General features: G+C 47.7%; 1 protein-coding gene across 1 annotated transcript; it reads left to right on the forward strand.

The window, feature by feature from the left end:
• The first annotated feature begins 25,999 nt into the window (after positions 1-25,999).
• LOC124620298 (50 kDa spicule matrix protein-like) lies at positions 26,000-60,176 on the forward strand. The gene is made up of 2 exons (XM_047146970.1): positions 26,000-26,098; positions 59,601-60,176. Exons 1-2 carry the CDS (start codon positions 26,000-26,002, stop codon positions 60,174-60,176), a joined length of 675 nt encoding a protein of 224 aa, XP_047002926.1.
• Positions 60,177-72,089: the final 11,913 nt, after the last annotated feature.

The raw sequence follows: 72,089 nt of genomic DNA on the forward strand, positions 1-72,089 counted from the left end.
AGAAAGAGAAACCCAAATGGGAATAGGTCTGCATCGAGTCTGGAAGGACTATGGGTACTCAATTTATTGAGATGTTCAACCAAGAGAGCACCTATCTCAGGTTGTGGAAGCGCCCTGAAGGGGATGGTGTGCCTTAATGTCCCCAAGCACTAAAAAGTGGTGAGGAAGTTTTTCAGTAAACTAGAGGAAGTCTCGTGGCACTAAATGGTACAGGGGCGTAGATGGTATGAAGAGGAAAGATGAAGAGGGGAAGGAAGATGTGGACGACGACAGCTTGTAAACACGTATTCAGTGAGATGGCTTTACTATGAATATCATTCTAGATTACCAGCGTGACTCTCCCATGAGATGCAATACCGTCCTGGGGGAGTGTGAGAGGGGGGAGCATGACCAGAAAGATATGCAGGAGGTCAAAGGCAGCAAAGAAGTAGATGCTGTGATTCTAAGAGTAGCTGTAATTCCTCGTTGTTGGCTTTGAGAATGCAAATGTTCCACTGGAGAAGATTCATGGCAGGAAAAGAGGGAAAAATGAAAGGATTTCACCTCAGTGGCTGCCCAGTACCAGCATTCGCAGACTCTTCAATAGGGCGCAGAGGCTGGAGGATCCTGTGCCATGTGATCTACAGAGGTGTCAGCACACTCACTGGGTCTGCCTGCAGATTCCAGGACACAAAAACGGTAGCTGGTGAGGACCAGCGAAATGGTGGTTGGCTGGATGATTGTACCATTCGGCGACACCGCTGAAGAAGATCTGTGGGTCAGGGAAGGAAAATATTGTCTGATTTTTAGGGCCTTTGCAATTGGCAGTTGAAGATACAGATGCTTATTTTCTAGAGGGACATAAGAAGTCTTCGCAGCAGCGTTTTTGTTCTGTCAGAAGCAGGGGATTTTACTAGCGAGGGCGAAAATTTATTGCCTTCGTACCCAGCTGGAAGAGATGATGTGGATGCTACCACGATACTGGGTGATTTGGTAACTGCAGTGCTGTATTTGAGGTTAAAATTCTGCGTGGCCATGTCATTCGTGGAACGAGGCCTAGCAAGAATGGTACTGTAAATTCCAGATGGTAAAGTGATGGGCTTTCGATTAGCCAAAAGCATGAGAGAGACAGTAACGTACTTTTCAGCCAGATCTGGAAAGCCTGCTCATCGAAATACACAGGACATGCTGAGGATGAGGCAACATGGCCTCTCTTAAAATTATTACAGCAGGGAGGAGGCCAACATCTGTACTGCCAGTAATACTTGGCAAATTTACAGGACATTCGAGTGTGGTTGCGTTGACACCAGTGACACTGCATCAGGTTTGGAATATGCAGTCAGACTGTGATGACTTCATAGTCTGCTTTGATATTTGACTGAAACATTACTCGATCGAAAGTGAGAGAAAGATGAAGCATAGGAATTAAGGTGGTATCAACCGACTTCATTACGTGATGACTGTAGTGACGTTATCAGTTTTGATTTCCCCCCGTCAGTCAGATCATTGGGCAATCAAGTGTATATACCATCACGTGAAGAATTCAGCTTTCAATGGGCCTCAACACTAACAGGATAGCTGTGGAGGAAAGAAGCTATAAGCAGTTGTTGGGCTTCAAAATCGCTATTGATTTCAAAAAGTGAAGTCCTATTAGATTTCACAGGGCCACCAATTGCATCTACACCTTTCTGAATAGTAAATGGACTTATCATAGCAAAGGCTTGACCACCTCAAGTAGATGATACCATGAGGAACGGAGGTGCACCTGGGAGAGTTTGAATCTTTAGCCTCATTCCATTTACATTTAGTGGACAGAGACAGATCATGATTGCGAGAAAATCCCCTTGATCGCCAGTGTGTGACGGCGTGCTCCTTCCAACTGTGGGCCCCTTCCAGAAGGGGACACACCCTCCTTAGGTGATTGTTCAAACCTCAGGTCATGCCTCCCAAACTCCTGAAGGGGACTAACTGAATTTGGAAAAGTAACAGCTCAGGCAGTCACCCCTCCCTGGCCCTGGTCTATGCTAGGGGATACGTGTGAGCCCTACTTGTCGACCCAGTGCTGGGAATTACATATTACCCAGTCATCTGTTATGCATCAGATGCATGGGCTGGCCTTTGAGAATGCAGAAGAAGACAGGAAATTCAAACGCCGAAGTGGAGGAGACGTACGAGATGAAGAATGAAGAATGAAGAATGAGAGATGAGACTGTTGAGGGACCATTCTGATGCCAGACTATCGGAACATCAGAATACATTCCCAAAAATACTCCAGACATGTTCCTCAAGGGAGGAGAAAAAGGAACAGCAGAAAGACATGGAAGGTGCAGATGCTTCAAAGGCTGTGGCCTCATGGTGGTAGGCAAGCATAAAGACACCAGAGAGAGATGGGGCCCTTGGGGGAAAGTACACCTTAGGGCAGATAAGTTGAGACAGTCCAGCAAAATGACTACCACCATCAAAAGGGAATCACAACGACAGTGGTGCAGATCCACACAACAGAGGACGTTGGGGCAAGTCAGTCAGGTATGGCCAATGTGGAGCCAGCATGGAGGACCTCCACTGATTTGTTAACTCCTTTATCGTAGTTTAATTGGTGAAATGAGAGTGAGTTATTCTGCATTACAGATGCCTAAGAGTTTATGGTGTAATATTGACCGAAGGTCTGTTTCCTGAATGGTTTTCGAGAGAGGGCTTTTACTGGTAGCCTGTTTCACTGATCATAGAGTTCAATCCCCAGGGTCCCTACGTGGCCCAGATGCCAGAAGATATTCACTGAGCATCCACATTGGTGAAGTGCATACAGCGAAACGTGGATAGCAACGAGTAAGGGCTGGAGAGGGTAACACTGTTCGAGAGCTTGCTAACTGCTTAAGGAGTGACTGCAGATGAGAAAGGACTCAAGTGCAGTAACAGAGGGCTACCAAATATACAGTGAAAACTCTACAGCCATCTGACAAGCAGACCAGTTCGCTATGTCCTGCACGAGTACAAGTAAAGCCTACATAACCAGCAACCATCGAGCCATCAGTGTAGACTGCTTCTGAGCCCTAGGATGCGCAAAAGGATGGAGAAAAATTGGTGGCAGAGGGCCTCAGGCTGAACTGAGTCTTAAGAACCTTGTTATATGTCAAGAAGCTGTGGCTGAGGGATACACCACGAAGATGTGCCAGTGGCCTTGGAGGAGAGATTGTAGAGGAAACAACTGGAGTTCAGAGAGGGGGAGACACATTGTGATCATAATCCCAAATCGGGGCCGCCATTATATGAAATTGATTTTGTATTTGGGAAGAGAAGACAGTAGTTTGGATACTTGTGGGAACTGTGAGCGTGTGTAGCTTACTAGTCAAGCTGTTATTGGCGCCTGATCTGCAATGGAGATACCCCAGTCTCAATTCACAGTGCTAGTTCGAAAGGCTGCTGTCCAAAGTCTAACCCTGCAGTTTATCAGATCCAGTATCCGCAATGCTGAGAGCAATGCCAAACCGTATGCCACATTCCCATTATCAAGACAGAACTTTTGTTGTTATGGTTTTAGGGCGCAAAACTGCTATGGTCATTAGCACCCGGTCTGTGACTTAGGAAAAGGTAAAAAAACAAACTGGAAACCAGCAGCAATGGGAGCAAAACTCAAAGTGGGGAAACTAAAAACAGAAGGAAAGCTTAAAAAACCACTATAGAAGGGGTGTTATTTGTCCCCAAAAAGAGCTTCAAATGACTGACATCTCACTGACTAATAAACTCGAGAACGCGATCGGCTGAGCGCGTGTCATCTGCTAAAATGGAAGATATATTAGGCGACAGCTGTAGACGAGCGCTTAATGGAGTAAAATAGGGGGCACTCAAGTAAAAGGTGTCTCACCGTCCACAGTTGAGAGCAGTGGGACAAAGCTGGGGAGGATCGCCACTTAAAAGATGTCGATGGCTAAAAAACAATGCCCTATCCGAGGTCTAGTTAAAATTACCTCCTCCCGACGACAGGTTCAGGAGGTAGAGGTCCAAGCACAGGGAAGAGCTTTCACATCCCGCATTCAAGACGTAACTGTATGGCGGCTTTGTAAAGCTGTAGAAGGGTAGTGCGAACTGCATTCCAGCTGGTGTTACTGAGACATTGAAATGTATTACGGCGCAGGAAGCACTTTCGCTTAAGCTGGTGAAGATGGGAAATTGCTCGCAACTGTGCATCTCAGACCAGTCCTAGAAAGCGGGAAGTCTCTACCACAATGAGTAGCTGGTCATCGAGGTAAAGTTCTGGTCATGGGTGAATAGAACGACATCAACAAAATTGCATGGTGAGAGTCTTGGCAGCTGAAAAATCGAAAGCGATGGATGAGGCCACGTGCCTCCACCTTTCATATGGCGCCTTGCAGTCTACGTTCAGCGATATACACAGTAGAGGAGCAATAGTAGAGGCAAAAGTTATCAGCATTTAAAGACAGTTATGCTGAGAACCACACAGCTGCTGCTAGACCCCTGTCTACTAGAAAGAGAGACTCAATACTCAGCCCTGTGGGACCCTATTCTCTTGGATATGGGGGTAGTGTGGGAGGCACCAACTCCAATCCAGAAGTATGGTGCAATAAGTTCTGGATAAAAATAGGGAGCAGAACCAGGGGACCTCATTTGTTCAAGGTAGAGAGAATGTGGCGTTGCCATGGTATGTCATAAGCCTATTGCAGGTCGAAGAAGACGGCTATAAGGTTTTAAGTCAGGCAAAAGCCGTTTGAGGGGCAGACTCCAGGTAAACCTGATCAGTAATGGAATGGCTTTTGTGGAAGTCATCTTGGGACAGAGCTAGAAGAAATCGATACCCAAGGAGCCAACATAGCTGATAACTCACAATGTTTTCAAGCAGCTTCCAGAACATTGGTGAAACAAACTGGGTGATAAGTGTGAATTTCTAGAGGGTGCTTGCCCGGGTTCAGTGTTGGGATGATGATGCTTTCTGGCCATTGCGATGAGAACTCTCACCCTGTCTTAAGATGCAGTTCAAGGTGGCAAAGCTATGACGCTACAATCCACTTTAAGTGCTTCATTATTAGGTTGTGGATATGGCCAAGCCGTCGGGCTGTATCAGGGATATAGGAGAAGATACTGACGAATTCCCACTCGCTGAATGGAGAATTATATGGCTCCAAGCAGCGTGTAGTAGAAAATAACTACTTTCATTTCACCTGCTGTTTCATTGTAAAAGGCAGGTTAGTAATTCTCAGACGTTGAGGTTCCAGCATGATTCAGATCAAAATGTTCAGCAAAGGCGTCTGGACCAGTGTAGACAGCAGCATTCAAGGTAATACCAGGAACATCTGCAGGTGTTTTATCTCTAGAAACTTATCTTTGTCCAACCTGCAAAGGAGAGGTGCAGTATACAGTACATGGTCCAATGGTTGGAACATAACATCCCCAGCTTTCTCACATCCATTTTATTAGGTGGCGGGACCAGGCACGGAGCCACTTGAAGGCAGTGAGGCGCTCCATCGATAGTAGCCGCTCACTCATGGCACTGGGGAGCCCATCTACGATCTGTAATGGCCTCTTTGATACCTGGTGATCACGATATCTTATTCCAATGGGGTGGGCCAAAAAAACTAGGGATTGCTTGCTATACCAGCTGCCAAACAAGTGACTGTAGTTGTACTCAGACTCCATCATCAGTATCTTCATGCAGCAGGGGCAAAGTGCGACAGGCAATCGGGGTAGGCGTCCACTGGAGCGACAGGAAGATTGGGAAGTGGTCTCTACCACACAGGTCAATGGGGACTCTTCAGTGGATGGACAGGAAAAGACAAGGGCTGCAGATGGAAAGGACAATGTCGAAATTCCATGAACCACACTGAAGAGTGTGGGAGTATCGCCAAAGTTAAAGTTCTGCCAGTAGATTTTCTATGCCTTTAATGCAGCGGCCACTGATAGTAGTTCCGCTCTACAAAGGGTTATGTACGTTGAAATCACCCTAGATTGGGATAGGAGTGGAGAGCTGAAAACCAATATGAACAGTGTTTGGTGACACTTCATCGGGAGGAAGGTAAACACTGCAGATGGTAACTTCCTTAAGTATCCTTACCGAAACAGCCATTGCCTCCAAAGGTGTACAAAGATGCACAACTTCGCTATGTAGTTCTACAACATATGTGCCAACTCTGCCCGACACCCTTTCATAGCCAGCAAGAGTGTTAGAATATCTTTGGTATTCACGTTGCTGGAAACAGTCTTCTTTAGTGGGAATCTAACGGAAAATCCTACAATTTATTTAAAAAACCGTTACCGCCATATTTATTAATGTAGAAATCTAAAATTTTTATGGGTAAAGCAAAAAAGCTGCGTTTTAACCGAAAAATACGAAATATGTAGGGTTAATACGAAGGTTGAATGAAAGATAATGCCTCTACCTTCGTTAATTGCATTTGGATGGGAATATTTTAATAAATCAAGCGCAGAAATAAACCTTAGAATGTTATCTTTAATTACCGATAACCACTTTCCACAGAATCATCAGGTAATTGGAGACATTTCTGCCAACGATGAACAAGTTTTCTGAAGCTGTCTCGGAAGAAGTCGATACTTTCCACAACCACAGCCTCTCAGTTCCCTTGTCTTCATCAGAAGCATAATGATGTCCCTGCAGGACATTATCAAGAACAGATCGAAGTCAGACGGTGCAAAATCTGGACCTTTTTTTTGTGGTTTTAGGGCGCAAAACTTCTATGGTCATTAGCGCCCAGACCGTGACGTAGGAAACAGGAAAAAAACGAAATTTAAAACCAGCAGCAATGGGAACAAAGTCATAAAATTTGAGAAACTAAAGGCAGAAGGAATGCTTAAAAATCCACTATAGAAAAGGGGTTGGTTGTCCCCAAAAAAAAAAACTTCAAATGACTGACGCCATTTCACTGTCACTAAAACTGTAGAACGCGGTCAGCTGAGCGCGTGTCATCTGCTAAAATCGACGATAGATCAGGCGATAGCTGTAGGCGGGAGCGTAACGGATTAAAATAGGGGCATTCAATTAAAAGGTGTCTGACCGTCCACAGCTGAGAGCAGTGGGGACAGAGTGGGGGAGGATCACCGCTTAAAAGATGTCGATGACTAAAAAGACAGTGCCCTATCCGGAGTCTAGCTAAAATTACCTCCTCCCGACGACGCGTTCGGGAGGAAGAGGTCCAAGCGCAAGGAAGGGCTTTCACTTCCCGCAATTTATTGTGGGGAAGTGTTGACCAATGCGCATGCCATAAATGAGCAACTTGGCGACATAAACCGCTCTGTAGATCGGTAATGGGAAGCGACTGAATAGCTGGCCGAGGAAGAGAGACTGCAGCCTTGGCCGCTATATCGGCCGCCTCATTCCCACAGATACCAGCGTGTCCCGGGAGCCAGAGGAACGCCACCGAGACGCCCCCCAGGTGGAGCAAGCGCAGACAGTCCTGAATCCGGTGGACCAGAGGGTGCACAGGGTAAAGAGCTTGGAGACTTAGGAGAGAGCTGAGAGAATCTGAGCAGATTACGTACTGTATCCGCTGATGGCGGCGGATGTAGTGGACAGCCTGGAGAACAGCGTAAAGCTGCGCAGTATAAACCGAACACTGGTCGGGAAGCCGAAAGTAATTTGGGGTGTCGCCGACAATATAGGCACTCCCTACACCTAACGATGTTTTCGAGCCGTCGGTGTAAATAAATGTGGCGTCCGTCATTTGTGCACATAGAGCAGCAAATGCCCGATGGTAAACAAGTGTAGGGGTACCATCCTTGGGAAATCGACATAGGTCTCGGAGCAAGTCGATCCGGGGACGGAGCCAAGGCGGTGCTGTACCCCAAGTTGTCAAGAAGGTTTTAGGAAAGCGGAAGGAAAGGGAATGGAGCAGTTGACGGAAGCGGACTCCCGGGGGTAGTAGGGAGGAGGAGCGGCCTGCATACGCTACATCAAAGGAGGCGTCGAAAAAAGGTCAAGGGCTGGATTAGCAGGCATGGAAGACAGATGGCTAGCATAACGACTCAGAAGGACTGCCCGCCGATTGGACAGCGGAGGTTCAGCAGTCTCAGCATAAAGGCTTTCCACAGGGCTGGTGTAAAAAGCTCCAGACACTAAACGTAATCCACGGTGGTGGATAGAGTCGAGACGCCGAAGAATAGACGGCCGAGCAGAGGAGTAGACTATGCTTCCATAATCCAATTTCGAGCGCACTAAGGCGCGATAGAGGCGGAGAAGGACCACTCGGTCCGCTCCCCAGGAGGTACCATTCAGGACACGGAAGGTGTTAAGGGAACGCAGACAGCGAGCCGAAAGATAGGAAACGTGGGAGGACCAGCGCAGTTTTCTGTCAAACATAAGACCCAAGAATTTAGCGACGTCGGAAAACGGAAGGTTGACAGGACCTAGATGTAAGGAGGGCGGAAGAAACTCCTTACGTCGCCAAAAATTAACACAAACGGTCTTACTGGGTGAGAAACGGAAGCCGGTATCGATGCTCCACGAGTGGAGGCGATCGAGACATCCTTGAAGGCGTCTTTCAAGAAGGCTGGTCCGTTGAGAGCTGTAGTAGATCGCAAAATCGTCCACAAAGAGGGAGCCCGAGACATCAGGAAGGAGACAATCCATAATTGGATTAATGGCGATGGCAAACAGTGCACACTCAGCACGGAGCCCTGGGGTACCCCGTTTTCTTGGGAGAAAGTACGGGAGAGAGTAGTGTTCACCCGCACCCTAAATGTGCGCTCTGCCATAAATTCGCGAAGAAAAAGGGGCAGCCGTCCCCGAAAGCCCCAAGAGAACAGTGTGCGGAGGATGCCTGTCCTCCAACAGGTATCGTATGCTCTCTCCAGATCAAATAATATTGCTACCGTTTGGCGTTTCCGGAGAAAATTGTTCATGATATAAGTGGAGAGAGCAACAAGATGGTCAACTGCAGAACGATGCTTTCGGAATCCGCATTGGGCAGGTGTTAAAAGACTGCGGGATTCCAGCCATCAAGCTAAACGGAAATTCACCATACGCTCCAAAACCTTACAGACACTACTCGTGAGAAATGGGGCGATAACTAGAGGGGAGATGTTTGTCCTTTCCAGGTTTCGGAACGGGAACGACAATAGCTTCCCGCCAGCGCCTGGGAAAGGTACTGTCGGTCCAAATTCGATTATAAAGGCGAAGGAGGTAACGCAGACTATGGGTTGATAAATGCAGCAACATTTGGACATCGTTAAACTCTGGACTGTGTGGAGGATGCTTGTGAAACTATGTGGTTGCTGTCACAGGACGTCCGACACTGTCACAGGTAGGTGTTCCACCTCAACGTCTTTGAACTTACTCGTCCAACGACGCACAGTACTCAACACAATCACCATAAACTGCTTTCATTCTGATGAGTCTCCTTTGGGGTGACACCTTCTGCTGTCAAAAATTCAATGACTGCACGTTGCTTAAATGAAATTGACCGACCTTCTGCGCAGGGTTCCATACTTCACACTGTAACAACAACCGTTCAATGCTGAGGCTTCCCGCCAACCGGAGCTGTAGAGAAGAGGCTACAGAGCAAGCCAGTACCTGCCGCATACCAATGCTGCGAACTGTTGAGTTACGAAGGTGGAGACATTACTTTTCAGTCAACCCTCGTATTTATCCAGAAATTTGAATTTGTCTTTTTATAAAAAGCCGTAACTCAGATTATAATAATGCAATTAATCTGATAGTTTTATTGTGTCCTGAGAAGGTTATAAGACCACTGAACTACAGTTATTAATTTATTGTACAAATTGTGTCATTAACAGAGGTTTAATTTTGTACAACCAAAATTAACTTTTTTCTGCATATAATCATCTAAAAATCAGAATGTCATTGCAGGATCTCGTATTTTTTAGTTCCACGGAGACAGCAACACGTTGCGAACAGTTCCTGAAAATTTCGTAGAATTAGCCCGTATACATTGAGGAAAGGCTTCCAATAACTTAAAAATTTAGAAGTGAGAAAATGAGATTAAAAGATTTTCTCCTCGTACTTCTACATGTAATAAGCTTACCTCAATTTTCAAATCCTCAATACTGATACCCCTCATTCTCCAGGTTTTTCTTTTCTCCTTTTCGAATCTGCCTGGTCTATATTTACAGGTAAGACGCTGACCTGTTAGCTTTCTTGTCCCTGCTCTCGTCAATGGTGTAAAATGCTTTTGTTGTAAACACGAGGATCTATATAAACTCTCAACACTTCAATTTCCGTTATTTTAACATAAAACTGCATCATAGACACCTTCGGTCCCGGGTTCGATCCCCGCCACTGCCTAAATTTTGATAAATAACCAGCATTGGCAGCCGAAGAAGTGAGCCTCATTCTGCCAACGGCCTTGTCAAAGAGGGCGGAGGAGCGGATAGAGGTTCAGGGCACTCTTGTCCTAGGGGTGGGAAATTGCCCCTAAAGGAGGAAGAATCAGCAATGATCAACGACATGAGGATGCAGAAGGCAATGGAAACCACTGCAATAAAGACACGTAATGTGTATCCACAGGACATGTGGCCTGTAATTGAAGAAGTGTCATGATGATCTCTCCATTGACAAAAGATTCCGGAATAGTCCCCCATTCGGAACTCCGGGAGGGGACTGCCAAGGGGGAGGTTACCATGACAAAAAGATTGAATAATCAACGAAAGGCTAACGTTCTACGAGTCGGGGCGTGGAATGTCAGAAGCTTGAACGTGGTAGGGAAACTAGAAAATCTGAAAAGGTAAACGCAAAGGCTCAATCTAGATATAGTAGGGGTCAGTGAAGTGAAGTGAAGTGGAAGGAAGACAAGGATTTCTGGTCAGATGAGTATCGGGTAATATCAACAGCAGCAGAAAATGGTATAACAGGTGTAGGATTCGTTATGAATAGGAAGGTAGGGCAGAGGGTGTGTTACTGTGAACAGTTCAGTGACCGGGATGTTCTAATCAGAATCGACAGCAGACCAACACCGACAACGATAGTTCAGGTATACATGCCGACGTCGCAAGCTGAAGATGAACAGATAGAGAAAGTGTATGAGGATATGGAAATGATAATGCAGTATGTAAAGGGGGACGAAAATCTAATAGTCATGGGCCACTGGAATGCAGTTGTAGGGGAAGGAGTAGAAGGAAAGGTTAAAGGAGAATATGGCCACGGGACAAGGAATGAAAGAGGAGAAAGACTAATTGAGTTCTGTAACAAGTTTCAGCTAGTAATAGCGAATACCCTGTTCAAGAATCACAAGAGGAGGAGGTATACTTGGAAAAGGCCGGGAGATACGGGAAGATTTCAATTAGATTACATCATCGTCAGACAGAGATTCCGAAATCAGATACTGGGTTTTAAGGCGTACCCAGGAGCAAATATAGACTCAGATCACAATATAGTAGTGATGAAGAGTAGGCTCAAGTTCAAGACATTAGTCAGGAAGAATCAATAAGCACAGAAGTGGGATACGGAAATACTAAGGAATGACGAGATACGTTTGAAGTTCTCTAACGCTATAGATACAGCAATAGGGAATAGCGCAGTAGGCAGTACAGTTGAAGAGGAAGGGACATCTCTAAAAAGGGCCATCACAGAAGTTGGGAAGGAAAATATAGGTACAAAGAAGGTAGCTGCGAAGAAACCATGGGTAACAAAAGAAATACTTCAGTTGATTGATGAACGGAGGAAGTACAAACATGTTCCGGGAAAATCAAGAATACAGAAATACAAGTCGCTGGGGAATGAAATAAATACGAAGTGCAGGGAAGCTAAGACGAAATGGCTGCAGGAAAAATGTGAAGACATCGAAAAAGATATGATTGTCGGAAGGACAGACTCAGCATACAGGAAAGTCAAAACAACCTTTGGTGACATTAAAAGCAACGGTGGTAACCTTAAGAGTGCAACGGGAATTCCACTGTTAAATGCAGAGGAGAGAGCAAATAGGTGGAAAGAATACATTGAAAGCCTCTATGAGGGTGAAGATTTGTCTGATGTGGTAGAAGAAGTAACAAGAGTCGATGTAGAAGAGATAGGGGATCCAGTATTAGAATCGGAATTTAAAAGAGCTTTGGAGGACTTACGGTCAAATAAGGCAGAAGGGATAGATAACATTCCATCAGAATTTCTAAAATCATTGGAGGAAATGGCAACAAAACGACTGTTCACGTTGGTGTGTAGAATATATGAGTCTGGCGACACACCATCTGACTTTCGGAAAAGCATCATCCACACAATTCCGAAGACGGCAGGAGCTGACAAGTGCGAGAATTATCGCACAATCAGCTTAACAGCTCATGCATCGAAGCTCCTTACAAGAATAATATACAGAAGAATGGAAAAGAAAATTGAGAATGCGCAGTTTGGCTTTAGGAAAAGTAAAGGGACGGGAGAGGCAATTCTGACGTTACGGCTAATAATGGAAGCAAGGCTAATGAAAAATCTAGACACTTTCATAGGATTTGTCGACCTGGAAAAAGCATTCTACAATATAAAATGGTGCAAGCTGTTCGAGATTCTGAAAAAAGTAGGGGTAAGCTATAGGGAGAGACGGGTCATATATAATAAGTACAACAACCAAGAGGGAATAATAAGAGTGGACGATCAAGAACGAAGTGCTCGTATTAAGAAGGGTGTAAGACAAGGCTGTAGCCTTTCGCCCCTACTCTTCAATCTGTACATCGGGGAAGCAATGATGGAAATAAAAGAAAGGTTCAGGAGTGGAATTAAAATACAAGGTGAAAGGATATCAATGATACGATTCTCTGATGACGTTGCTATCCTGAGTGAAAGTGAAGAATTAAATGATCTGCTGAACGGAATGAACAGTCTAATGAATACAAAGTATGGTTTGAGAGTAAATCGGAGGAAGACGAAGGTAACGAGAAGTAGTATGAGAACAGCAAGAAACTTATCAGGATTGATGGTCACGAAGTCAATGAAGTTAAGGAATTCTGCTACCTAGGCAGTAATATAACCAATGACGGACGGAGCAAGGAGGACATCAAAAACAGACTCGCTATGGCGAAAAAGGCATTTCTGTCCAAGGGAAGTCTACTAATATCAAATACTGGCCTTAATTTGAGGAAGAAATTTCTGAGGATGTACGTCTGGAGTACAGCATTGTATGGTAGTGAAACGGACTGTGGGAAAACCGGAACAGAAGATGTGGTGCTACAGACGAATGTTGAAAATTAGGAGCACTGATAAGGTAAGGAATGAGGTTCTATGCAGAATCGGAGAGGAAAGGAATATGTGGAAAACACTGATAAGGAGAAGGGACAGGATGATAGGACATCTGCTAAGACATGAGGGAATGACTTCCATGGCACAAGAGGGAGCTGTAGAGGGCAAAACCTGTAGAGGAAGACAGAGATTGGAATACGTCAAGCAAATAATTGAGGACATAGGTTGCAAGTGCTACTCTGAGATGAAGAGGTTAGCACAGGAAAGGAATTCGTGGCGGGCCGCATCAAACCAGTCGGACTGATGAAAAAAAGTTAGATCTCCGCATTAAACGAGAACTTTCCTTCTACAGAGACTGCTGGGGCTGTATGGGCACCAGTGGGAGAACTTACTTTATGGCTCATCCGCCATGGTGCCACCCACTGAATGGGAGATTTCATGGACGCCAGACACCCTCAGTAATGGCTAACTTACCACCGTTTGTCAGAGTTGCACGCCCTAGCCACAACAGGCACACACACTGCCACATATGGAGAGTTTTGAGCTCAGGCACCAACAATGCGATTGGTGCATGGTTCGAGGGCTGCCACTAGCCAGGTAATTTACGATTGCTCCCCACAACAGGACAGCTAATGTGCTGGGTTTTGGGTGTATTACTCTATTAAAGGGACGGATGCAAAGGTATCTGCAGCGTCTTTTTAATGAAACGTTGTCGGAAGTGTGAACTCGTGCCCCAAATCATACACTAAGTGCAAGCAGAGAGCAAACCATCTGATGGAAAGTCAGGGGCAAAGGGTAGTTTATGCTTAAACTTGCGACACAGAAAGGAAGTAAGGCTGTACACATCCGGAAGGGAAAAACAAGGAAAGGAATGGGCATGTTGGGAGGGCATCTATGAACGCACTCTGGTAACATTATCAGGAAAACTGATTCTCAGAATGGTAACTGCAAAAAGATGGGTAAACTAAATTTACTTTTTGTCAAGAAACCCACAAAAAAGTACCTATGATGCTCTATCCAGTGTATGGGGAGTTGGTGTATGAATTACATGCCAATGTTTCAGTGGATTCTGGGAAATATGAGTCAACTTATTTTTTTGCCACCAATTTGTTCAGCATTGTTCATGTTTGCAATAGTTGAAATAATATTAATGTGTTGAGTGAAAGATCTATTCCGATGACACTGTACCAGTTAATAGCTGCAAAGTACAACTTGTGGGTGGTGTGGCTGATTATAATTGTGCCCTTAACTTTCAATATATGGCTTTACGTGTGTACAGTTTGTGAAGTGTGGAACGCACATGCTGCCTTGCAGTACTGGAGAAAGTTACCCCTTGCTGGAGCCTCCTGGCAGAGGCTGCTCCTCCTCCATCGGCTCGGAGCTGCTCTCGACGCCTGCCTGCTGCCTTTGCTGTTGCTGCAGGAACTGCGCCAGTGGCGGAAACTTCTTTGCGAAGCACCGCTCCTGCTCGACGTCCATGGGCTCCTCCTGCCCCTCTGGAGAAGTCACGGCTGGCTGGACTCCTGGCTCCATCACACTTGTGCCTGAAACGAGGTTCCCACCTGGGTAGGCTATTCCAATGAAGGCAGATGTTAACACGTGAGAGTAGTAGCCGACCATCCGTTTATTACGTCATATTTACAAAACGCTACCCACTTACAGGGGAATAGAAAACTGGTAGAAGTCTACCTTGGGGGAAGATATGTAGGAACACACTAGGTGATGCTGAGACTACAGCTGTTTACAATATAGGGTAAAGAAACATATGCCTGTCTGAAGAGGTATCTTGGCAGTATCACTGGAGTACATTACAACAGGAACTAAAGAGGCAGGGAAGGAGAAGTTCTGTACAAAAACCAGACCTTATTTGTATGTATCTAAGGACACTACGGTGAATCAGTGGGACACAGTTGTAGCCTTCCACCGATCTTGTTCAGGCTCTACATTATGCAATCAATAAACGCAGCCCAACAAATCTGGAGAGGGAATTAAGTTCAGAAACCAATAACTCAGGTTTACTGATAGCACTGGCATTATATCAGCTGGCAAAGGCCTTTAAAGAGCAGTATAGCGGGATTTTTAAGATGAACGGGAACTAAACAAACAAGGGTTGATGACTGTATATACACACAGACCAAACTATTTTGGCCAAACCAGTATATGTGTAGATGCCACGCTGTAAATTGTGTCATGACATTCCCTTCCATTTACTTGGAAACTTCACTAATTTTTTGTTGGCCTTTAGCCCATCCGCTGTGTTACTGATGAGTTATGTTGCCAAATACAAGGCCAGTCAAAATAAACAACGAAACAGCCACTGAAGAAGGGGGAGAGCTTTTTCATGGAGGACTAAAAACGATGGAGGAAAATTTACTTTGACAAACCCGGAAACGTAAGTGGCGTGGATCAATGGAGTTAAAGCAACATGAGGAGAAAGCAAAAATTTGGAAAAAACAGGAGAAATAAAAGTTCTGAGCAAATATAAAAAGTTACAGCAGCTTAAAAAATAAAGAGGTAGTGCGATATAGACAGAAGAAAGAAAATAAAACCTAGCGAAACAAAAGCTACTGGAAAGAAAGCAGGAAAGACCTTTTATGTGCATCACTTTAGTCCAAAGAGAATTAAAAAACAGCCTTGAGTAAATACATACAATGTCCATCAGCTTCTTACAGCCCGCAGAACACCATGAATGTAAATAGTTGTAAACAAGGGAAATGGGAGGTAGTCTAAATGACATCGTGGTGTTGAGTCAGTGCAGCAGCAAGCAGCTTTCAGACCAGTGTCACGCTGACAGATTTTCTCCATTCAACAGGATTTGCCGTTGATATAGGTGACCGATTTTAACCGCCACATGACGCCGGGTAAAGTAGCGACAAAGTCGAAACTGCCAATGCTTGCAACAAAAATGAGCTTTTTAGTGTTGTTGCAACTAGCATATGACAAGATGAATTGTCATTCTGAGATTAAATATGCCCACTAAAATGATGCAATCCAATTATTACACTACAACAGGAACTAAAGAGGCAGGGAAGGAGAAGTTATGTACAAGTTGTATAGAAACCAAACCTTAGGCCAGGGAACTACTGTTACACACGAAACTTCAGGATTATTGTTGTGCTCTTCAAGCCAAAGACTGGTTTGATACAGCACTCCAAGCTACTCTATCCTGTGCAAGCCTCTTCATCTTGGAAGAACTATGGCAACTTACATCCTCTGAATCTGCTTACTGTATTCATCTTCTGGCCTCATGATTTTACCCCCACACTGACCTACAATACTAAATTGCTGATCCCTTTATGTCTCTATGTGCTCTATCAACTGATCCCTTCTAGCCAGGTTGTGCCACAATTTTTTCTCCCCTATTCTGTTCATTAATTCATCTATCCATCTGACCTGTAGTCTTGCAAAAGCCTCAATTCTATTCTTGTCTGAACTGTTTTTCGGCCATGTTTCCGCTCCATAAATGACTACACTCCATACAAACATTTGCAGAAAGGGCTTCCTGACAAATGTATTCTTTATGCCAAATTTCTCTTATTCAGAAATCCTATTCTTGCCATTGTCTGTCTACATAAGCCATCATGAGTTAATCTACTGCACAACTAGCAAAAGTCATCTACTATTTTGTCTCATTTCATAATCTAATTCCTCAGCATCGCGTCATTTAATTCGAGTACATTCCATTATCCTTATTTTGCTTTGTTGATTATCTTATATCCTTACAAGACAATGTCCATTCTGTTAAACTACTCGTCCATGTGCTTTGCTGCATCTGACAAAATATCATTGGCAAACAAAGTTTTTATTTCTTCTCCCTTGACTTTAATACCTACTTAAATTTTTTGTTTCCTTTACTGCTGAATAGAGATTGAGTAACATTGGGTATAGGCTACAACCCTGTCTCACTCCCTTCTGAATCACTGCTTCCCTTCGTGCCCCCTCGACTCATTAATGCCGTCTGGTCCCTGTACAAATTCTGAGTAGCCTTCACTACCTGTATTTTACCCCTGCCACCTTTAGAATTTGAGCGAGTATTCCAGTGCACATTGTGAAAAGGTTTTTCTGACTCTTCAAGTACTATAAACGTAGGTTTGCCTTTCCTTAAAGTATATGCTAAGAGAAGTTGTAGGGTCAGTACTGCCTTGCGTGTTCCTACATTTCTCTGGAATGCAAATATTCCCCAAGGTCGGCTTCTACAAGATATTCTCTCCTCCTGCAAAAAAAATTGTGTTAGTACTTGGCACCCATAACTTATTAAGCTGATAGTTCAATAATATTCACTCCAATCTGGATCTGCTGTCTTTAGAATTTTAATTATTACGTTCTTCCTGAATGTCTGGCGGTATTCCGCCTGTATCCTATGTACCCTAATGTCTGTAGCATGTTTCAGCTTTGTCGCTAATAATTAACACTAATTTACAAAATAAAGGAAGCAAGAGACTGTACCGTTGAAGAAAAAATGCAGTTATTAGCTGGTTATCCAAATGAACGATTAGAATGACATTTAATGCATTATGGCATACGGACGGAAGTACAGTAAGCCTGGAATTTGCTTCACAACAGGCGGTGTAGACAGCCTAGTGTTGCCTGCGACAACTGCAGCTGCAAGGAACTAGCACCTCGGCCCATTCCACAGCGACAGCGACAGCCACAGGCGGGAGCTTCATCCCAGTGTGGTGCTTCGCCTCCAGTTCACATCCCTTACTCCTGTTCCCTGTGCGACAGGAAACAACTTCACCGCAGAGATTCGCCTGGTGAGTGATTAACCAGAGCCCGTGTCACCCTATCCAAGCGCCGCCCTGAGGTTGCTTGGCGGTGCGCAATTCTTGGCCAGCACTTCGCATCGCCGAAGCAATCACACGGCCTAAGGTCTGGAGCAAATTATCTGGTGGCTAAATGCGTGTTTCAAGCGCAAATGTTTGGTGCAGTAACAGTTTCTCGGCGTGCAGGAACGGCTTGTCTTTGCCGCTTTCTCTTGGAGGGTACATCTGCAGTATTCAGAAGGCGGTTTGAAGTTACACTGCAGTCGGGGGCCTCCACCGCGTGGCTGGCTCCGAGATCTGGCCTTGTCTGGAGCCTCGTTTGGGTAGCGCTGCTAGCGTTCAGGGAATACAGCGCTGTTACTAAGTAGAGGAAAGGTGCCTAATAAGACACTTTTGTAACTCCATTTAAAAGACCTAAAATTAAGTGCAATTGTATTTATGATGTTGATAATATCTTGCACTGTTTAATTTTATCATCCAATTATCGTATTTGCAATAATAAACAATATTTCGGAGAAGTAATTAAATCACAAACAAGGCATTTCGTAGAAATGAGATCAAGGTTTCCTAATATGAGACCGTAATTATATTTTTCTTTATTTTATTACAGAATATGAACATGAACATACAATTTTTACATGTTCATCCAATTCTGTTATCCTTCACTCATTTCACACTACTCAGGTTTATATTTACGACATCCTCGGCAAACAAAATTGTCTTCTGTGACATCGCAATCTTCATGAGCCCAGCGATAACACTTCGTCCACTGTGACCATGTCTCCTCGTGTTTGCCTTCATGAAAGCGCCCAGTACAGAACAGACACTACGTCGTCATCACTGCTGTCTGAATCCTCACTGTCATCAAGATGGACATCGGATGCCGAGTCACTAGACGATTCTTCTTCTGTCAGCATGGCGATGAATTGAAAATTCATGTTCCCTAAAGATGTTTCTGTTGCATGTGATCAGACCTGTTTTTCTGAAGGCATTCACAGATGCTTCCATTGTTGCTGCTCGGTTGTAAGCTGCCCCAAATAACCTGTCTATTAATAATGGGGTTATAACACGACCTTGGATACTTGCCAACCACGTTTCTATCTCTTGGACATAGTAGGTTTTCAAAGGCCCCATAAATCCAACGTCAAGTGGCTGCATTTTATGCGTTGTGTGAGGTGGCAAACATACAACATGAACATTGTTTTCACGTGCTTTATCGCATTGAGATTCTTTGTGTGGGAATAATGACCATCAAGAATCAAAATTACAGGGTCATTTCAAGATGGCTTTACATGACTCACAATATGATCAAACCACTGAGTAAAAATGTGAATTTGTATCCAGCTACTTAGATGACAAGCAGATATTGATCCTGCAGGTGCACTGTCCAATTCCTGCTTCATATTCTTCCTTGGGAAGACGATTAGGGGTGGAACATAAGTGCTAGTTGCGTTCATACACGTTACAACTGTGATGAGGTTTCCCCTTTCTGCTGAAGTCAAGGTAGCAACTTCCCTTTCATAGCAATAACCTTGCTGTGTTTGTGCTGCTCAGGCGTCACCCCAGTTTCGTCAACATTTAAGACTCGATGCGGGTCATGGTTCACTTCAGGTAGCACAGTCCCGTAAATGTCAAAAAATCCCCCCAAATTTGCGGGAGTGAAAGCTTTCACTCTTGCTGCTGCTAGACCCTGCGGAGTTCTCATTGATAAAATGGGATGTCTCTTAATGAAAGCTAGGAGCCATTTCTTTCCTGCTGAAGTCTTTCCTGAATTGAAGGGATTCTTCAGCCTGTTCCTGACAGCTGACTGGAAGGCCGTGCTTCGTATGCCCTTACATTTAAGATCATAAAATCGCTCTTCCATTGCAAGGTAGTATTTCACTAGTTCATCTTCAAGTTGAGATGAGAGAACAGGCCTTCTGTCAATATTAACACCAACCAGCTTCTCGGGTGTACGAGTTTTATCCTTCACATACCTTTCCAAACTACATTTTGATACAGCAAAATCTTTTCAGGCTGTTAAGTACCCCATCTCGCCATTTCTCTCACATGTAATGGCACGAACCATGGCGGCTTTATCCCACGTTTTCCTTTTAGGTGCTAATGCCATCTACAAACAATAAATACAATTAGACATACTTCTTAAAGGACTTCAACTTCTATGATTTTAGTTGTTAGATTATTTTTTATAAGTACAGTGAACAGAGTAATAGTGATCAACTTCTGAGCAAAATACTGCCTTGGAAGGAAGTTCCAAAAAACATTCCAATTTCTGATCATAAGACTAGTCAAAGCAATCCCTGTTTATGATAATTTAATCGAATTAAAATAAACTCAGTTGCCAGAATTTTACTACAGTAAATGATAAAATATTGTTATCTCATGATAGTATTGCGTAAACTGCATATAACAAATCGTGAGAGAACGAGTTTCCCAATATTCGATAGGTATCGTAATATGCGACACTGTCGCGTATTTGTATCCCCATACTATCACATATTAGGAATTTCACCATCTTACGCTAAGAGTCACGCACTTGCTAACAACGTTCGTTGGAAAATGAACTTAATTGTCAATAATTATAGGTAATACCGTCACAAATAATAAAAGTACAGTAATATCCACTCACCTTTAAGCTGTCGTAAAAACTCAGTACGTAGAGGTTTATACAAAATTTGTGTACGGCTCAACTATGGCGTCCTACTCGCTGTGGTGTCGTCTGGTACGCAGTAGATGTGTTCAAGAAACTCTCCACCAGAGTGCAGCCCCTAACATGAGCACAGTTGGGGTGTCTCATTAGGGAACTATCAGATAATAGGCACCTTTCCTCTACCCGTATGTCTTCCGAAGACTGCAGAATCAGATCATTCAAAAAATGGACGTAAGTCGGTGCGTACAGAACCTACGCTATACACTGAGGTCACTAAAGTCGTGGGATAGCGATATGCACGAATACAGATGGCGGTACCATTGCGTACACAAGTTATGAAAGGGCAGTGCAAAGGCGGAGCTGTAATCCGTATTACGGCCTCACGCCGGGAATTAATAGACTTTAAACGCGGAGTGGTAGTTGGAGCTAGGCACACGGGACATTCCATTTGGGAAATCTGTAAGTAATTCAGTATACCGAGATCCACTGTCAAGAGTGTGACGAGAATAAATTTCGGTTTCTAGCTTTCGCCACATACAACGCAGTGGCCGATGGCCTCTACTGAATGATCGAGACCAGCTGCGTTTGCTTACAGTTGTCAGTGTTAACAGACAAGCAGCATTCCGTGGAATAACCGCAAGAATCAATGTGGGACGTACGACGAACGTAACCCTTAAGAAGACAGCGCAGCGAAGTTTTGTGTTAGTGGGCTACAGTAGAGGCGACCGACGCGAGTGCCTTTGCTGACAGCATATCGCCTACAGCGCCTCTCGTGGACTTTTGACAATCGGTTCGCATCTAGACGACTGGGAAACCATGGCCTGGTAAGCTACAACCAATTTCAGTTGGTAACAGCTGATTGTAGGGTTCGAGTGTGGCGCAGACCCCCACGGATCCATGGACCCATGTCAGACACTGTGCAAGCTGGAGATGGCTCCATAATTATATGGGCTGTGTGTTCAGGTACTGTGTTCTCTGGTCCAAATGAACCTATCTATAGGACATTGTTACATTAGACTATGATACCGTTTTCCATCATCCAAGGACATCATGTTCCCAAGTAACGATGTCACATCACTGGGGCACAGTTGTTCATGACTGGTTTGAGGAACATTCTGGACAATTCGATCGTATGATTTTGCCACCCAGATTGCCCGTCATGAATCCCATTTAACATTCATGGAGCATAGCCGATAGGTCAGCTCGTGCACAAAGTTCTGTACTGCCAACACTTTCGTAATTCTTGACGGCTGTAGAGGCTCAATATTTCTGCAGGGGACTGCCAATAATTTGTAGAGTCCACAGCACGTCGAGTTGCCGTAATACGCCGGGCAAAAGCGTGCCGAACGCTGTCAGGAGGCATCCCATGGCTTGTCACCTCCGTGTAAACTCCCGTTGCTGGTGCTCTGTATAGCCCGTTTCTGGTGCGGTGAAACTCATTTAGCGGCACGCAACTCATTGAAGTTGCCGTTGCCGCTGCCGCCGACGTAACAGCACACATCTGGCCATTGGGTTGCCTATGTGAAGGCGCGAACTATTCTGATTACTCCGAAATGGAAACCGCAGAAAATCAAAAATCTTTCATCTGCGACATTTAGGCACATCTTCCAGCTACTCCTCTACATAGTCGCCGCTCCGACTTCGACATTCTTAATTGCGCGGTACGAAATTTGCAGTACTCTGGTCATATTCTTTCCACCAATTCCCTACTCTGGTCTCCAGCTCGATGTGTGCCAAAATTCTGTTTTCTTAGCCAGCGGTTCACGTGACCAGAGATGACGATCAGAGGTATGGTGGGTGATCTAGCGCTTTGCATCGAAAATACTGAATGAACAACTTAGTTGCACCAGTATGATGTGGAGAATTGTCATGAAGGACAGGATAAATGTCCAACGTCCCTTTTTCAGTGAAACATGCGAGAAAGCCACACAAAGCTACGGTGGAGCAGTCAACAGAGGCCGAAATATGCGTGTTCGTGACTATAGCAACTCCACACTGAATTCACGGTGCGCAGTCTGATGTAAATCAGGTGAAGAGCGACAGAATGAAATACACCGGCCTCCAATGGGAACGTAGGACCAAGGAATTTGAAGTACTCTCTTGGGAGTCAGAATTCCGGAAAAAATTGGTGTTTTATGCAGATGCTAACCTTGATGGGTGGCCTGGAAGGAGCTCAATAGCGGAAGCTGAGAGGAAGGGAAATTTTGTGGGAGTTTCACTTACCAGAGCAGGCATTGGTCGGCGCTGGGAAGCGACACACAATTAACGCGACTTGCGCTGCAATTGGCGTAAGTTATTTTGCTGGAGGGGACACCGAGGCGAAGAGCAGACTGGCAGAAGTCTCCGTAGGGGTCTTCCGTTCCCAGGTTGCCTAGAGTGCAGACGTGGTTTTCTTTACTCAGCTTGCCTGAGAGAGAGTGAGCACCTCTGCAGTTTAGGACTTAGCAAACGGAACGATTGAGTTTGGAGATAAAAAGGTTTCGTTCAGCTATGTACTGAGCAAGATAGCTAGGAGTGAATAGACGAGCGCAGCCTTGCAGCACCACGAGGCCATCCGACGTCCACACAACGACGCCGCCACGCCACGCCACGCGACGCCACGCCGAATTCGGTGATATTGCGCCCACTCCAGCTTGAGTTAGACCACTGATTAATTTGTTGGATCACGTCGGCAAATTTTCCACGAGAGTTTCATGGGACGTGTATTGCAGAAGTCGATAGGAAATTTGATTTACCGCGTTTTACTTCACGTAAACGCAATTAATTCTTAATTTTATGTTCAACATTTGCATCTGGCGTTCAATAGCTGAATAAGATCAATGTGCACCCCTTTTAGTTAAAAGGGATCAATTCTGAATCAGTGTCAACACTGCCACCGCAGTTCAATCAGGAGTGACAGGGCCTTATTACTTTCTTTGCGTTATCCGATATTGCGGCAGTTTTGCACTCTCTGTTGATCTGTTAGTCAATTAGCTGGGGTCAACACGCGCCAAAACCAGGTAAGTGATGGGTGGAGTGTTACACAATGTACAGAAGTTAAACCGAAGAACAACTACCTACTGCAATTAAAGAAAATATGTACTTGCAAAAACAAATTTCTAGGTCAATTAAGTGTGTGTGTGTTCTGAACTGTTTCAATGATTTTTCCTATTCGTCCAGTTCTCAGGAGGGTAATGAATCTACAACGTCGCCTTTGTCAATAACTTCCACCACGAACGAAGTTTTATCATCGCTTGTTCATAGATTTTGTTACCATATTTGGTCTTTCTTGTAAAAAATTTTTCACCATGACCTCATTTCACCGTTCAGGTACGATACTGCACAGCATACACCTCACAAACTACCAGATATTGACTGATGTGTGAACGACAACGATCCATATAAACAGACGCGTCTGAGCACAGTATCAGAATGGCAGCGGTAGTTGCTGAGTAGACGGTTGAGACGAGACGGGCGATCGCCTACAAGGCGGCTCACGTCTGCTCTCTGTGCCACAACACTTACCGGCCGCCTGCAGCACGACAGCCCCTGGATATGCAGCTACAGCGGGCAGCTCCTCCACCTCCATGCCGCCTTCCTGCGGAAAAAAATGTCCGTTAACGTCTCGCGGAGCGCAGACGATGGGGAGTCGGTGGCGAGGGAACCATTCGGGGAACACTGTCCTGTAGAATTTTTATTTATAGAGGTAGTCCGTAAAACTACACTTCCACCTTCAGTCACGTATATTTCCCCATCGCTCACTCATTATGAGTGGGCAGCACGGTGCTGTCAGGCGCCTAACTTACACAAAAGATGGCAGCTTGGTGTCAAAGCGCGTTCTGCAAATAAAGGTTTTGGAAAGTAAACGTGGGCGAGTGCAAATATTTCATAAATTTAACACTTTTGGAACTTTATCACACCCAACATCGGCAAAGCTAAGTAACGAGAATGATTCTGCATTACATTTTGTTATGAGTTGGAACATGTTACGAATATGTATTTAACTATAAACCAAGTAACGCATTGAAGCTAGTTCAGCCAAAGCAGAAATTTTGATGAAATGAACTTTGTTTTATTTGTTCATACTACACTATAACTACTTAAACATTTTGTTGGAGGTGTATGAAGTCTCAACATCACGACACAGCTGACGTGCGATACCAACCCAGATCCATCCAAGGCTACAGGGGGGCAGCACCCCAGACTCAGGTAATCGTTAATATTTGAGAGCGGAATATTTACGTTCAGTTTAAAGACGTTGTTCTAAGTCAAGTCAGGTAAGAAATGGCTGAGCACTATGGGACTTAACATCTGTGGTCATCAGTCCCCTAGAACTTAGAACTACTTAAACCTAACTAACCTAAGGACATCACACACATCCATGCCCGAGGCAGGATTCGAACCTGCGATCGTGGTGGTCACGCGGTTCCAAACTGAAGTGCCTAGAACCGCAAGGCCACACCGGCCGGCCGAAGTCAGGTAAGAGCATGTCATTATCATACATAATGTATTAACTAAAAACTTTTAAACTATTTTACCCAATTCAGTTATTTTAATCTGAAGCAGCTTCTTATGTTGTAATTCCAGCAAAAGAATTCTATCCAAGGGAAAAGAATTCTAATCTAAAGAAAAGAATTCTAATCTAAAGAAAAGAATTCTAATCTAAAGAAAAGAATTCTAATCTAAAGAAAAGAATTCTAATCTAAAGAAAAGAATTCTAATCTAAAGAAAAGAATTCTAATCTAAAGAAAAGAATTCTAATCTAAAGAAAAGAATTCTAATCTAAAGAAAAGAATTCTAATCTAAAGAAAAGAATTCTAATCTAAAGAAAAGAATTCTAATCTAAAGAAAAGAATTCTAATCTAAAGAAAAGAATTCTAATCTAAAGAAAAGAATTGCAATTTTCAAAAGGGCAAACATACAACAGATGTGGACAAAAGATTTTTAGACAAGTAAAGCAGTCATTTCGACGAATATTTTACACCAACTTGTGTTGGAGGTGGAATGTCGTTCCTTGCCTCCAGTCTCTAACCCGACTTACCCAGGCACTTCCATGAGGAGCCTAAACTTTAACGTGGGTTCCGAACCATGGTGGTAGTCTGCATTTCCCATGTCAACAAAAATTTCGAAATTTGAAAGTAGTGACAAAAATCTCAGGATTCACTGGAGACTGAACATACCTTTGGAATCTTAGTTTTCCTGTTACCACTGAGCCACGACGCCACGCTATTACGCATAATGTGTAACGACACCGAAGATTTAAGAAGGACGTAAACTAATCTTTGGCCTTCTTACGAAACACTGAGCAAAGTTATAGAAATTCATAATAAAATGTTTATTCATTGTAGTAATGATTTAGAAAGAAGGTAAATATGCATGCCGACGTACTATGCGTTAATCACTTAACCCTCGATAAAACTGGTCGGAAAAGCCGGGGCCAAAATATTTGTGGTCGGGAACTCCATGACGTCACAGGTCGCAGAGACCATGGTCAGGCAGCAAACGGCATACACTGAGTCCGACTGTGATCCTGGCAATTCTGTAGGCTACAGCTCAAAGGCCACAGTTGTGGGCTCCAAGCTTTCAGTGAGCATTTAACGTTTCTGCGACGACCATCGGCTGGCTTTGAGACCTGACAGTTAAATCTGCTCCTAAGTTGGTATATGCTTTCGTAACTAAACTCTCCACAAGCCGACGTCTGTACGAGGTATGTACAATCTGTTTTTCCGTACTATAAATGGCCCTTACTGTGCACCAGATTCTCTCCCTTTCGGAAAGACTGAATCGTTCTTTTACTTGTTTCAAGTATTTGTAATGGGGCGTTTATGTTTAGCTCCAAGATGTGCGATAAGCTGTACGACGACGAGTAAATTATTTCAATGTTTTCATTTCCAAAAGATGGAAAACCGGTAAATAGTTACACCGGATGTGTGCTTGCTTTGCTACATACAACAGTCACCATCACATACGTTTTCAGAATTATTGCAGGCCGAATATATTTGTTAAGAGGTAAATTTCAGACAGGTCCGCACAGTGCATTTGGGCGCTATAGAAAACTAAGTGCAGTCTGTTACTGCATATCAATCTCGCAGGTGTTAAATGTAGAAAATTAGTGCATTTGAGTGAGATCTGCGTTTAGCAGCTTGTGTTAAATACACGATACCTGCTTATTTTTTTGTTATGGTTTTAGGGCGCAAAACTGCTACGTTCATTAGCGCCCAGTCTGTGACCTAGGAAGAGGTCCAAGCAAAGGAAGAGCTTTTTTTTTTTTTTTTTTGTGGTTTTCGGGCGCACAACTTCAATGGTCATTAGCGCCCTGACTACTCTAAGAATGCACCGCGAGGCACAAGTTGACAACAACAACTAAAAGGGAAAACACAATAAAAGACAGACTGACAGGCATAGGATTAAAAAACATCAAATGTCCTTAGCGAGGTGTGTCAAATTGATAAAACAAAGAACACGAGCAGCTGCTCGTGGGTCATCCGCTAAAATGGCATCGAAAGTATTAGGCAGGTTAAGATCGAGGCGCAGTGTGTTAAGATCAGGACAGGACATTAAAATGTGTCTAACCGTCAGCAAGTGCCCACATGGGCAGAACGGCGCCGGCGCAGCCGTCAGCAGATGGCGATGGCTGAACCGGCAGTGTCCAATTCTTACCCTTGCTAAAACGACCTCCTCCCGCCGAGAAGGGCGTGAGGAGGACTTCCAAGCCACGGGAAGAGGTTTTAAGGCCCGAAGCTTGTTGTCGGTAAGTGCAGCCCAATCGGCATGCCACAGCGACACAACGCGCCGACAAATGACCCTGCTAAAATCGGACGAAGGGACACAACAAGAAGCTGTCCGAGGCTGGAGGACCGCAGCCTTGGCCGCGGCATCTGCAGCTTCGTTCCCAGGGATACCGACATGGCCAGGAACCCACATAAAGCTAACCGGCGTACCGACGTCCACCAGCTGCTGAAGAGAGCGTTGGATCCGGTGTACGAAAGGGTGAACCGGGTACGGATCACTGAGGCTCTGGATGGCGCTCAGGGAATCTGAGCAGATGACATAAGCAGAATGTCGGTGGCGGCAGATGTAAAGAACAGCCTGGTAGAGGGCAAAGAACTCAGCTGTGAAGACCGAACAATGGCCATGGAGCCGGTATTTGAAACTTTGTGCCTCGACAATAAAGGAACACCCGACCCCGTCATTGGTCTTAGAGCCATCTGTATAAATGAAAGTCATGTTGATGAACTTCGAACGAAGTTCCAAAAAACGGGAGTGGTAGACCGAACCGGGGGTGACCTCTTTTGGGAGCGAGCTGAGGTCAAGGTGAACGCGGACCTGAGCCTGGAGCCAAGGTGGCGTGCGGCTCTCGCCCACTCGAAAGGTTGCAGGGAGTGAAAAATTAAGGTGTTGAAGGAGGCGACGAAAGCGAACTCCAGGGGGTAGCAGGGCAGAGACATGCAACCCGTATTGACGGTCAACAGAGTCGTCAAAAAAGGAACGATAAGACGGATGGTCGGGCATTGACAGTAGCCGACAGGCATACCGACAAAGCAGTATATCGCGCCGGTAGGTGAGTGGCAATTCGCCAGCGTCAGCATGAAGACTCTCTACGGGACTGGTATAAAATGCTCCTATCGCAAGTCGTAAACCCCGATGTTGTATGGAGTTGAGGCAGCGTAAGATGGATGGCCGTGCAGAGGAGTATACAAAGCTCCCATAATCCAGCTTGGAGCGGACGATCGACCGATATAGACGAAGTAGGACGGTTCGATCCGCTCCCCACGACAGACCACTGAGAACACGGAGGACATTTAAAGAACGGGTACAACAGGCGGCCAAATATGACATGTGGAGACCAGCTAAGTTTCCTGTCAAATGTAAGGCCTAAAAATTTGGTTGTCACCACGATTGGGAGAGCAACGGGACCGAGTCGTAAGGACGGTGGGAGAAACTCTTTGTAGCGCCAGAAGTTAATACAGACCGTCTTCTCGGCAGAAAAACGGAAGCCATTGGAGACACTCTAGGAGTAAAGACGGTCAAGAGAACGCTGAAGACAGCGCTCCAGGACACGTGCACACTGCGTGCTGCAATAGATGGTAAAATCGTCCACGAAAAGGGAGCCTGATACATCAGCTGGGAGGCAATCCATTATTGGATTGATCGCGATGGTGAAGAGAGCGACGCTCAAAACTGAGCCCTGTGGCACCCCATTCTCCTGGCGGAAGGTGTCTGACAGGACAGAACCCACACGTACCCTTAACTGTCGATCCATTAAAAAAGAACGAATAAAAAGAGGGAGGCGACCGCGAAGGCCCCATGTATGCATGGTGCGGAGAATGCCCGCCCTCCAACAGGTGTCGTAAGCCTTCTCCAAATCGAAGAACACCGCCGCGGTCGGGCGCTTCCGCAAGAAGTTATTCATAATGAAGGTCGACAAGGTAACCAGATGGTCAACAGCAGAGCGGCGCCTACGAAATCCACATTGTACATTGGTAAGTAGGCGTCGAGACTCGAGCAGCCAAACCAACCGAGAGTTAACCATTTGCTCCATCACTTTACAGACACAGCTGGTAAGCGAGATAGGTCGATAACTGGAAGGCAAGTGCTTGTCCTTCCCCGGCTTAGGAATCGGGACAACAATAGACTCGCGCCAGCATGCGGGAACATGTCCCTCAATCCAGATGCGATTGTATGTACGAAGAAGAAAACCTTTACCCACAGGAGAAAGGTTCTTCAGCATCTGAATATGAATAGAATCTGGCCCTGGAGCGGAGGACCGTGATCGGCCAAGTGCGTTTTCGAGTTCCCGCATGGTGAATGGGGCATTATAACTTTCACAATTCGAGGAGCAGAAGTTAGGTGGCCTAGCCTCCTCTGCCTGTTTGCGGGGGAGGAAGGCAGGGTGGTAATGAGCGGAGCTCGAAACCTCTGCGAAAAAGCGGCCGAAGGCATTGGAGACAGCCTCAGGGGCCACAAGGACGTCATTCGCGACCTTCAAGCCAGAAACCGGTGAGTGGACCTTAGTGCCAGATAGCCGGCGCAGGCTACCCCAGACAACAGAAGGAGTAAAACTGTTGAAGGTGCTTGTGAAAGCAGCCCAGCTGGCTTTCTTGCTTTCTTTGATAATACGACGACACTGAGCACGTAATCGTTTATAATTGATACAATTCGCCACTGTAGGGTGGCGTTTAAATGTGCGTAAAGCACGTCGACGAGCACGTAAAGCGTCTCTACATGCTGCGGTCCACCAGGGGACCGGTACGCGACGTGGAAAAGGAGGGTGAGGGATGGAATATTCAGCAGCAGCGAGAATGACTTCCGTGAGGTGTGCGACCTGACGATCGCAGCTTGGAAAGGTTTGATCCTGAAAGGTCGCCCTGGAAGAGAAGAGCCCCCAGTCTGCCTTGGAGATGGTCCAATTAGAGAAGCACGGAGAGGGGGTATGCTGCAGGAGATGGATAACACACGGGAAGTGGTCGCTCGAATATGTATCAGAAAGTGCATACCACTCAAACCGGCGTGCAAGTTGGGGAGTACATATAGAGAGGTCTAAATGGGAATAGGTGTGAGATGTGTCCGAAAGAAAAGTAGGGGCGCCAGTATTGAGGCAGACAAGATCGAGCTGGTTGAAAAGGTCTGCTAACAAGGAGCCCCTCGGGCAGGATGCTGGAGAGCCCCAAAGGGGATGGTGGGCATTGAAGTCTCCAGTTAACAAAAATGGTGCAGGTAGCTGAGCAATAAGTTGCATCACGTCTGCCCTGGTAACGGCAGATGACGATGGAGTGCAAACGGTACAAAAGGAAAACGTGAAAGTGGGGAGAGTAATGCGGACGGCAACTGCCTGCAGGCCGGTGTGCAACGTGATGGGATCGTAGTAAATATCATCCCGGACCAGCAACATAACCCCTCCATGAGCTGGGATACCTACCACAGGGGGTAGGTCAAAACGCACAGAGGTGTAGTGTGCCAAGGCAATTTGATCGCATGGGCGTAGCTTCGTTTCCTGGAGGGCTACGACGAGCGGACGGTGCAAGCGGAGCAGCAACTTCAAGTCCTCTCGGTTGGAGCGAATGCTGCGAATATTCCAGTGAATAAGTGCCATCGTAAGAAATGGAAGATGAGAGAAGTGGTCACCTCGAAGGCCGCTTAGGGCCTGGCTTCGAGCGAGCACTGCCGCCGCCATCAGTAGGCGGACAGTCATCGTCCATTGGGTCTATAGGGGCATCGGCCATCTCAGGAGGATGGCCGGGAGGGGGAGTTTCCTCCGCCAGTGAACGGTCAGATGTACGGCTACCAGCGGTGCGGCCAGGCGAAACGGATGACGGCCTGGGGCGGCAACCGCTGGGTGGCGCAGGAGAAGAAATGCGCCGTGGTGGAGAAGGAGAACTGTGCTTCCTATGCGCCGTTTTGGAAGGACGTGTAGTGGAAGTACCGGTCGAAGGCTGTGAGGTCGAGGTACGGAGGAAGTCTGCACGGGATGGTTCCTTCTTGAAGGCCCGTGCATCTGACTTCGATGTCTTCGTCTTAGCAGAAGCTGAGGAAGGTGCTCGTGTCTGTGAGGTGATGGGAGGAAGAGGAGACGTCGACCGCGCGATCTTAGCACTGGCCGAACGGACGACCGTGGTGCTGAAGGTCAGATCGCATGTCTGGGTTGCTACCTCCCGGGTAGTCCGAGGAGAGGCGAGGACAGTACTGTATTTCCCCGCTGGGAGCAGCGTGGGCTTCCTACTAGCCAATAGCTTGCGAGCAGCCGAGGTGGACACTTTCTCTTTGACCCGAATTTCTTGGATACAGCGTTCTTCCTTATAGACAGGACAGTCGCGGGAGATTGCGGCATGGTCACCCTGACAGTTCACACAACGAGGAGACGGAGGTGGACAGTCACCCTCATGGGCATCCCTGCCACAAGTGACACATTTAGCCGCATTGGAACAAGACTGTCGAGTGTGATTGAAACGCTGACACTGGTAGCAGCGCGTAGGTGTCGGGACATAGGGGCGAACAGAAATAACCTCGTAGCCCGCCTTGATGCGCGATGGCAGCTGAACACTATCGAAGGTCAAGAAAAGTGTCCGGGTCGGTGCAAGGTAATTGTTGACCTTTTTCATGACCCTATGGACAGCCGTCACGCCCTGCTCAGCGAGGAATGATTGAAGCTCCTCGTCAGTCAATCCGTCGAGGGAGCTAGTATAGACTACACCACGAGACGAATTCAAAGTTCGGTGGGCCTCCACCCGGACAGGGAACGTGTACAGGAGGGTGGCCCGAAGCAGTTTTTGTGCCTGAAAGGCACTCTCAGTTTCTAGTAATAAGGTGCCGTTACGCAACCTGGTACAAGATTTGACAGATCCGGCTATGGCATCTACGCCCTTCTGAATAACGAAAGGGTTGACAGAGGAAAAATCCTTTCCGTCCTCAGATCGAGAAACTACGAGGAACTGTGGGGCAGGCAGTAGTACTTTTGTCACTGTTGGCTGGTCACGTTTCCGTTTTTGGGTCGAAGTCGAAAGAGATGGAGTAGAATCCATTGCGGAGGAATCCCCCTTGATTTCCAGCGTCTCCGATGGCGCGCTCCTTCCTTGTGGGGACCCTCTCAGAGGGCACTCCCGCCTTAGGTGAATGTTTACACCTCAGGTCACACCTCCCGAGAAACAGACGGAGGGACCAATCGGCATGGTCAGAAGGTATCAGCTCAGGCAATCACCCCTCCCCGGGCCCAGCCTTTACCAGGGGGTACGCGCGTGCCTTACATGTCTACCCAGGGCGGGGACTTACGCGTTACCCCGTCACCGGCTACGCGTGCGAACGCGTGGGTCGGCCTTCAGGCACGCACAGGGAGGAAGGAAGAAGAGGAAAAAGAAGAGAGGGAGGGAGAAAGAGGACAGACTGTCTCAAACGCCGAGGCGGAGACCAGAGAAGGCAAGGAGAAGAAGGCAATGAGAAGGCAATGAGAAGGCAAGGAGAAAAAGGCAATGAGAAGGCAAGGAGAAAAAGGCAATGAGAAGGCCAGGAGAAAAAGGCAATGAGAAGGCCAGGAGAAAAAGGCAATGAGAAGGCAAGGAGAAAAAGGCAATGAGAAGGCAAGGAGAAAAAGGCAATGAGAAGGCAAGGAGAAGTCAAGGGAAAGAGTAAGGAAGACAGTGAGGTCGAGAAGAGCAAAGAAAGGAACCAACAAAAGGAAGCAAGAAACGAGGAGTGAAAAACCAAAAAGACCACGATGATAGGTCGTGGAACCGTCCGTCTCCGGACGCAGGCGCTAACTACCCCCGTGAGGGGGATGGACTCCTTTTAGTCGCCTCTTACGACAGGCAGGAATACCGCGGGCCTATTCTAATCCCCGGACCCGCAGGGGGGCCGAGCAGAGGAGTAAACTATCCTTCCATAGTCCAATTTCGAGCGCACTAAGGCGCGATAGAGGCGGAGAAGGACCACTCGGTCCGCTCCCCAGGAGGTACCATTCAGGACACGGAGGGTGTTAGGTACGCAGACAGCGAGCCGAAAGATAGGAAACGTGGGAGGACCAGCACAGTTTTCTGTCAAACATAAGACCCAAGAATTTAGCGACGTTTGAAAACGGAAGGTTGACAGGACCTAGATGTAAGGAGGGCGGAAGAAACTCCTTACGTCGCCAAAAATTAACACAAACGGTCTTACTGGGAGAAAACCGGAAGCCGGTTTCGATGCTCAAAGAGTGGAGGCGATAGAGACTTCCTTGAAGACGTCGATCAAGAAGGCTGGTCCGTTGAGAGCTGTAGTAGATTGCAAAATCGTCCACAAAGAGGGAGCCCGAGACATCAGGAAGGAGACAACCCATAATTGGATTGATGGCAATGGCAAACGGTACAACACTCAGCACGGAGCCCTGGGGTACCCCGTTTTCTTGGGAGAAAGTACGGGAGAGAGTAGTGTTCACCCGCACCCTAAAAGTGCGCTCTGCCGTAAATTCGCGAAGAAAAAGGAGCAGCCGACCTCGAAAGCCCCAAGAGAACAGTGTGCGGAGGATGCCTGTCCTCCAACAGGTATCGTATGCTCTCTCCAGGTCAAAAAATATTGCTACTGTTTGGCGTTTCCGGAGAAAATTGTTCATGATATAAGTGGAGAGAGCAACAAGATGGTCAACTGCAGAACGATGCTTTCGGAATCCGCATTGGGCAGGTGTTAAAAGGCTGTGGGATTCCAGCCACCACGCTAAACGGTAATTCACCATACGCTCCAAAACCTTACACACACTACTCATGAGCGAAATGGGGCGATAGCTAGAGGGGAAATGTTTGTCCTTTCCAGGTTTCAGAACAGGAACGACGATAGCTTCCCGCCATCTTCTGGGAAAAGTACTGTCGGTCCAAATTCGATTATAAAGGCGAAAGAGGTAACGCAGACTATGGGTTGATTAATGCAGCAACATTTGGACGTGGATACCATCCGGTCCTGGGGCGGAGGAGCGAGAAGAAGAGAGTGCATGTTGGAGTTCCTGCAAGGAGAAAACAGTATTGTAGCTATCGCGATTTTGAGAGGAGAAAGCAAGAGGTCGCACTTCCGCTGCACGTTTCTTAGGGAGAAACGCTGGCGGGTAATTTGAAGAGCTCGAAATCTCAGCAAAGTGCTGACCCAACGAGTTAGAAATTGCGACGGGGTCCACTAATGTGTCATGCGCGACAGTGAGCCCAGAGACCGGGGAGAAACTAGGCGCACCTGAGAACCGTCGAAGCCGACTCCAAACTTCCGAGGAGGGAGTGAAAGTGTTAAATGAGCTAATAAAGAATTTCCAGCGTGCCTTCTTGCTATCGCGGATGACACGACGGCATCGCGCTCGGAGCTGCTTATAGCTGATACAGTTGGCCAAAGTAGGATGGTGGCGGAAAACGCAGAGAGCACGTCGCCGCTCACGTATTGCATCACGGCATGTCTCGTTCCACCAAGGAACTGGGGGGCGTCGGGGCAATTCGGAGGTGCGTGGTATTGAATGTTCCGCAGCTGTAAGAATAACGTCGGTAATATGTGTGACCTCATCGTCGACGCTGGGAAAGCGACGGTCATCGAATGTCGCTAGAGACGAAAAAAGTGTGCAATCGGCTTGGGCAAACTTCCAGCGTCGCGGGCGCATGTAGGGCAGGTGAGGCTCCAGTCTAAGGACACATGGAAAGTGGTCACTCTAGTGTGTATCATCAAGGGCGAACCATTCGAAGCGCCGAGCTAGCGGAACAGTACCGACAGCAAGGTCCAAATGAGATAAATTTGTCGTGGAGGCAAACAAAAATGTTTGGACCCCAGTGTTGAGGCAAACTAGATCTGCTTGGTGGAAGACGTCTAGCAATAGTGAGCCACGTGGACAAGGATGTGGAGATCCCCAAAGCAGGTGGTGGGCATTGAAGTCCCCAACCAGCAAATATGGGGGTGGAAGCTGACCAAGAGGATGAAGGAGATCAGCTCGTGCCATTGGTGTGGACTATGGAATGTATACAGTACAAAGAGAAAAGGTATATCCAGAAAGGGAAAGACAGACAGCGACAGCTTGGAAGGAAGTGTTCAAGTGGATTGGGTGATAACGGAGAGTATCATGGAGAAGAATCGTGAGTCCTCCATGGGCTGGAGTGCCTTCAACAGAAGGGAGATCAAATCGGATGGACTGAAAATGGGGGAGAACAAAGCGGTCATGGGGGCGCAGCTTTGTTTCCTGAAGACAGAAGATGACCAGCGAGTAGGATCGTAAGAGGATCGACAATTCATCCCGATTGGCTCGAATGCCGCGGATATTCCAGTGCGTAATGGACATAGGGTGAACAGAAAATGGAGGAATGTGACCAAGGTTGCCGTCAACTCATCGACTGCTCAGAGCTTGCAACCGACAGCATGGAATGGCATTCAGCCGAAGGCAGAAGATCCTGATCCATAGGTTGTTCTGGAGCAGCTCCTGCCACCAGCGCTCGGCCGGTTGATCAGCCACCAGCAGTGCACCTCGGCGACACAGAAGACGGCCGAGGGCGATTACCGCCAGGTGGTGCTGTAGATGAGACACGCCTTGGCGGAGAAGGAGAGGAACTGGGAAACATGATGTTTAGATGAAGGAGGAACCGATGGTTGTGAAGTTGGGGTACGTAAAAAACCTTCACGAGTATGCTCTTTTTTTCGAAGTCTTGGTGTCTGACTTTTGGGCTCGAGATTTAGCAGAACCCGATGAAGGGTGAGCCATTGAGTGAGCAGGCGAAAGTGGTGAGGTTGAACGGGCGATCTTTGCGCTGGCCGATCTGACGACCGTGGCACTAAAGGTGAGGTCCCAAGTCTGCGTGGCCGTCTCCTTTGTTGGCCGAGGAGAAGCAAGGACAGTGCTGTATTTTCCTGTGAGGCACAGTGGGCTGTCGACTGGCGAATAATTTTCGAGCAGCAAAGGTCGACACCTTTTCCTTCACTCTAATTTCCTGGATGAGCTTTTCGTCTTTAAAAACGGGGCAATCTCGAGAGGAAGCAGCGTGGTCACCCATACAGTTGATGCAGCGAGGGGATGGAGGTGGACAAGCACCCTCATGGGCATCCTTGCCACACAACACATGTGGCCGGATTGGAACAGGACTGACTGGTGTGATTGAACCGCTGACGTTGATAGCAATGCGTAGGGTTTAGGATGTAAGGGCTAATGGAAATTATCTCATTGCCTGATTTGATTTTCGATGGGAGTTGAACTTTGTCAAATGTCAAGAAGACAGTGCGGGTTGTAATTATGTTCATGTCAACCCTTTTCATAACTATGAACAGCCGTTACACCTGGTCAAACAGGTAGTGCAGAATTTCTTCGTCAGACAATCCATCGAGGGAGCGTGTATAAACGACTCCACGCGAGGAATTTAAAGTGCGGTGCACTTCAACCTGGACAGGGAAGGTGTGGAGCAGTAAAGTATGCAGCAATTTTTGTGCCTGGAGGGCACTGACTGTTTCTAACAACAAGGTGCCATTCCGTAATCTGGAACAAGACTTTACAGGACCTGCAATTACGTTGACACCTTTCTGAATAATGGTTGGTTGGTTGGTTGTTTGAGGTTAAAGGGACCAAACAGCAAGGTCATCAGTCCCTTGTTTCAAATAGACTCCATTCTGCTAACGGGACATCTCAGTATAGTCAGAAAAATAAAACGGATAAAGGGGAAACGTAAAAGGGCAGTCACGTTGTCATTAGTAAAAACAAATGAGGGAAGTTGGCAAGAGAACGAACCCAACACTATGCTGAAACAGCATAGGCAAGACCACCTGTGACTTAAAAAGTACAACTGCTATAATGCAGAAAGTACGTATGGGAATAGAAAAACTAACCAAGCCTTAAAAAGAAGGGGTGAAAACAGAGTAAAAGGGAAAGAAAAGAGGATTCCGGTCAGGGAGGTGAATCGGGAATCTCTGAACACTGCCTACAGTGGGAGACACCCAAACACTCACCGCCCTGCCCCAACACCAGAGGGAGATTAAAAACTTTAAAACTGAGAATAAAAACCACTCTCCCGGAGGAAACCTAGAACCAGAGAGACCATCCGGGAATCGTCAGCCAACATCAAAGGTAAAGTGTGGGGGAGTCTGTACTTAGCACGCAGAGCCAAAAGAAGGGGGCATTCAACCAAAATGTGAGCTACTGACTGGAAGGCTCCACAAGCACATAGCGGGGGTGGCTCATCACGCAAAAGGAAACCATGGGTCAGCCTGGTATGGCCAATGCGGAGACGACACAGTGTGGTCGAGTCCTTGCGGGAGAGGCTAAAGGAAGAACGCCATGGGCCTGTATTCACCTTAATGGCACGAAGTTTATTAGACAGTGGAGTAGCCTCCCAAGAATTGGCCCATGACTGTGCAAAGTGGGATTTGATGTGAAGCCGTAAATCCGCTGCAGGAGGGGTTACAGAAAACGGGGGGTAAGTAACTGCTCCCCCAGCCAAACGATCAGCGAGCTCATTACCCGGGATACCCACATGGCCCGGGACCCATAGGAAGTCAATGGAACAAGCAGCACGGTGAAGATCAGCGAGATGGTCATGGATGGCAGAGACCAAGGGATGGCGCGAAAAACACCGGTCAATAGCAAGAAGGCCACTCATCGAGTCCGTACATAACAAAACGCGGTTGTGTTGGGATTGTTTAATAAAGGTAAGGGCCCGGGAAATTGCCATCAATTCCGCAGTAAACACCCCACATGAGGGTGGCAGTAGATGATTTTCCGTTCCAACAAAGGACGTGAAGGCATACCCAACATGATCAGCAGATTTAGAACCATCAGTGTAAAAAACAACAGCATCCCGAAACTCCCATAAAATTTGGCGGAAAAAGGAACGGAACACCACCGGGGGGATGGAATCTTTCGGACCGCGGCGGAGATCCATCCGAATTCGAGGCCGAGGAACTAACCAAGGAGGGGTGGAGGGGAGGGAGCGAGGAAGACAGGACAAAGAAGGAAGCCGAAAATCACGGGTAAGAGACGCAAGGCGCAGCCCAACCGGTAAACCCGCCCGAGGGCGGGAGTCAGGCGGGCGACGCCCATGGTCTGGGAATAGGATAGAATAGGAAGGATGAGCGGGAGAAGAACGGATAGTAAGGGCATAAGACACCAGAAGCTGGGACCGCCGAACAGAAAGGGGGGGGATCCCAGCTTCAACCAGGAGACTATCAACAGGGCTAGTAGGGAAGGCACCGGTGGCCAAACGGATACCACGATGGTGGACTGGATCCAGCACGTGCAGCGTGGAAGGAGCCGCTGAACCATAAACTTGACAACCATAGTCCAAACGTGACAGAACTAGAGCACGATAAAGACGGAGGAGGAGGGAACGGTCCGCACCCCAGGAGGAGTGGGCAAGGAAGCGAAGGACATTGAGTTTACGGAAACATCCTACCTTCAGGAGTCTGATATGGGGCAGCCAAGTGAGCTTGTTGTCGAAAAGAAGACCTAGGAAACGAAACTGTGGAACCACAGGCAATCTTTGTGCAGCGAGATAGAGCTCTGGATCAGGGTGGACCGTAGTACGGCGACAGAAGTGGACCACCCGCGATTTTAAAGGAGAGAATTGAAACCCGTGGGAGAGGGTCCATGCAGAGGCACGCCGTATAGCCACCTGGAGCTGCCGTTCTGCAGATGCCATCGAGGAGGAACTAACCCAAATGCAGAAATCATCCACATACAGGGCAGGGGCGACCAAGGGACCGACAGAGGCCACAAGTCCATCGATAGCAATGAGGAAAAGAAGGACACTCAAGACAGAACCCTGTGGGATGCCCGTCTCCTGGGTCCGTGGAGAACTAAAAGCAGTACCAACTCGAACTCTGAATGACCGATGGATCAGGAACTGGCGGATAAAAATCGGGAGTGGGCCCCGAAGACCCCACTGATGAAGGGTTAGTAAGATGTGATGGCGCCAGGCCGTGTCATAGGCCTTGCGAAGGTCAAAAAACACTGCAACCAAATGGCGGCGCTGGGAAAAAGCCTGCCGAACTGCGGATTCCAAGCGAAGCAAATGATCGATTGGAGATCGTCCCTCTCGAAAGCCACACTGGTAAGGGGACAATAGATCCCGAGATTCGAGGACCCAAGTGAGCCGACGGGCTACCAGCCGTTCAAGTAACTTACAACCAACATTGGTCAAACTAATTGGCCGATAGCTGTCAACAGATAGGGGGTTCTGACCAGGCTTAAGGACAGGAACCACAATGCTATCCCTCCACTGAGAAGGGAAGTCACCCTGGAGCCAGATACGGTTAAACACCCGAAGAAGATGGTGCCGTTGTGGAGCACTGAGATGTTGAAGCAGCTGGTTATGAATGGAATCTGGGCCAGGAGCCGTATCATGAGAAGCAGATAGAGCAGAAAGAAATTCCCATTCAGTGAAAGGTTCGTTGTAAGATTCTGACTCACAAGTGGTGAAACATAAGGTGACAGCTTCAGCCTGCTGTTTTTGATAAATGAAAGCAGCTGGATAGGAGGCCGACGCTGATGCCACTGCAAAATGGGTCGCAAGATGTTCTGCGAGAACTAATGGGTCCGTACAAATGCCATCTGGGAGGTGAAGGCCTGGGAGGGTGGACTGCCGATGGCAACCTTGGAGAGAGCGAAGTGTAGCCCATACCCGTGACAGAGGGACAGTGGAACCAAGGGAAGAAACGAATCGTTCCCAACATATCCGCTTGCTCTGTTTGATTAAATAACGGGCTTTAGCGCGAAGGCGCTTAAAGGTAGAAAGGCTGGCTACAGATGGGTGCCTCTTAAAGTGTTGCAAAGCTCGACGGCGATCACGGATGGCAATGGCAATGGCCGTACTCCACCACGGGACTTGCCGACGACGAAATTGTCCAGATGAGCGCGGGACAGCAAGGTTAGCAGCGCGAACAATCGCGTCAGACACGTCACGTAGGACGTCATCAATACAACCCGACAAAGAGGGAGAAAACTCGACCTGTGCAGTATATAGAGGCCAATCGGCGCGGTGGAAAGACCAACGAGGTAACCTCTCCATCGGGGAGCGGGAAGGGAGCGTGATAATCAACGGGAAATGGTCACTATCACAAAGGTCGTCGTGTGGCGACCAGTGTAATGAAGGGAGGAGAGAGGGAGAAGAAAGAGAAAGATCAATGGCAGAAAAGGTACCATGACCAGCACTGAAATGAGTAGGGGAGCCATCATTAAGAAGGCACAGGTCGTGGTCTGCAATAAATTGGTCGATAAGAAGACCTCGTCTAGATGGAAAGGCACTGCCCCACAAAGGATGATGAGCATTAAAATCCCCAAGGAGGAGGAAGGGAGGAGGAAGTTGCTGAAGAAGGGTGGTTAAGGCAGCAGGTGTAAGAGTCCTGTCAGGAGGGAGATAAAGATTGCATACTGTGACTGCAGAGTCTAAGTGGACCCTAACAGCAACTGCTTCCAATGTAGTTTGGAGAGGAATCCACGTGCTAGCAATGTCTGTACGGACCAACGTACAAACGCCACCAGAAGCCCGCAAGGGTCTGACCCGATTTCGACAGAAAACACGGAACCCACGGAGGGTCGGCGAGTGAGCATCAGTAAAATGAGATTCCTGGAGAACCACACAAGCTGCTGAGTAGGACGAAAGAAGGGATTTCAATTCCGGAAGGTGACGATAGTAGCCATTACAATTCCATTGGAGAACCACAGAACGATGGTTTAAATGAGGGCTGAACACGCTAAATCCAGTCATACCGCCGGGTCCCCACCCGTCACCGACAAGGAGGGGGCGACATCCATAAACGACAGGTCAGAATCCGGTTGTGAAGCCGGGGAAGGGACCTCCGGTGACACCAGAGGCTCTTTGTCCCGGGACTTATGTTTCTTCTTCTTTTCAGGCTGAGATCGAGGAGGGCTGTGTGGCATAATGGAGCCAGCTGCAGCAAGATCAGGAACAGAAAGAGACCGGGCGACCTGGGGGCCGATAGACCGCGGCTCTCGCGGTCGCCGCGCTGCAGCAGACCTTTGACCTGGAAGGTGCCGGGAAGGGGCATCCCGGGAGAGGCGCCCTTGACCGGCAGACGCCGAAGGAGTGGGACACTTCTCCGGCTGGGGAGGGGGAGCAGCGCCCAGAGGAGAAGGTGTGGGAGCCGCAGGGGAGGGGGGAAGGAGAGGGGTCCGGGACGGGGGTAAGGAAGGGGGAGGAAGGGATGAAGATGTAACCAAGGCGTAACTAGATGTCATGGACACAGGGTGCAATCGTGCATATTTCTTACGGGCCTCTGTGTAGCTTAAACGATCAAGAGACTTATACTCCTGTATCTTTTTTTCTTTCTTATAGACTGGGCAATCTGCTGAACGTGGAGAATGACTACCATGACAATTTACACATACAGGAGGGGGAACACAGGGACTCCCCTCATGGAGTGGACGTCCACAGTCACCACAGAGAGGGTCCTGGGTACAGCGAGAAGACATGTGGCCAAAACGCAAGCACTTAAAACACCGCAGAGGAGGTGGGATGTACGGCTTCACATCACAGCGATAGACCATAATCTTAACTTTCTCAGGAAGGGTATCCCCTTCAAAGGCCAGGATAAAGGCACCAGTATCAATACGATTATCTTTAGGACCCTTCTGAACACGCCGAACAAAGTGAACACCCCGCCGTCCGAGATTGTCCCGAAGTTCCTCATCAGTTTGAAGGATGAGGTCTCTGTGAAAAATCACACCTTGTACCATGTTTAGAGACTGGTGAGGGGTAATGGACACGGGAATTGTGCCAAGATGGGTACAGGCACGAAGGGCCGCAGATTGGGCAGCCGAAGCAGTTTTTATCAGTAATGAACCCGACCGCATCTTGCTCAGGGAGTCCACTTCGCCGAACTTGTCTTCAATGTGTTCCACAAAGAATAAAGGTTTGACACCGGTGAAAGTATCTCCATCAGTCCTGGTGCAAACTAGATAACGGGGGAAAGGTTTTGCCCCTAGACGACGGGCCTGACCCTCCTCCCAGGGGGTAGCCACGGAAGGGAAGGCCGAAGGGGCAAGAGAAGCAGCACTTGAGGAATCAGTACCACGCAGAGAGACGGCCGCAGAAGAGCGGCCAGAGGTTTGGACCCTTATGCGTTTCATCTGCATAGCGTCCGCCCTGATACCACCCACTCCGATCAGGGGCTCTCCTCACGGGCGCCACCCAGCCACAGCAAGGGCCGTCTGGCACGGCGGCCATTGCCGGGAGTTCCGATGCTCCAGGATGACGAGCAACCACTCCAAGGCATGCATGAGGAGGTCACAGCTCAGGTATCAGAAGTGTGATCCCTGTGTGTTCAGGGGGCTCAACCAAAAGGGTACATAGCGACCCCACCACACGGGCTGGCTACCGTGCTGGCTATGCACCCTAGCATCAGACAACGACGTAGAAGAAAAGGTGGAATATACTAGGAGGGCACACGTCGGAGACACTAGGTAAGGTGCTCTTCCCCAAATGGCTCACACTACGGAAAGAGAAATTTTGGAATGGAGGTCAAACCCCAGAGGGGGACCAAGGAATGCCAAAAGGAGTAGATGATTACGCAACAAAGCCAGAGTGTAAAACCAACAGAACCAGGAGGATAGCGGGGGCCAACATAAGCAAGGACACCAATAGAGGGAGAGGAGAGGGCGAGGGGAAAGGGGTATGGAGGGGAAAGGAGGGGAAGGGAAAGGAAATGCAGCCCGGGAGAGAAAGAAGGCTGCAATGGCTCGGGGCCCCGTGCTCGCCACGCACGTATCCACGAAAGAGTTGTGGACCCCCTGGGGGGTTTCTGAATAATGAAAGGGTTGCCCGTGGAGAAGTCGTGACCTTCGCCAGACCGAGAAACAACAAGAAACTGTGGCAATAATGGAAGAACTGTCTGTGGCTGAGACTCAGTGAACTTACGCTTGTGAGCGGACGTAGTGGAAGGTGAGGAAACCATTGCGGAAGAATCCCCATGATTACCGGCGTCTCCGATGGCGCGCTCCTCCCTTGTGGAGGCCCCCCTCTGAGGGCACTCCCGCCTTAGGTGATTGTTCACACCTCAGGTCACACCTCCCGACAAACGGACGAGGGACCAATCGGCACTTTTGGAAGGTATCAGCTCGGGTAATCACTTCTCCCTGGGCCTGGCTGTTACCAGGGGGTACGTACGTGTCCTACCTGTCTACCCGGGGCAGGGAATTACGCGTTACCCCGTCACCGGCTACGCACAAAAATGCGTGGGTCGGCCTTCAGACATGCACAGGGAGGATGAAAGAGAAAGGGAAAAACAAAGAAAGGGAAAGGTAAGAAGAGAGATCTCAAACTCCGCAGCGGAGAGAAGGGTAAAGAGAAGAGGTAAGGGAAAGGGAATGACAAAGGATGGATGAAGACATACAAGCAGAGAAGGTGAAGAATGCGTTACATTTACGAGCGTCCGTCTCCGGACATAGGCACAAACCATACTCCCAGAGGGGAGAAAGGGAAGGAAAGAGCCAGAGGTGAGGGGAGGGGGGAGGGGCGAAGATGGGGGATTGGGAAGGATGTGGAAAAGTAAGGTTTGCAGCCCGGAAAGGAAGGAGGGTCACATTAGCTCGGGGTCCTGTGCTCGCTGCGCATGTATCCACAAAAGAGTTGTGGACCCCCTGGGGGGGGTAAAGTAATAATGCCCACTATCATTACAGCGTGAATTTTAAGCAGATTGATTTCCATCCTCATAGCGGCGCTACTACCGTTAAACGTAAATACACGTGTTTCAGATGTGCAAACAGACCTACCAACTTCCCCACAATTCGTCCTTTGTGTTGCTATTTTTTCGCTCAGTATCTTCCTAATTGTCTCATGTAGCTGATAAACTTGGTTGCTCAGGAGCGGAAATTTTATAAAATTGTTTGAATATCAGATAATGACCAGACTACACACACTATAGATATCTAATAGTGGTAAATATGTGAAAGAAATCCCTCAAAATAGTTATTTTGGGAACAGGAACACCACGAGAAATATGTGCTCTAGCATAAATCATATGGGAGCCAAGTCTGCAGGTTGCGCTGTTTTACTTGACCACCACCGGCACCTGGGCGAAGCCATCAATACATTCCAAGTGTCAGTCATGGTCAGAACTGATGTTTTCTAGTTTTGAGTGCGTTATGCCTGACGCAAGTTAATCCGAACAACGCGGGCTACCAGTAGTGCTCGTGTGGTAGGTGTTTCCGTAACCAAGATCGCCGTAGTGTTTGGTGTTACATGAGGCGCCATCTGAAAGATTCATACTGCAGACAGGACAAGAGGAGAAACATCCGCTAAGTCACAACGTGGACGAAAGTGTGTTCAATCAACTGGACAGACACTGAAGAGGTTTATGACACAAAATAAGAGCACTGCGACTGCAAAAGCCACTGCAGAACTGAACGTCGCACTCTCGAACCGTTTCATCACCAAAACATGAAGCGAGTTCAGCAAGCAGGCAATTCCAGAGCGAACTGAATTCCAAAATCATTTATCACTTCATGCAAATGCCTGTAACTTGAAAATGTTGTACCTAAGTCAGAAAACGAACTACAGAGCAATGGAAGAAAATCATTTGATCGAAGGAGTCTTGTTGCACACTTTTAAACTTCTGTCCACATTTACATCCCAAAATTGAAACATGGCGACGTTTCGGTGATTTTGTGACTCATAATGAAGTTAGCTGATTGGTTGCTTGGCTGGACGAATGGATCCAAACCATAAAGTCTACCAATTCCAGCGAAGCTGCTGATGTTTTGTTTGTGGGGGCGCTCAACTACATGGTCATCAGCGCCCATACAAAGACCCGATTTTTACACAGTCCAATCTAGCCACTGTCATGAATGATGATGAAATTATAAGTACAACAGCCCCTGGGCATAGAAAATCCCCAACCCGGCCGGCAATCGAACCCAGGACCCCATGATCAAGAGGCAGCAACGCTCGCCTCTAGACCACGAACTGCGGACTACAGCGAAGCTGAGGTAAGGATCAAAAGAAGAAAGGGAGATAGGAAGAAAGGCAAGCAATATGCACCATCTAGGGAGCAGCCGGATGCCTCAAAGAGCACAATGAGGCTACATACATCCCCAACTTCCGCCACTTACCAGAGGTACTCTACTCCCACAAATTTCCTTGGAAAGACCATGAGCAGAGACAGGGCAAGATAAATACAGAGACGAAACACCAAATCTAATAGACCTCATGAGAGGGGGGAAAGAGTAAAAGTATGGGTAGGGTAAAGACTGGGATGGACCACCAAGCCCAGGCAGCTGCAGCCATATCTGGGAAAAGACGGCAACAGTGTTCTGCGAACCCCTCAATGGGCTGATAAGGTTAAGTGGCTCTCCCTTAAATGGTGGTAAAAGCTAACTTTACGAATGAAACGTAAAACTGCCAGCCACTGGAGCATCGTCTCCTAACACCAGTTGGAGGGAGCCAGGAAGATTAAGAGTTTGCCACAGGGCAGTGAGGTTGAGACAGTCCAACAAAATGTGGATCATCAAACAGGCGCCACAACGACACTGGGATGTGTCCTCACTTTGGGAGAGATGACAATGATTCAGTGAAGCATGGTAAATGCAGAACAGCAAAAGATAGCCGAGTCCTTAAAATTGATCTGCATAGAGAACCTCCACAGATTCTTAGTCTCCTTTACCACCAGTAGCTAGTCTAATGAATTGGTGAGCGATTATGCATTCCAGACACCTAAAATCTGACGGTGTAATACCAATTAGAGATTCTTAATACTGATCAAGAGTTTACTGGTAGCCAGTTTGGCCAAGATATTGGCGAGTTCATTCCCCAGCATCCCAGTGCAGCACATGGTCCAGACCGAAGCCACTGATCGCCGACGCTGTTCAAGGGCAAACAGGGATCCTAGATAATGTCTAAAGGATGGCGACAGTAGCATTAGTCTAGAGCTTGCAAACTGCTCAAGCAGTCAGTGCAGATGGGAAAGAACCTGCCAGTGCAGGAATGGATATGATCAAGAGCGTGAGAGATGGCTACCAACTCTGCACGGGAAACACTACAGCCATCCAGCAAGGAGAGCAGTTCAGTATGTCCCACATGACCAGCAACGATCAAGCCATCAGTGTAGACTTCTGAACCCTGGGACACGCCAAAGATGGAGAAGAATTGTCAGTGCTGGGTCTCAGGACGAACTGTCATACCTTGTGATAGGTCAAGACAAAGCTGTCACTGAGGGAAGCACGACAGGTGTGCGCTGGTGGGTCCAGAGAGAGGTGGAAGACTAAGAGCATATACAGGATGTGGCTTGCCATCGTAATCCCTGACCAGGATCACCATTGCAGGAGATGGATTAACGTTTTGGAAAGAGGGGATGGTGGTAGATTGTTAACAACCAATGTCATAAGCGCCCAGAACATAACCTCAGATCATCAAGCAGTAACAACTCTGAAGGGACCGTACGTTAAGCCCAGTCGACGGAAGGAAACGAGCTAAGAACAAGGAATTCCTCCTGGAGGAAGGTTCAGAAAATACACTGCAGAGACAACAGAGGTAACGAATTAAAGATTAAATGTCTGTCACCATATTGCTACAAGGGATAAAAAGTAAAACGCTGTCGACAGCGCGCTGAAACAACCGATGCTCAGATGGAAAACATAAGTGGTATATATATATATAAGCATTCAGTCAGGTAATGGCGTACCATCTTAGCCAGTACACAACCTAGCTAAAAAGATCTCTTCGCCGAAAGTCGACCAAACCACTGGGAGAGCTGGAGAGCTTTAATTCTCCAGAGCTCGTTTCCATCAAGAGAGGACTACTGGTGATGCCAAAGTGACGCCACTTGCCGACAGACGGCAACACAGAGATCCGAAGGAATGGAAGAGCTAGGCGGCCGAGGTAGAAGGACTGCAGCAGTGGCAGCAACGTCAGCAGCCGCATTTCATATCAGACAGACATGACCAGGAACCCACAATATCATTACAGTGGATCCTCAACAGCAAGCAAACTGAAGCTTTCCTGGACCTGTTGCACTATGGGATTAACTGTATACATCACACAGGCTCAGAGCATGACAGTCTCTACTGCTGGATGTCCTGGATGGCCTGATAGAGGGCAGAGAGCTCTGTCGCAAATATTGAAGTGTTCGGGAAGATGATATTGGAAACGGTCGGTCCCAATGACGAAGGCACACCCAACAGCATGATCTTTCTTACATCTGTCAGTGTACACAAAGGTCAACACTAATTTATGAGAAGGTCGAGGAACTTACAATAGATCGAATCCAGAGTAGTTTACTTAGGAACCAAACGAAGTTCAAGTTGAACACAGGCCGCCACACGATGTCAAAGTGATGAGTTCACATCCACTGGGAAAGTAGCATGTAATGTGAAGTTAAGCCTCTCAAGAAATAGCTAAAAGCGAACTCAACAGGAGAGGGATGTTCCCCCAAAGGAGTCAATGATGGATTTGAGGTGAGGGGCGCTCAACATCATGGTAACAGCGCCCTGACGGGAAGTTGCTGTGCTAATCTCACGAGTGGGGATGAAGGCTGTCCCAGCGCGCGGAGCTGTTTATAATGCATTAAAGTCTACCTGCCTTCCCTACAAATTTAAAAATGAGGCCTGACGGTTGACAAAATGTCACCACTCTTAACACTGGAATCAGTATCTGTGAGGATGGTCAGCAGATCTCTATCGAGACTGAGGGCTGCCCTAATAATATATACGACACGTTGTCAAAATATGCTGAACTGAAAGTGGTACTCCACAAACTTCACAGACTGTGCATCTTCCCACCAGCAGTTGAAGCCATGTGTTGAAGAGCTATGTCTGATGCGCTGTCTGGCAGGCAGAAACTCATTACAGCAGTGAGGCTGACCCGAAGTCCGCCACGCCTTTGTGGCAGGTTTGAGCGACTGCAACTTCTTTTCTGTCACCTGCAACCATTCAGTCTCGCACTGACATGATGTGTCAGAAAAAAAGATTATCTTGTGCAACTGTATGGGACACCGATGAACAGCATCATCCCGATATCCCTCCTTGGCGGCTTTGCTGGCCATATTTCCCTGTATCCATGTGTGGCCAGGTACCCAGTAAAAGAATCTCCTTGCCATAGTGTTGGAGCTGCTGTAAGGAGTCACGGATGAGCTGAATCAGTGGGTCTACTGGATGAATTTCGTTAAGTGCTTGCAGCGCACTAACAGTCTGAACAGACAAACCTTTTACAGTGAACCATGTAGTGCCATCAGAATGCCATATAACTCAGCACCATGATTTGTAAATTGTCCTGGAAGACGCACTTTAAGAACCGTATCAGGGAAAACAGCGCAACAACCAAGGACATTCTCTTGCTGGCTTCATCTGTGTAAACAACGATAAAACTGTTGTACACTTAAAACGCATGAAAAAGTTGTCAAAACGATCTGTAGAGGTCAACCAGTAGGTCCTGGGTGTTTTCTACCAAAAGACGTTTTGGATAGGACATTGTTATGCCTTTTAAGCATCTCATGGAATCTCTACAGACCAGAAACTTCGTCGCGGCCTTGGATTTGACATACTGCAAAGCCTGAGATATGGCAACCAATTCTGCATGTATACCCTGCAGACAGTCTGCAGCGATTGCTGCTGATGCCCTCGCCTGTGCTAAAAAGTAACTGACCCTGTCGACTTTCGATCCGTCCGTGTAGATGCAAATCTAATTAGAATAATTGTTTAGGATCGAAAGAAACAGGTATCTGAGAAGGCTGGGATCAGCATCCCTCTTGGAGGCACGCAAGAGGTCCGTGTGTGTCATAGGACAGGGTACATACAATAGGAGGAATGTAGAGGGAGCTCTAGAATCAAACTAATGGAGGCCGTTGGCGGACCTTCAGTAGAATATGGAGTCGGAACTCAGCTGGTCTACCAGTTTTGGTCGATGCGCAAGCAGTCTGAACTGTTGGTCGTGGGACAGAGTTGAATGCCATAAGGCGTCATCTGGCAGATTGTGATTACTTGACTTGCTAGAAGCTGCTCCCACCTAACCTGTAGTGGTGGGACACCGGCTTTCGCCAGTAGGGTGTTAATAAGACTCACACAGAACACCCTCATTCCAACTGCACGCCAATGCGGTGAACAGGGTCCACCAAGCTTAGTATGCATAGGCAACAAATCCACAGACCAAGTGGGATAAAATCAGCACTTTGTAAAATCCCAGAACTGCGCAGTCCGCGCCTCATGAGGAGCGACTAAGAAAACAGAGCATTGAAGTCCTTCATGCAAGTTGCCTTTATCTCGTGGACGGCTGCCCAGTTAGCTCCTTTCAGATGAAATACCCAAGAACTGAAAAGCTTCAACGACTTCAATTAACTGGTCACGAAGATAAGTTTATCGGAACAGGTACACAGTCTGGAGTCGACAAAAATGCATAACTCGTTATTTTACAGGAGAAAATTGATAGCTGTGATTCAGGGTCCTTCTCATGAACTCTGAAGACAGCCCCCTGAAGTTGGCACTCAGCTGTGTGCAGTGTTTCAAAGGCATAGTGCTGGCCAAATTCATTCATTTGTAGTCCCAGAGAGAGACTGTGAGGCCCACTACATTTACAGTACCATTGATGGCGATAATATACAGTGTTACGCTCAGAACCGATCCCTGATGGAGTCCAGTTTCCTGTAGATATTGGTAGCTGACGGTTTAACCTTTCTGGACCCGAAAAAGTCAGCGAGATAGTAAATGGATAAAAATCTGAACTGCCACAGAAACTCTACTCAAGCAGTGTGGTTAGGATGTGATGTCACCAAGTGAAATCCTGTGCCTTTTGTAGCTCAAAGAACACAGCAATCAGGTACTGGCTGTGTGTGAAAGAATTATGGGCTGTGGATGCCAAATGAACCAGGTGATCTGTGGGGACCAGAAAGCCCGAAAGCCATTTTGGAATCTTTATATATGCCCTCCAGCTTCAAGGCACCAACAAAGACGGCGGTCAACCGTTTGAATAGCTTACACTCTTCAGAGAGACTGGCCTGAAGTTACAATGTGGGTCCCTTCCCGGTTTCAGGGCAGGAACAATATCTTCCCGCCAATGAGAGGGATATACTCTCTCCCGCCAAACGCGATTAAGAAGCCCGAGGTTATGTTTCATGCTGTAGACACGAAGATGTTTCAGCATTTGGTTGTGGATTTTGTCAGGTCCAGCAGCCTTATCGCGACACTAGCAAAGCGCTGCGATGCTCCCATTCACTAAAAGGGACGTCATATGATAGCGAGCTATATGCATGGAAAGATAGCGACCGGCGTTCAGCAAGATGTTTCCGAGCCAGGAAATGAGGATGGTAACTAATGCAACCGGACACTTCAGCGCGTGTGCTACGAAACATTCGACAAGTAACATAGGATCAGTGCAGATGTTGCCATTGACAAGAAGCAAGGAATCTCAATAGATCGTGGGTGACCGCAAATGCGATCGCATAGCTGAGACCTATTGCTGTCAACACTTCTGCTTCAATTTCTTTATTAGAAGCCCCGTTTTCGCCCTGTCTCTTTAATGCTCTTAATTATCCATGGAGGGATAGCGCTTGTGCATTTTAAGTGCCCTGCGGCGTTCCCTGATGGCACTGGTGGTCGTCCAGATGGGTCTAGAGTAGGGATGGTATCATTGTGCTGCAGCATGAGTAACAGTATCAACAGTATCCTGTACCAGTCTGTTGGTATCCATCACACGACTGGCTGAAAAAGTGGCTGTAGAGGAGGAACCCTGCCAATCAGCTTTCTGAAGCGTCCAAGGTGGAGTATGTTCCTGATGTCTGAGTGGAGATTTAGAGATCTATAGGAAAATGGTCGCTGCCACGAAGATCGCCATGAACGCACTACTGGATCAGAGTAAGATACTCCGACCGCAAATTGCGAGGTCAATAGCGGAAAATGTTCCGTGGGCCACAGATTTATTGCAGCTCCAGTGTTTAGTAGGCAGACATCCAAGTCTTCTCAGCCTCTGAGACAGCGTCGCCGTCCACGGAGTATCATTGTCATTAAAGTCCCCCAGTAAGAATAAGGGGGCAAGATGCCGTGCCACTAGCAGCTCGTGATAATGGAGAGGTCTCTCTAGAGGTAGATGAACATTAAATATTGTCATGGGAACAGACACTAATGGCCATGGGCTGTAGTGCAGCGTTAAGGGACACCTGCTGACTGAATATCAAAGTGTATGAGGGTACAGACCCCACACTAGACATTAAAGCGATTGGCACATTAGGGGTGGTAGTTTTTCAGAGCAGGGAAAGTATATTGCTGCAAAGTGTTTCCTGAAGCGCTATTCCAATTACGGAGTAAGTAACAAATAGCAGAGTCCAGGCAAGTGGCTGTAGTACCTGTTACTATTTCCTTGAAGGAGCGTCGCTGTCAGATCTGAGAAAGCGACGAATGGAAAATATGGGTGTGATTATTTCACTGTGAGGTCGTAGTCCACCTTATTGCGTGATCCGACGTCCATGTGCATAGGTCCAACTGCTGCAGGGCTGGGGAGCGGAACACCCGAAGCTTCAGAAAAATGTTTATTCTCTGCTTAGCCTTCTTAGACTTCTGACCGATTTCTGTGAAGATTTCCCGTTTTTTTCCGGGAGCAAAGGGATCTGTACTTCTGTCCACAGCCTATGGCTAGTGGTAATTGTCTTTTTTTTTTTTTTTTTGGTAGGGTTTAAGGGCGCTCAACTGCTGAGGTCATTAGCGCCCAGTCACTGGTGTTAGAGCACAAGGAACCTGCTAAAACTCAAGGGGATGGGGGGACATCAAAAGGACCTGACAAAGATGCAGATGAAATAAGTAAAAAGGTTAGATGTCTTTGGTCAAGCCAGTTAAAGTTATAAAACGCAGAAGACGAGCAGCTACTCGAGCGTCATCAGCTAAAACATCCGGTAAGGTAGATGGCAGGGACAGGACAACACGAAATTGACTAAAACGGGGACACGACAATAAAACATGGCGCACCGTTAATGCCTGACAACAAGGGCACTGCGGGGCTGGGTCACCAGAGAGCAGGTAGCGGTGGCTAAACCGGCAATGCCCAATCCGCAACCTGGTCAGAAGGACCTCCTCGCGCCGAGATGGTCGGGAGGAAGTTGACCAAGCAGTTGGGAGCGGTTTGACTGCCTGGAGCTTGTTTCCTTGGAGGGATGACCAAGCATCCCACCACAAGGACACAAGCCTCTTACATACAGCCCCACAAACGTCAGATGACGGGACACAATGGGAGGCTGGCCGAGGCTGGAGGACTGCAGCCTTGGCTGCAGCATCCGCAGCCTCATTCCCAGGCACTCCTACATGTCCGGGGACCCACAGAAAGCTGACAGAACCGCCATTATCGGCGAAACAATGGAGGGACTGCTGTATTCGTTGAATCAAGGGATGGACCGGATAGGGAGCCCCAAGGCTCTGAAGAGCACTGAGTGAGTCAGTGCAGAGGACATACGATGAATGGCGGTGGCGGCGGGCATACTGAATGGCCTGATGGAGAGCAAAAAGCTCGGCCGTAAAGCTGGAACATTGGTCAAGGAGCCGGTATTTAAAGGTGGCGGTCCCGACGACAAGGGCACAGCCGACACCATCGTCAGTTTTGGAGCCATCGGTGTAAATAAAGGTGTGACCAGCAAGTCGAGCACGAAGTTCGACAAACCGTGAGCAATACACTGCAGCCGGAGTACCCTCCTTCGGGAGTGAGCTGAGGTCGAGATAAATACGAACCGGAGCCTGGAGCCAAGGTGGTGTCGGGCTCTCACCCTCTCTGAAGGTGGTAGGGAGGGCAAAATCCAATTGTCGAAGCAGGCGACGGAAGCGGACTCCGGGGGGCAGCAGGGCAGACACATATAACCCATACTGACGGTCGAGAGAATCAGCGAAGAAGGACTTGTAAGAGGGGTGGTCGGGCATAGACAACAGCCGGCAGGCATACCGACACAGCAGTATGTCGCGCCGGTAGGTCAACGGTAACTCGGCAGCTTCAGCGTAAAGACTCTCGACAGGACTAGTGTAGAAGGCTCCGGTCGCAAGACGTATCCCCCGATGGTGGATGGAGTTGAGCCGGCGTAAGAGGGATGGCCGAGCGGACGAGTAGACGAAGCTCCCATAATCCAGCTTCGATCGGACTATGGACCGATACAAGCGAAGCAGGACAGTGCGATCCGCTCCCCAAGATGAACCGCTAAGAACTCTGAGGACATTAAGGGAACGTGTACAACGGGCCGCCAAATAAGAGACATGTGGAGACCAACACAGTTTCCGGTCCAACGTGAGCCCTAGAAACTTAGTTGTGTCCACGAATGGGAGAACAACGGGACCGAGATGTAAGGATGGCGGAAGGAACGCTTTATATCGCCAAAAGTTGATACAAACCGTCTTCTCTTCAGAGAACCGGAAGCCATTTGCCACGCTCCATGAGTAGAGGCTGTCTAGACAACGCTGGAGGCAGCGCTCCAGGAGGCATGTTCTCTGGGCACTGCAGTAGATCGCGAAGTCATCGACAAAGAGAGAGCCTGAGACATTAGGTGGAATGCAATCCATAATTGGATTGATCGCGATGGCAAAAAGGGCTACGCTCAAGACGGAGCCCTGAGGCACTCCGTTCTCCTGGAGGAAGACGTCGGACAATACTGAACCCACACGTACCCTAAACTTTCGATCCGTTAAAAAGGAATCAATAAAAAGGGGCAGACGACCACGTAGGCCCCACTTGTGCATAGTGCGGAGGATACCTCCTCTCCAACAGGTATCATAAGCCTTCTCCAAGTCGAAGAACACGGCTACCGTTTGGCGCCTTCGCAAAAAGTTGTTCATGATGAATGTCGACAAGGTCACAAGGTGGTCAACAGCGGAGCGGCGGCGACGAAAGCCGCATTGGACATTAGTAAGTAGTCGTCGAGATTCAAGAATCCAAACTAACCGAGCATTAACCATGCGCTCCATCACCTTACAGACACAGCTTGTAAGAGAAATGGGGCGGTAACTAGAAGGAAGGTGTCTATCCTTCCCGGGTTTGGGTATAGGAACAACAACGGCGTCACGCCAACGCATGGGGACCTGACCTTCGGTCCAGACGCGATTGTAGGTACGAAGAAGGAAGCTTTTGCCCGCCGGAGAAAGGTGTGCCAGCATCTGAACGTGAATGGCATCTGGCCCCGGAGCAGAGGACCGGGACAGTGCAAGCGCACGTTCGAGTTCCCGCATAGTAAAGGGGGCATTGTAAGTCTCCAGATTCAGCGAGTGGAAGGAAGGTCGCCGAGCCTCGTCTGCCTCTTTCCTGGGAAGGAAGGCAGGATGGTAATGGGCGGAGCTTGAAACCTCCGCGAAAAAGCGGCCAAAGGCGTTGGAGACAGCCACAGGATCAACAAGGACCTCATTACCTGAGGTCAGGCCAGGTACTGAGGAGTGGGCCTTAATGCCCGACAGCCGGCGCAGGCTACCCCAAACAACGGAAGAGGGAGTAAAACTGGTAAAGGAGCTCGTGAAAGAGGCCCAGCAAGCTTTTTTGCTGTCTTTGATGACTCTACGGCATTGCGCTCGGAGTCGTTTGTATTCAATACAATTCGCCAACGTAGGATGGCGGCGAAAGGTGCGTAAAGCACGTCGTCGAGCACGGATAGCGTCCCTACAAGCCTCGTTCCACCAGGGGACGGAAACGCGACGTGAAGAAGAAGTAGTACGAGGTATGGAACGTTCGGCAGCATTGATAATAACAGCCGTGAGGTATTCGACCTGACTGTCACAACTGGAAAAATCGCGGTCCGGAAAGGTCGCCAGGGAGGAGTAAAGTCCCCAGTCAGCTTTCAGTATGTTCCAGCGCGAAGGACGTGGGGATGGGGTGTGGTGCAGGAGACGAACGACACAGGGGAAGTGGTCGCTCGAATAGGTGTCAGAAAGGACATACCACTCGAACCGACGGGCAAGAGTGGTAGAACAGATCGAGAGGTCCAAGTGGGAGTAGGTATGAGTAGAGTCCGAGAGGAAAGTCGGGGCGCCGGTATTGAGGCAGACAAGATTGAGATGGTTGAAGACATCCGCCAAGAGAGAGCCTCTTTGACAGGATGCAGGAGAGCCCCAAAGGGGATGATGGGCATTGAAGTCGCCAAACAATAAGAACGGCGGGGGAAGTTGATCGATCAGGTGCATCATGTCTGCCCGGCTAACAGCAGATGACGGTGGAGTGTAGACGGTACAAACTGAAAAAGTAAAAGCAGAAAGAGTAATGCGGATAGCTATTGCTTGGAGTGGGGTGGTCAATGGGATGGGATGGTAATAGACATCGTCCCGAACGAGCAACATGACCCCACCATGAGCTGGGATACCGTCCACAGGGGCGAGGTCATACCGCTCCGAGGTATAGTGGGAAAAGGCAATACGGTCAGTCGGGCGCAACTTGGTTTCCTGGAGACCAAGGACGAGCGGACAGTGCAGGCGGAGGAGCAGTTGTAATTCCTCCCGATTAGATCGAATACCTCTTATGTTCCAATGAAACAACGCCATCGCTAGTCAAAAAGTTGGGGGAACGAGACGGGGAAGAGCTGGTCACCTCGATGGCCGCGGAGGGCCAGGTTGCGAGGCAACAACGCTACAACTGACGGCAGGCGGATCTGGTTCCATCGACTCGTCGCCAGCTGCGGCCGCTGTCCCTGATTGTGTAGGAGGGGCCGCATCATTTGCCGACAAAAGGCCGGCGGAACGCCTGGCAGCAGAGCGTCCTGGCGAAACTGAGGACGGCCGGGAGCAGCGACTCACGGATGAAGCGTCAGATGAAACGCGCCGGGGTGGAGAGGGGGAGAGAGATTTCTTCTTGGAGGCCTTCTTGGAAGGCCGAGGAGGCACAGGGATGTTGGGCTGGACCCGAAGAAGGTCCTCACGCGCGGGGTCCGTTTTGGAACGCCGGACCTCGGAAGCTGGGGTCCGGAACGTTTCCCCGATGGACGCCTGAGAAGAGGATCGCTTCTCAGGTGGCGTGGGGGGAGGAGGAGGAGGAAGGGTGGCCCCTGGGGCAGGGGGGGTGGGGGCCGCGGGGGAGGAGGAGTTGGAAGGGAGGGATTTGGGAGGCGGAGGCAGAGCCCCCTGACGGGCAGAGGAGGCGGAGGGGGGACAGGATAAAGGTGAGGATACAGCGGAAGGAGTGGACACAACTGAGGCAAACGAAGTGGCCAGTGACACGGGATGAAGGCGGTCATACTTCTTCCTGGCCTCAGAATAAGAGAGCCGATCCAAAGTTTTGATTTCTTGTAACTTTTTCTCCTTCTGATAGGCGGGGCAGTCTGGGGACCTAGGCGAGTGGACGCCAGGACAATTAGGGCACCGAGGTGGTGGGGTGCAAGTATGTTCCTCACGAAGAGGACGTCCACAGTCGCCGCAAAGGGGCTCAGCCTCACACCGGGACGACATGTGCCCAAAACGCAAACATCTAAAACAGCGCATAGGAGGCGGGACGTAAGGTCGCACGTCGCACCGGTAGCACATCACCTTTACCTTCTCCGGGAGAACGTCCCCCTCGAAGGCGAGGATAAAGGCCCCGGTGTCGATGCGACGGTCTTTGGGGCCGCGCTGGACTCGCCGGACGAAATGCACGCCGCGGCGCTCCAGGTTGGCCCTGAGCTCCTCATCAGATTGTAGCAGGAGGTCACGATGAAAAATGACCCCCTGCGTCCTATTCAGTGCCAGATGTGGGACAATGGAGACCGGGATGTCCCCTAGGCGGTCGCACGCCTGGAGTGCCGCCGATTGTGTGGCAGAGGTGGTCTTGATAAGAACGGACCCAGATCGCATCTTGCTGAGAGCCTCGATTTCCCCGAAGACGTCCTCAATGTGTTGAACAAAGAACATGGGCTTGGAGGTGGCGAACGTCCCCCCATCTGTTCGAGAACAGACCAAATAGCGGGGGAAGTACTTCGCCCTAAGCCGGCGGGCCTGTCCCTCCTCCCATGGAGTGGCCAAGGGGGAAAGGGCAGGAGAACCAGAACTAGAAACGGTACCTTTTCTTTTGGAAGACTCGGCCGCAGAGCGACCTGATACGTGCTGACGTTTCATGTGCGAAACATCCGCCCCGATACCACCCACTCCGACCAGGGGCTCTCCCCACGGGCGCCACCCAGCCGCAGCAAGGGCCACCTGGCAGGATGACCGTTGCCGGGAGTCCTGATGCCCCAAGGAGACGGGCATCTACTCCTTGGCCAACGTGGGGAGGGTGCAGCTCAGGTATCGGCAGTACGATCCCTGTGTTGTCAGGGGGCTACAACCTAGAGGGTACATGACGACCCCACCACAACGGGCTGGCTACCGTGCTGGATTTCTGGTGCCATGGAAAGTCCATCATGATCGCTGGTGCAGATGGAGAGGCACTATGGGCGTAACGTGGACAACCCATCAGGCGTTTAGGCCCAATTTGAGGAATAATGGGTATGGTGACAACGCCGGTGCAATGCTGAGTGCCAAGGTCTTAGCGCACTTAGGACCAGTGGTACACCATGTAAGGTGTCCTTCCCCAAAAGGCTCGTACTTCTGTAGAATTTTGAAAAATGGAGGTCAAACCCCAAGGGGGACCATCACATTAAGGCCAAAACATTTGAGACTCCTTTTAGTCGCCTCTTACGACAGGCAGGAATACCGCGGGCCTATTCTTACCCCCGAACCCGCAGGGGGGGTAATTGTCTTGAGAGGGTGCACCTTAATAGGTGTCATTGCCGATGCCGGAGGATGACGAGGCATCTATGGCTTCACCAATGGATTGAGAACCACTGGTGCTATAGTTTTAGGGGATGAGGGAGTCTCCTGTTACCACCCCATCTCCCCCCCCCCAACTGTAGGACAGGCCCTGGAGTATCAGCAGTGCACAGAGGTGTCATACAAGGCTGTAATTGTGTGGTGTGTGGCCTGCGACACGACAGACACAAAATTGGAGACCGTGTTAGTTGAATCGAGTCGTTCAAACTTTTCCATTGCATCCTGATAAGACAGCGGTCAGAGTTATTTTCTAGAATTTTCTTCTCCCTCGTTAACACTGAGCATTGCAGTGAATGATGAGGGTGCGGTTCCTGACAGGTATCATATTGAGGAGATTGGTCACAAAGGCTGAACTCTGACATCCACCCACATGTCTTAGCTTTATTAAAACAGAGGGAGGGCATTTGTCTAAATGTTTGACATGTAACATCTCATCGGAGGAGGAAAGTAAGGCATGACATCAGACCTATAAACCATGACAACCTTATGTGGTAAAATGCTGCTGTTAAAGGCTAGGATAGAAGGTCCCATGTCTGCTATTATCCTTGGGTCCCTTCTCGATGTGGCAAACAAAATGGACTCCACACTGCCCCAGCTTTAGGTCTCTATGAAAGGTAAGAGCCTCAATTCTGTTGAAGTTATGTAGAGAAATGGTGACTGGTGTATCTGCTAACTTTACACAGGCCTGAAGTGCTCATGATCGGTTGGCGTACAACGTTTTGATCAGCAAAGACCCATCTCTCATCTTTTGTCGCAACATCCCCAATCTATCTATTTTCAACGAGAAACATAGGCTTATTTGTAGCCAAAGACCCACCATCAGTGCTGGAACAAACCAAGAAATCCGAACTGTCCACTCATTTCTTCTCGCCTGGCTCTCGTCTTGAGGCATGGTTAATGTTACAAGCTTCTGCATTAAAATCACTGCTCCTGAATAATGAGACCACCATGCTGGCACTCCCACCATTACGTTTGATCCGTTTCATTGCGGATCATTCTGCCTGACGCCACTCTGGAGGCTCTTCCTGCTGGCATCACAGCCAAGGCAAAGGCCAGCTGGTAGAGTAGCCATTGCCCCGAGTCCCAGTCCCCCAAGTAGACAGGCGCCTACTCCTCGGCTGACTTACAGCTCAGGCATCAGCAGTGCTATTGCTGCGTTGTCAGGGGGCTATCACCAAGAGGGTACATGGCATCCCCTCCAAAATGGACTGGTTGCAGCTGTGGGTTTTGGGTGCAGAGGTAGATCAACTTGACTGGTAGGTGTGAAAGATAACAATGGACAGTGGAGAGTTAATGCACCACACTAAGGCGTCTTTCCCCAAACGGCCCACATTTCAGTGAAAATTTGGGTAGCGAAGGTGAAACCCAAAATGGGGACCAAAATTGAGAGCCAAAAAACTTGGTGGAAAAGCATTAAAAAGATCAAGAGAAAAGTCTCACAAGTCCAAAGAACAGTCAAGGCAAGTGAAAAACTTGACCCAATGAAGAGACAGTTGCATAGGCAAGGAGGGAGCACAGGTCTATTCTAGCCCCCAACACCAGAGGGGCATCCAAGCCGAGTGAAAGCTGTTTTGAATGACATCTGTTTCCCTACCTTGTATTATATGCTAATGAATTGTGTTTTGATGTTTTTCTCCGCCCCCTGGTACTCGATGTTTTTGTACCATGTGATAGGAAAGCTTTATTTCTGAAATATCAGGCTCCAAAACAGCACATTTCACTGGAGCTCTAAAATTAAGCAGCTGATCGACCTTACGGTTAATTGTGTGTCAAGTAATATTTCAGATGGGTATTTACAGTTTTTATTCCACCTCAGTCCCTCTACAGCTAATTTGAACAGCAGGACATGCCAACCACACAACTGCATTGAATTCCCATGATGGAAAAGGCACTGATAATTTATAGTGCCTTCTCGCCCATGCCTGTGCGTAACATGCTGTGACGTCACTACATACGGTCAGCCAGGCCTCTCAGCCAGGCCTCTCAGCCAGGCCTCTCAGCCAGGCCTCTCAGCCAGGCCTCTCAGCCAGGCCTCTCAGCCAGGCCTCTCAGCCAGGCCTCTCAGCCAGGCCTCTCAGCCAGGCCTCTCAGCCAGGCCTCTCAGCCAGGCCTCTCAGCCAGGCCTCTCAGCCAGGCCTCTCAGCCAGGCCTCTCAGCCAGGCCTCTCAGCCAGGCCTCTCAGCCAGGCCTCTCAGCCAGGCCTCTCAGCCAGGCCTCTCAGCCAGGCCTCTCAGCCAGGCCTCTCAGCCAGGCCTCTCAGCCAGGCCTCTCAGCCAGGCCTCTCAGCCAGGCCTCTCAGCCAGGCCTCTCAGCCAGGCCTCTCAGCCAGGCCTCTCAGCCAGGCCTCTCAGCCAGGCCTCTCAGCCAGGCCTCTCAGCCAGGCCTCTCAGCCAGGCCTCTCAGCCAGGCCTCTCAGCCAGGCCTCTCAGCCAGGCCTCTCAGCCAGGCCTCGATCCTGCGCAGGAGCAGCGTAGACTACACGGCATCGTGCGCAGGTGCGTAACAGCCTTGATTGGGAGGTCAAACAAGCTGCCTCTCTGAAGATAGAGCTGTGAAGCGGAATGGTTCCGCCGACGTGCACTGCCCGCTTATATAGGCGACGAGTGACCTGGATTACGCAACGCACTGATAACGGACTTAGACTCTGCAGGCGCCGGCGGGCGGGAGTTATCCCGTACGCGCACTATACTAGCACTAGCAGCGCGCGTCTGCTGGTGCGCCGGCCTGGCGCCAAGCGGGTTGCACTATTCCCCGTCGACGTGTGTATCGTCAACGTCGCCACCGCATGCCAGTCTACAAACGTATTATAAGCCTCGAAAATAAACTTGGAGGCAATGGAACAGCTCAAGCAGTAATCTTGAATGGACCTATATTCTTCCGAGGTTGCAGGGTTAATATCACTGTGGATGTCGCTACTGGAAATTCTGGCAGTGGGCGTACGCTGGAAACGCTGGTTTGCGTCGACAGCCAGTCACCGTATGGCTGGCAGTCCTGATAGATGGGCTGAGTGGTCTTTTGCAAACAACAGAACGATTTTCTTAACTTTAACCGCCACGTACCGCAGTAAACTCCAGCTCCGGCATATCGCGGCCGGCGGAGGACGTCACCCCCTCTTCTGGCGGTATCAAGGATGACGGCGGCGTCGTCGTCGTGTCGTCGGTGTCAGTTGCACTGGCAGCTGGGCCCGCCTCAGTGACCATCTGCACCTCCTCCTGCAAGCACAACCGCATGTAAGCGCAATTTTTCCTCACGGCGTATCAGGGAGGGTGGGGGGTCACTACAGAGCAACCAGCGGACAGCTGCCGATACCAGGCTGCAGTGGTGAACCCGATGAGTCAGAGCTGCAGCGCGTTCACCTCGTTATTCAACCGGTAGATTGAGCGAGCTGTGAATGAAACCAAGGAGGAATTCAAACAGTTCACGGACAGAAAGTAACAAGTTTCGTGATCACATGCAACTGTCAGATTAAAGATCAGTTTAGCCCTACGGGCCATGTCGTTAATAGAAGTCAGTTTAATATAAACAAAGAAGTCCATGAAATTTGTTCTGTATGAGGTCAAGCTCAGCAAGTAAGTAGCTGACAATGGTTTAAGCAGGGAATGATTTAAGATGCATTAGCAAGAAAATTTCTGAAAAATTGGTCCAAATATAATTCAATTTTAATTTTTATAATATTTGAGGAACATTTCTAGAAGCCTATCTGTGGACAACAAGCGGTAACACGAGACTAGAACCTTTAGAAATATATCAGAAGAATACTGATAAGGTGCGAGATCGGGGGCTGATATGGCAATGAAATTCAATGGTTTCTTCCTCTCAGTTCGACTAGGTTAATGGTGTTTAAAGGTCCAAACTACGACAACCTGGGAAGAGCCTTCTCGGATGGACGTAAGAAGACGTCCTAAAGAACTATTTTAACGGAATGAGAATCAAGAGAGAAGTAACAGGAGTGACAGGGGAGGGTAAGAGGGTGTAGGTGGCGAGGAGTGATGTGACCCCACCCAGAAGTAGTCTGAGGACTAGGATATTATGCGATGTGAGAGACACCCTTTGCATCATATCACCGTTTCCTCGCCTTCCATTACAACAAAACAAAGCGTATACGTTGATAAAATGTAAAGGATGAACCCTCACCAAAGAAGACAAAGCAAATATTCCGGAACTCTAATCAAGAACAGCTGACAACATAAGTAACTCAGAAGTAGATATCCTCGGGATAGTGAATTAACTCAAAATCACTTAACAGAAGCCAGTCTTCTGGTCCAGACAGTATACCAGTTATGTTCATTTCAGAATATGCCGATACGATAACTCCCTACATAATCATATAAACCGCTCGTTCGACAAAAGATGCGTACCGAAAGAATGGTAAGCTGCACAGACCACAAAAATATTCCAGAAAGGAGTCCTCTAAATTACAGGCCCATATCATTAACGTCGATATGCAGCGGGATTTTGAATTACCTCTACGAGAAAGGTCTATTTACACACAGTCAACATGGATTTAGGTAGTTTTTGTTAAACACAACTAGGTCTTTACTCACAAGAAGGTTGAGCGTATTGACAAAGGATTTCAAATTGATTTCATGTTTCTAGATTTCCAAAAGGCTTTCGACACTGTACCACTCAAGCGTCTTGTAATGAAATTGCGTGCTTATGGAATATCGTCCCTTATGTGACTGGATTCGTGATTTCCTGTCCGAGTTCACAGTGCGTTGTAACTGACGGAAAGTCATCGAGCTAAACAGATGTGATCTCTGGCACTCCATAAGGTAGTCTTATCGCCCCTCCGTTGTTCCTTATCTATATAAATGATTTAGGAGACAATCTGAGCAGCCTTCTTAGGTTGTTTACAGATGACGCTGTCACTTATCTAATAAAATCAGATGAAAAATTGCAAAATATGGGAAAAATACCTGTCAAGTGTGAAAATTGGCAATTGGCCCTAAATAAGTGTGACGTCAGCCTGAGTGCTAAAAGCAATCCGTTAAACTTCGGAAACACCCCAAGTCAGCCAAATCTGAAGGCTGTAAATTCAACTAGATACCTAGAAATTACAATTGCGAACAATTTAAATTGGGAACGACAAAACATTTTGTGGGGAAGCCAAACCAAACACTGCGTTTCATTGGCAGAACACAGAAATTTAACAGATCTATTAAAGCCTACAAAACTCTCGTCCATCCTCTTCTGGAGCACTGCTGCGCAGGGTGGGATCTTCACCAGATAGGATTAACAGAGTCCATCGAGAGAGTTCCAAGAAAGGCAGCACGTTTCGTATTATCGCGAAATGGGGGAGAGCGTGTCACTGATATAGTACACGGTTTGAGATGGACACCACTAAAAGGCGTTTTCGTTGCAGCGGAAACTTCTCACGAAATTTCAGTCACCAACTTTCTGCCCCGAATGTGAAAACATTTCGTTCGCGCCAACCTACATAGGGAGAAACGATCAAACTAAGGGAAATCAGAGCTCACACGGGAAGACAAGTGTTGGTTTTTTTTCCGCGCCCTGTTCGGGAGTGGAATAATGGTGAAGTATTGTGAAGGTGATTCGATGAACCCTCTGCCAGGCACTTAAGTGTGGTTTGCTGAGTATCCACGTAGACGAGACAGTAAACCAACGGCAGACGTAAAAAGAAGAACTGAAAAGGTGGGGAGGTTGTGAGGCAGGCCGGGCCACCGAGCAAGGGCAGCTGTGAGTCCTCTGGTTCGGAGCTGGTGGCGAGGCACTCCTGCAGACCTTCAAGCGGCCGACTGCTGCCAGTGCGCACTACCCTACAGAGTAGATGCCGCCTTCGCAGGTAAAACGTAAAACCCGATCAGCTGTTTCGATGTCGTCCGCTACAACAGAAGAGCGTGTCAGCAAGTTTGGTTCGCAGTAAGGTGGCATATTTGAGGGCAGTCCAGTAGCATCTGTACCACTGTCAATGCGCACCACCCTGACTGGGATGGACATGTGGCCAACTCTAAGCCGACAGAACAGTAGATCCCTTCGAGAAAAAGGGGAGACTGCCACACGGTCTTGGTCCCCCCACCCGATCAACTTGTGCACTGAAGTTATTTTCTCTGCAGTTGCTTAGAAAATAGCCTTAGGGGACGAGTAGCAGGTTGACACGCAGTAAAATCTAGGAACAGTCAGTTTGGCTATACAGGGAAGTATGAGATCGGAACCATCTTAGAGGGAGACAAGGACTATCATACTAAGTGTCTTCGAATGGCTATAGACTGCATTAGATACACAGAGACCAGCCTGCGCGGTGTAGAGAAGCATGCATGACTGCATTACGAGTCCTGTTTGAAGACTGTAGCACTGCCTAAGATTTGGGAAATTTAAGAACCACTCTCCGTTTCGACTGGTCATTGCCGAAATTACAGGAACTCCGTTTATATATAGCCTCAAATTTTTTTTTCTAGTTAGATAACCGTGCAATCTATTGCAGAATTACCTACATCGCACTGGAAGAAAACCTGATTTAACGAAGACTTTAGTAAGAAATTGCAGTAGCGAAGATTAGTAATCCGCATATTTTTGACAAACTGTTTCGACAGACTAACTTTCGTTTTCCTATGTTCAGAAAATATTTTACGAAGTGTATACTTTGAGTTAGAACCTCATGCTTTTTACGATTAACAAAATTTAGCACTATAGAAAGGTTGGTCGGAAATAAAAATTTACACTAATTACCGACAAACCTTTGTAAGATGTGCTATATTCTATCCTTCGTAATAACATGGGATAACATTGTAACAAACATGTTCTGCAACAATTTTCTGGAAACCAGAAGACAGTTTTAACAACGGAAACCTGTTGTCATAAATGAACAGAAATTTACGTGATCTTTGCTATTTGAAGTTTTTACCAAGTAACACACAGAGCGCTCCTAGTTTCTCAGTATGAGAAAACAAGTGATTAACGCCTGATCATACTTCAGCCGAAAGCAAGCCTCGTCCAAGACTTCAATTTTCGACCTATACCATAAGTTAATTACGACGAAAAGTAGCTACTAATGAAGGAACTGGAGTAGAGTGCTTTTGAAATCATATCTTACCCAAAAATTGATTAGCCAGGAAGCAATGCAGTAATGTTAAAAATTACAGCAATTCCTCGTTTAGCTTTGTCAGTGTGCCTCCTTTGCAGGCGCAGTGTAAACGTGAGTAAATATCAGCGCCACAATTTAAGTTACAGCTTCACTAAGCTAGCGAACGTTTTCTCTCCACCGTTCTTTGCTGCTAATGCACAACACTAAGTAAGTCGAATTAAATGATCTCTGGGTGGCTGATGCCTATCAAACTGTGGGTTCAGGAGGGTAATACGGAACGCCGTGCTGGATCCAAACGGCCTCGTATCACTAGCAGTCGAGATGACAGGAATCTTAACCACATTGCTGTAACGGATCGTGCAGCCACGTCTCGATCCCCGAGTCAACAGATGGGGACGTTTGCAAGACAACCATCTGCACGAACAGTTCGACGACGTTTGCAGCAGCATGGACTATCAGGTCGGAGGCCATGGTTGCGGTTACCCTTGAGGCTGTATCACAGATAGGAGCGCCTGCGAACCAGCGTGCACGCATGGCAAAACATTTTTTCGGATGAATCCAGGTTCTGTTTACAGCATCATGTTGGTCGCATCCGTGTTTGGAGACATCGCTGTGAACGCGCATTTTGGAAGAGTGTATTCGTCATCGCCATACTGGCGTATCACCCGGCGTGATGGTATGGGGTGCCATTGGTTACACGTCTGTCACCTCTTGTTCGCATTGACGGCACTTTGTACTGTGGACGTTACATTTCAGATGTGTTACGACCCGTGGCTCTACCCTTCATTCGATCCCTGCGAAACCTTACATTTCAGCAGGATAATGCACGACCGCATGTTGCATGAACTGTGGTATTGTGTTGAAGCTGCATGGACAGCTGTACCTGTACACGCCATCCAAGCTCTGTTTGACTCAATGCCCAGGCGTATCAAGGCAGTTATTACGGCCAGAGGTTGTAATGTCCTCACAGAAAATACCCTCTACCACGCACCAATTAATCACTCTCAATCAAACCATCCACATTCATTCACTTTGGAAAGGTATCTGATCTGATTTTCTCGTAACATATGCGGCGACAGCTCGACGACGCCAAAGTATTTTCTAGTGCGTTTACTCTTTTAAATAACAGTTGCATATATGCATTCTCCATGGTTGTTAGAGTGGTAACTAGGACAGCTTCTGGAGTATCTGTTGAGGGATTGACGTGTTTCTGAGAGATACATATTTTGCTTTTCTTCTCGTTAAAGCGAGCCAATTAGCATTTGTGCCGCTAGCGGTTTGTTTGAAGAGAAAGAGACTAAACGGAAAATAAGACGTGGAATCACCGGAGATCTGGACATGTAATGGAGATGGATTGAATACACAATTTCCTTCATAAATAAGGTTTGACTCTCTTGTTTTGGAGTGAATGAACGAATGAGTTTCTGAATCATTTGATCACGTTGGCCCTGTGGGGAAGTGTCAGCTGTGTCGAAGAGAGCCTGCAACCACTGAGTGTTAAATCGTCCATAAATGCTTCGTACACATCTGGAATTCGCAATCTTTTGTAAAAGGAACAAATTGTCCACACGATTGATTCTCCCGACTGAATGCAGTGTTTAACAGTAATAATAAATGTAAAGATCTCTTGCAGCAAGCCAGCCGCTGATGACCAAGACGAAGCACTTCAAAGATTCTATTTGGCTGATTTCAGGTAATGAAATATTATATTAAAAACTGTACATAGATAAAAGAGAAAGAGAGAGAGCGAATGAAAAGAGATAATACTAATAATCCTCCATTAGTCTAACTTTTCGCCTGTCTTATTTGTGGGTGAAAGTGAAGGGATCTTAAAGGCAACAGATACACGTCTATACAGATAAGACGTTACACAAAGTTAGCGGCTAGCTACACTCATCTATTCTTATATGAAGAGACGGCAACTTATTATCCCTAACATTTTAAAAAAATGTTAAAAGGTGGTTGTTCTGGGTACTGATTTCTCAGGATCGATGCACCCAAATTGCGTGAAAATGTAATCACATGTCAGTTCTAGTAATATTTGTCCAATGAATACCCGTTTATCATCTGCATTTCTTCTTGGTGTAGCAATTTTAATGGCCAGTAGTGTATGTTTTAAAAAGTGTTGCTAATGGATGTGTGAGAACGCTTTGGAAAGTGTGGGCTATGCAGGAAGACGAGGAGCGTCACTGTGTGTGGACTTCAGCATTTAATGGACAGACCGTGGCCTTCTGAGCTTTATGCAGCAAACTGTTCGAGAGACGTATCTGCCCACGACAACATTCACTCTTTTTTGGACACCAGAAGCACTGTACTAGCAACTAATAAATAGTTGAATCATGTTGGCGACTTCAGAAAAATGCAGAAAGTACATCAACAGAGCTGCACCACTAATTTTATGGAGGTAGTGGAGGGCAATGAAGCGCATCACAAACTGACACATCCACATCTTCTGATAATACTGTAACTTTTTTCCCATTACTGGGCTATGTAAGAGACATCAGAGGGTATACGCTACCTGCGTCACGGCAGCCGGGTCCCTGCCTTCACGAGACGGCCCAGGCAGATCTCGGCCCTCGCGAGACTGCTGCTGCTGCTGCTGCTGCTGCTGCTGCTCAGCGGCTGCTGTCGCCGCCTCCATCACACGGCTCTGCTGTCCTTCCATTGCTGCTGGCCTCACACGGTTGTCTGTTGCGAAGCAATAAGCAGGCGGCTCAGTGTGTGGGGTCTTATTTCTTTATCTGAATTTGGTACAAAAGGCTCGAGGTGAGAGCAAGCGGTAAAGGAGAAGCAGATGGATTGCGAGCGGGTGACGGGGGGATGGGGGGGGGGGGGGGGAGTTAGTGGAGTTAGTGTACAAGAAGGGATGGTCAGAGGGAAGAGTGGAACACACTAATTCCTGTACCTTTTTAACAATTGCGAAGCATTGCTGGATTCGCTAGTCAATAAGTAAGATAGCAAAATGAGGTACAGCTGCAAGGAAATTACCTATAATTGGAATAGCTATTTTTGTTTGAATAATGCAACTCACCAAGACCACTCATTGCAACACGATTTCCCAAAACACTACACATTATCAGCATCGCACTCCAGATGGCACACGCTACGAAACGAAATTGCTTGCAATGACTGCTAGGAACTGAAATAGCTCATGTTTATAATTCAGGGAATATATGACCTCGTACTTCTGATAGCTGGTAATTCGATGACACTGCACACAACGCCATTTAGACTGCACATTTACTTCTGTACCCAGCAAACTGCTCAAGTGCACAGCAAAGGGCAGTTCCGATACAATTACGAGTGCCGTACCTGCTCCCCGCCCTCTTCACGCTTGGGGTGCAGGGAGGACGTTTAAACGCCTTTGCGTGCGCACTGACTTCAGTCTGACCTTGTCCTCGTGATCCCTACTGGAGTCTTCTCAAGGGGGCTCAACTATTTTCGTAGATTCATCATCATGAACACTGTATAGTTTCCACCTATCTACAAGCATTTGCCCGAACTGTTCTTTCATATTATCCGTGACTCCTACGAGAGAAACAAACCTGCAACCATTCGTGGAGGCCTTTGTGTTTGTTCTGTGGCCACCGCTAGTTCTGCCTCATATGGGTTCCACACACATTAGCAATATTCTAGGATGGGTCACACGACTTATGAGCAGCCTCCTGTGGAATCTGTACTTCCCTAGTCCTCTACCAAACTGAAGTATGCCAGCTGCTTTAGACAGTACTATTTGGAAATCTTTTCAGCATTCCACTGAGTATTTGTGCAGTTTTTTTTTCAGGCACTACTTCACTGGATATAAGTCATTTGCTAAAATCTGACAAGGAGGCCACGACGTCCCACTCACGGATGTGCTTCAAACATGGCCCATAACATTGGAAACCGAATGTAAGTTCATTCAAGTACACGTGTCTTACCTTACAGGTGTTAAATATGACCAATGCTGAAGTAGTATAAATTGGAAAACGGTAGGCGGGACTCGATCCAGCGCTGCAGCGATTACTGAGGTTCAACGCTAACCATGTGACCGCCATCAGCTCGTGCTCAGGGTCACAACACACCCATACACCACTGACGCGTAGAACTTTTCTCCCGATATTCTCGAAATCGAGAAAGTAATACGCCTTACTATTTACACGTCATGTTGTCCCAGTGAACTACTAGAGGTGTACAAAGTCTGAAGTAAATTCGTGATCCGTGCGTCGTGAGGTTACTATTAATACTGTGTAGTACACAAACACGAACGTCCAAGGTCCCAACACTTCCCTGGTGCACACCAGAAGTTCCTTGATGTGCTAATGACCAACCAAAGTAACATGCCGCGTCCTCCCAATCATGAAATCTTTTATCCAGTCAGAAATTTCGTTTCATAGCCCATATGCTCAAGTTTTTGCTAGCAAACGCAGATGCGGTACTAAGGCAAATGCACTTCGGAAGTCAAGAAAATCTTGTATCTACATGACTACCTCGATCCTTTGACAAAAGCGCGAGTTGTTTTTCATATTCTAGCGGTAACGGCGACCACCTTAGACGGCGAACGATGCTAACGTTAAACCTCTGTGAGGAATTTCGGATAAAGTTGTGACCGTGAGATACCCTAATGAGAAAGGATCAGAGGGATTCGTTGCCGAAACACTCCAGCATAATGTAACCAATAGTGAACAGGTGGGTCACGAACAGACTTCTAGCACAAAAGCAAGTTGTAATACTACGTATTAATACCGGTCGCCAGCCTTATTAGACACAGTAACCTAACCTTGCAGATAAATGTACTACTAACTTCGAAGTCAAACAAATGGCCAATAGCGAACAGTAACATATGCCTCTCAACAACACGTAATCACCAACACACATGAAACTGTAGCAATACTAAACAGGAAAGAGCAGGAAATGATTCGGACTTAAATCAGGGTGTCAATGATCGTACTCTACATCATTATTGCTCAGTACAGTTTCTGTGCATTAATCAAGCGGCAATAGAATAGCTAACAGTAAATATCTCTTCCTTAAGCTCAGTTTTAAGCAATTAAACAGAATGCAAATCTAACTACACTGCCCCTGAAGGTGCCTTTGCTTTGCTTCATTAACGAACTAGCATAGCACACGAGGGCCCTTAAACTCTCATGATTTGAAGAACCATGCTAATTAACAAAACTGCACAAGTTGAGAGAAACGGTAAGTATTGTCATCAATAATTAAGTAAAGCACAACAAACTGTAACTCTTTAAATAACAAATGTGCTTTGATAAGCAATCTTAACCTACTCAAAAAATAGTTTGCTGTGGAAATGCCAACAACATTAAATTCCAATTCAAACACTCATGAAATTAACACCGAAAAAACTTTGTAATTCTGATCAAAGTGCGTAAATGCAACAATTTATAATCTTTCCCTTCAGATCAATATATTTCTTTTAACTAACAAAAATGGTTCAAATGGCACTGAGCACTATGGGATTTAACATCTGAGGACATCAGTCCCCTAGAACTTTGAATTACTTAACTAACCTAGGGACATCACACACATCCATGCCCGAGGCAGGATTCGAACCTGCGACCGTAGCAGTCGCGCAGTTCCAGACTGAAGCGCGTAGAACCGCTCGGCCACATATGGCCGGCGTTTTAACTAACAATTTTACTATTTTCAGGCAGCTTTTCAAGTGAGGCAAATTTTAGAAAATGACTGCAGACTGATTTAAAAATGGCCTAGAAGTGGAGTATTTCTCACACTATTAAACTGAACTTTTAAACACTAGAAAGCAACTATATTTGCAGCTGCCGAATAAGTGTTTCTATAATAAAGACACTGAATTAAATTCACTAGGATAGTATTCCTGTTCAGGTTCGTGATTTGGATAATCATGGGTGACAGATGGAATTTTTATTGACACCACGATTACTAGAATGAGATTTTCACTCTACAGCGGAGTGTGCGCTGATATGAAACTTCCTGGCGGATTAAAACTGTGTGTCGGGCCGAGACTCGAACTCGGGACCTTTGCCTTTCGCGGGCAAGTGCTCTGCCAATTGAGCTACCAAAACACTACTCACGCCCCGTCCTCCCAGCTTTACTTCCGCCAGTACCTCGTCTCCTACCTTCCAAACATCACAGAAGCCCTCCTGCGAACCTTGCAGAATTAGCACTCCTGAAAGAAAGGATATCCTTTCTTCCACGAGTGTTAGTTCTGCTAGGTTCGCAGGAGAGGAGCTGTGAAGTTTGGAAGGTAGGAGACGAGGTACTGGCGGAAGTAAAGCTGGGAGGACGGGGCGTGAGTAGTGTTTTGGTAGCTCAATTGGCAGAGCACTTGCCCGCGAAATGCAAAGGTCCCGAGTTCGAGTCTCGGCCCGGCACACAGTTTTAATCCGCCAGGAAGTTTCACCATGATTACTATTAAAATCAACCGAATTTCAAATACCTGGTCAGTTTACGGAGTGCCAAATATACACCATTTAGTTGAAGGCTGGTGGCACTGGTGCAGTAATGTGCGCTGGCTGTCAGCATGACAGCGACGCAGTCTTGGCAGTACCGTCCACCTCTGTTACAGATCGTCTTTGCGTCGGAATTATATCCTTACTGGTCCAAAAGCCATGCCATGATAATAGTGTCACCAAACGCCGCTTTCGAGGCCCATGAATACTGCTCTTAAGCTCGTCTGGCCTCGAAACTCCAAGAATATGAGCCACACGGATCCGCTACTGCTGACGAGGGGTTAAGCACAGCACTGCTCTGCCCAGACTCCTTGGCCGTCACAAAGTACGAGTTGCCACATGCGCGTAAACCACACCTTTTCCACTCCACCCGACTACTTCCGTAGCTGACGGGCTTCCCCACATCTTTTTCATTCAACCATACGTTCCCTAACTATGGACCATTACGTTAGAATCATTCCAGTAGTTACTTAAATCCACGAGCACAGTTTAAATAACATCGTTCAAGAAGTTCACCAAACTGCAATATGTGTACATAGTCAAAGAATTTCCATGACAGATACAACACACTACATAAGCAACACTACAAACACACATATCGACACAGATACAAAACAGGCCGAAAATAAGTGTTGCAATACGATCGATGTTTCTGGAATCCTTGCAGTTCTGTCGATCTGATATGTTCAAATTTCTCCCGTCAAGATACGATCAGTATACTGGTTGTCCCATGAGGAATCTGTATCTACATACGCGCATACTCTGTGAGCCACCGCATAGAGGTAGAGGACGCTTCCCTGTCCCACTGGCCAACAGAAAAAAGGGCACGAAAATGTATGTTGCCTCCACGTGACCCCTAATATTTCTTATCTTCGTCATCCTTCCACGAAAGGTAGACTGGCGGCAGTAGTCAGTTTCCAATACCGCTCCTCTAAATTTCTGAATAGTGCTTTGCTAGAGGAATGTCTTCTTCCCTCCAGG

This window comes from Schistocerca americana, chromosome 6 (genome assembly GCF_021461395.2).
Source record: "Schistocerca americana isolate TAMUIC-IGC-003095 chromosome 6, iqSchAmer2.1, whole genome shotgun sequence".
Lineage (NCBI taxonomy): Eukaryota > Metazoa > Arthropoda > Insecta > Orthoptera > Acrididae > Schistocerca > Schistocerca americana.

Bases quoted from the DNA above. Each gene is read 5' to 3' on its own strand.
- LOC124620298 (XM_047146970.1), top strand. From the start codon at position 26,000: ATGGTCAGGCAGCAAACGGCATACACTGAGTCCGACTGTGATCCTGGC. The intron at 26,099-59,600 runs GTGAGCATTTAA...ACGGTCAGCCAG, and splicing joins TTGTGGGCTCCAAGCTTTCA to GCCTCTCAGCCAGGCCTCTC.